Consider the following 69,081-nt stretch of genomic DNA (forward strand, 5'->3'; position numbering starts at 1 on the left):
TATTTCATTCTATTTCTACTTGGTGTCCATAGTTAAACAACACAGTAGGAGTACTTACTCTAAAAGGCTGATTTATGTCATGGAGGAATTACAACACATAACTCACAAGTAAATAATAGATCCCGAGCTTTAGTTTTAACAAGAATTTACTGGAAATCCAAATAGAATGAATTCATACTTAATGCCTCATTACAAACCAATGGAGAACCTGTCTGACTAAGGTTCTCCCAAGGACTATTCCACATGTGCTGTAAGCAAATCAGTACTAAGAGTAACATCTCATTATGAAAATACGCTATGCTGCAGTGTCTTATTTCAGTTGACAGGTAAATTTGAGACAGAAACACTGAGGCACAGACTGGAAAGCTTGGAATTTTAAGTTTGCTTTAAAATAAAGTGCCCCTTGACAAATTAGGGGCCTGATTCTACCACCCTAACAGCAAGTAGCCCTTTACTGTAAGAACAGAGCAATAGATTCCAGTTGGACTACTCGAGCTGTAAAATACTTCTCAGTGTAAGACAGAATTGTGAAATTCATAACACTACAAAATGATACAATTTTAGGAAACAAGAAAAATGGGGAGGGAGAATAATATTCCAAAAAGAAAAGGAGTACTTGTGGCACCTTAGAGACTAACCAGTTTATTTGAGCATAAGCTTTCGTGAGCTACAGCTCATTTCATCGGATGCATCAGATGCTGGAGCTCACGAAAGCTTTTGCTCAAATAAACTGGTTAGTCTCTAAGGTGCCACAAGTACTCCTTTTCTTTTTGCGAATACAGACTAACACGGCTGTTACTCTGAAACCTGAAATAATATTCCAGTGACTCAAAATAATTTGTTGTTACCGAGAGATTACTTTCATATTTTATTCACGATGTAGTTTAAAAGTTCTTAGATGTTTACAGTTATTAGGAATTCCCAGTAGTTCCATCCGTAGTACTTAAAAAAAACCAACCCAACACACATTAGTACTCATCTATAAACCAAATACTAGAACGCCTCAATTAAATAGCCCTCCTCCCTCCAGTTTTATTTCCTAGTCACGAAGAAAGGTGCAGGTGGTCAGACTTTATTCTCCATCTGTTAAATTTTAAAACAAAAACATGTAATTTAAAATACCTTCCTGGCTCGGCAGCTTCTGCAAATGCCTTTTTATTATTTATTATTATTATTTATTAAAGATTCTTAGGTGACAAACACTGCAAGTGAGGCCCAACCAGAACCTGTTATACCAGCACCATTATCTGCTGCGCCTTTTAAGTGATTTCCTTCTTCATAAATCCTAGCAGTAACACCACCTGGTTTAAATCTGCAAGCATCAGGTTTGTTATGACCTTCGTACCTTGCTAACACAGCTTCAAGTGCCAACTGCTCACCCCACCCCCGTCTACCCTTAGAGATAGATGGACAGTACAATGCAGGCTGCTGCTAAGATGGGTCTTTCAAATGGAGATCTTAAAAAAAAAAACCACCACCCCAAAGGTTCTGTATTGTCTCAATTAGTGCTGCTAATGCCGTATCACTTGGAGTTTGTCCCCAGTGTTCCAGCCAAAACTTCTCCTCCCCACACAGCTATACATGTTGGTTGCCATTACAGTGGGGTTGTAGGCTAAGACTTTGGAAGTGAACTGGGGCACAGAAGTGTGCTTTGAAAGTTATTGGCTCACATTACTGCTGCCACATGTTGCCTTTACCATCCTATGATGGAACAATGATGACCAGGAAGGCCTGGCAGCACAAACAGGCCACCAGCAAGGCACCCTCTAGAGCTGTACAGCAATGGCGTTTTGAAAAGCAGTGGCACAGGCACAGAACAAGAATACACAACAGTGTAACAGAGTATGAAAGGGTCAGTGGCAGGGCACCGGTGGGGAAAGTACATTTAGATTTGAAAAGATGTTACTCAGATTTACAATTTCATCTTATCACACCTTCTCCGTCTTGTAATTTTACCCACGAGCGCTGCTCCAAGGACCAGCTACAGGAACAAACCGCAGCTATTTCAGGAACAAACCATACCTATTCACCAATATCAACAGATGCCACCCCCAGGAAAAGCAAACAGTGTCTTCATCCCTCAGATTGAAAAAAGAAACAGGTTTGTCTACAGGAGAATTTAAGCTACATAATCCTTGCATTCAACACTGCATGTCAAGAAGTTCTCCATTACAGAACTCCAATCTGATATCCCAAAGGAGGAAATATTGTAGCTGTTGTTAGTATTCCCACTTTACAATTAAGGTTGCCTAAGCATTTCCATTCTAACTCCATTCTGAGTTATTCATAACCTCCCAAAAATGTCTAACCTAGACTCTAATCTTTGTTCACAAGAGTTTTTTTGTTTTGTTTTTGAAGTCAGGCAAAATGATTGAGCAGTTTCAGAACAAAGTGAAAAACACCCATATTCCCTCCACTTCTCATTGTGACTTTTTATAGAAGACAAAAGCCAGCGTCCTGAAGCAGCTGGAGTAGATGGCTGAAGTTTGGCAGAGAATAGTCCTCATTAAGAAGTGCCTTTGAGCGTTCCAGTAAAAATGTATTTCGATTGGACAAATTATAACTGTTTTTAAGAAAAGCCACTTTGCACAAGTACAGTACATTTTTAAACAATAATCATGCTAAGCTTGTGATTTTCAGCTAAGGAAGACTGGACTACTCATGGATGGCTAACTTAGCTACATACTAAACATTTTCAAATCATACTTCCTCCACCTTCTAAGATCCCCACTTCATACACTGCCCAGCTGTGTAGAAATTAATTACAAGGGGGTTTCTAGCGTATGCATAGTACACAAAACTACACGCATATATCCAAGGGTATAGAAGTATATAATTTCTCTTCCTTTCCTTTGTGAAACAGAGCTAGTTTATAAGCACTATGGAAGTGCTAGGTATTATACTACTGTATTACTTGAGAAATATTTGCTCATATTCTCAGACCATTGTAATGCATACAAACATGCAAGCATAATTTATGTATATCCTGATTGAAAGTGTTTAAACCATGCAACCATAATGTTTTACACCTAGATCTGATGGAATATTTAGGTCGTTTCTCCATTGCCCAGATTCTGGCCCAGTTTGATACCAGTCTGCATCACTATCTGGGGAAGGGGAGGAGTTGTGATTAAGGCACTTTATTACGATCCATGATATATTAAATTCAATAACCAAACTGTCGCTGGCTTCCTGTGTAACTTTTGGCAAGTCACTGAATTTGTGTGTCAGTTCCCTGCTGGTAAAATGTAGATGATAGTCCTTCCCTGTCCTCACATATCGACCAAACAAGTGCCTGACTAGGGATAGTAAAACAAACTACTTTCATAGTTACTACAGAGTGCAACTATTTCTGTTGGTTATCAGTCAAGATTAACACAATATTTTCTCAAAATTGGGTAGAGGCAGGAAAGATAGATAAATAGAGAAAGATATTGGGGGGGAGGGGAAAGAGCATCTTGGGAAAAAAGCTATTTCAATGGATTAGACGTCAGTTTACATTTACTTTAAAATGTTTTGAGTTTTATGGTTATGATTTCAATCCTTCATTAAAAAGTTACATTTTAATACTGCATAGATTTTGGTTTTAAAGAGCTGAAGTACTCTGCTGAGAGTCAATTTCAACAGCGCTTTTTTAAAAAATGTGGAGTTTCTGCAATTGTGACTGAGTGACTTACGAGCTAAGTTTTGAGCAGCTGTTTATAAACATCTTTTGGAAGCTAGAAACTGTTTCTCTGGTTGTAACTTTATTCTCTATCACATGCACACATTGATTTGATTTACGCACACATTGATTTGATGCTCATGAATGCTAAGCTAATGGTACTGAATTTAAAGGTAGAACATTAAATGAGAATTTTAAGGACTTCCTCCCCTCAAAAAATAAGGGAATAATAGGATTAGGAAAGATCTGGGTGTGGAATTTTGATATGTACCCCAAGTGCCAGATGGAAAAAAATATCACTGTGCAATTTGCTGTAAATAAAAACTGTGTTACTCTAGCTACCCTCTCCATACCCATTCCAACATGTAAGTGGTGACTGAAAATGGGGAAAGATTTGAGGGGGTTGGACAGGAGAAAAAAAGTGAAAATTCAAGACTGAAGACTCTTGGTGCAATCACAGTCATGGGATTTATGTGCTCTTGGCATGTGTCCTATGTGGGGCGTGGACAGGCAGCAAGGAGACACCTCCATTGCAAAGGAAAGAAAGAAAGGACTGAAGAAATTGTACATCCCTGGGATTTCACATCCCTGTACCTGATTGAGTATACTTTCTACCAACAATGTTGCTATCTTGTGCCTGGTTTACAGGACCAAATACACCACCTAGAAAACCAAAAAGGGTGCCTAAAGCTCTCCCCTGACACCAATCAATAAATCCATCAGGAAGCCACCTATCACATTATTACTTACCCATTTCCAAAACACTATGAAAACAGAAAACACTACGTACAGGGTAGTAGGATCATTTAACCAATCTGAAGAAAGAATGGGTTTTTTGCTTGTAAAAATAGATACAACTGTGTTGGGGAGGGAAGTTTATTGGTATGTTATGTTTCCATTGATAGCTCACATTGTTGCTTAGCAGATTCATTCTAATAGCACCAAATATATATTATTATACATGAAAGATATTTTTCCTTAGTTCACAACTTTAAAGCTACCTTAATATTTCCATTAAAATGAGTTACCATAAATGAAGTTTAAAAAAAGGTTAAGGACTAAATTTTCTTTCAATTCTTCTTGGAATGTGTGGATTTTCTCTGCTTCAGCAAAACATCTAAAAAAATTGTGCATTAAGCCAAGAATCTATCTTCCATGAAGACGAGAACACTCGCATAATCATAACAGCCACTTCATAAACTCCTGCGGGCTGGGATAGACAGACTTCTACTTGGATGCCGGTAAGAAGAAAGACTGCATATAACTTCAATAACAAGATGTTCATTGGGTCTTTTTAACCATTAGGATGATAGTGTGGCTCTAAGCTGCTACAAAGCACTAACATGCAAAACATAGCTAGACATGCTAACTGAGGGGCTGCAAGGTGGGAGCAGGACTGAATCCTTCATATCACAGACAGTGTTACTCATCATCTCCACCGCAGAGGAGCAAGAGTGCTTTCCTGAAGTCTCCAGATGTATCTTTCTGTGTACGAAACATAGTATTAGTCACAGTGAGTCACAACCATAAAGACATTTAACAAAAAAAGTCAACCCCAGGAAATACTCTAACTAATAACAGAGTTTCCACCCACAGGAAATCCATTTGTATGACTATCTGCTCAGGAATCACATAAGGAGATTCTCTGACTAACGTGTTACTTTTAAACATCCAGACTTCTCGTTTAAATAAAAATTCCTGAAAGATTTCAAATGGCAATACTGGAGCTGGGCCATTTACTGCAAGTTACAAAGTCATTTCTTCCATTTGCAAACCAACTAATCAAGGGAAAACCATCCTAGCCCAAAGCAGTACAAATTAAAACCTTTTACATATTGGAGGTGACCTTCAGTAAGTTAGGAGGGGTCCCATCCTACTCCCATGGCAGTCAAATGGGAAGTTTTGCTACTGACTCCAGAGAAAGGGAGTCTGGCCCCACTTGTTTTTTGTGCGTGGGGATGGTGGGGCCCCATTTGATAACTTCAAAAGCAATTTGACACAGCAGAATTGAAGGACTGCAATGTATAAACATAACTGAGCAAGAGATGAAAATGGAGACAATACTATATGAAGAATACTTCTACAAATATTGTGCTATGGAAAAGAGTTATGGCTTATATTAAACAGCTTTTTACTTTAAAACAAACACATGGAAATCCTGTAATTCCTGTAAGGAAATCCTGTAATCCTTACCAACTCCCTTCCCTCTCACGTAAATGATTATTATTCTGCCTTTGTCTGCAATAAAACTTTCCCTTTGGTAATGATGTAAAGGGAGACTAGACTGTAATTGCAGTCCAGCTCCATTGCACAACATTGCTTGCACCATGGGGGAAAAAATAATGGAACAGAATCACATGCAGGATTATAATCCCAGTTGATTTCCTTCTGCTGCTAACAGCTTCTCAGAGACATACAAAATGAAAGGAAAGGTGCTCCAACAAGGAAAGAAGTGTAAAAAAGGCAGGAAAGGAAAAAAATGTCTCTGATTTTATCAGATCTACCCCACTACTACACATTTGCAAGGAAATCTGAAGTTCTCCTTTTTAGGAAATATCTCCCTTCCAAACTACTCCAGCATTTAAGCCCTTTACAAAAATTCATTCATTCAATATTGTTCTTCAAATGTTACCTACACTACCTAAGCCCTAAAGGAGGAGTCTTATACCACTTATAGATACTATTCTCACCAAAGTATTTCTTTATCAGTGAACTGGATTTGAGAGAATTTACCTGAATCATATGATGCAAAGATTTCGCAAAATTCTTTCTGAATTCACGTCTAATGTCCAGCAGATCAATTTCGCTCCTCGAAACCATGATTCTGATCAAAGTATCATCATCGGTGCCAGCTCCCTATGTTAAAAGATATTTAAATATTATTTTAAAGCATCTATTTATGCTGAGCAGGTATTCTGATCTAGAAAAAGTTTGAGAGCCCTCTGTATTGTATTTACAGTACCAGTTATAACCACATTCCACATATAGTGAGAATGTATATGGGTCTTCAGAGAACCACTGCATTGTATTTCTACCTTATCAGTACAAGATGTTTTGGTCTGTATCATAAGGCACTAAAATTTCAATGTAAGTAAAGAACTGATGTTGTGAAGTGCTGTGTGCCCTGAGCGTCTATGAAGTTGAGGATGCTCAGAACCTCCCAGTTCAAGTTCACCACTTTGTAGCTTCACGCCATAAGTGCCCAAACAAATGGAAATGATCCAGCTCCAAAAAATCAAAAACAGTATGGTATTGGCATACTATGATCAAGATCAGCATCATACTAAACAATCCCCAATTCCATCCTAAGAACTGACTTTTTCCACTGAAAGTTAAGAGCACAAAGCCCAGTGATGACTAATCAAGGCATGTGACTTGCTGTAAAAGTCTGAGTCACTGGTAGAAATAACTATTTTCAAAATTATCTGACTGCTCACATGAATGGAGACTGTGGTGAATGTAGGGTAACTGTGCATGTACTCTGTTCAGACAGGCGTTTTTTTGCTTTAAAAAAAAAGTTTTGAGATACGTCTACACAGCAAAAGCTGTGCACAGGCAAGCCTATCCAAGCTAGTTTGACTCCAGCTAGCATGCGTAACAATACCAATGAACACAGCACAGGCTTCAGAGCAAGCTAGTGAGCTGAGCATATACCCAGTGTCCATACCAGATTTGTACTACCAGCAAAGCAGCCTGAACTCCACTGTCTTCACTGCTATTGTTACCCAAGCTAGCTGGATTCAGGCTAGCTTGAACAGACTACCCTGTGCAGAGCTTTTGCTGTGCAGACATACTTTAGTGAGTTTTAGCACGGATGAATGGTGCTAGATTGACAGCCCTGAAGTCCCAACCCGCTAATGATCAACCAGTCCGGTTCAACTCGGGCAATGGCAATGCAAGTTTCGAAACCAATATGCTTCAACAAGGTCCCAGATGAGCCCCCTACCCTTATCTCTAGCCCCTATTCTCCATGTCCAGTCAATCCTTAAACTTTTGGTTGTGACTGGCAGTGGTTTTCATGGTACACATTTGAATGTTTTAGATGGCTGACCTAAGGACGCTCTCAAATTATGCCAAGAACCAAAAAGCCCCTTTTTGACCAGGATCAAGGAGTGGAAACCACCTTTGCCTCTTTCAGATGTGCAAGCAGCTCCAGTGCAGTGTAGGATTGGGCCCTGTGTGCAGTCCCTGAATGGGTAACTGTGTCATGACAGATTAATTATATTAGTAAATTTGTCTGCTGAAATTATGAGAAAGTGGTCTCCTTCCAGATAAAATCTGTAGAACCTTAATACAAAATTACATACTTTCTATAGGTTTTTTTTAATCAGCCTGTAGAATTTAATAAAGAATCATATCCCTGCAACAGAAACCTAAAATATGGTTCAATACACCCATAGAAAGGTTTTCTACTAAATGCCACAGATTTGTAGAGTATTTCTTCAAAATTTCATTATATTTCTAGGGAACCCTATGTTTTCATCTCATTTACATTTTATAGGGCTTTTCTATAAACGTAGTAAAACAACTGTTCGTTAAAAATCCAGCTATCACTTCATGATTTCCTCCAAGTAATTACTCATGCAGACATTTTATTAATATAATTTTACTTCTTGATAAACCCATTTTAGACAAAGGCCTTATCTTCACGAAGGAAAAAACCTATGGAGAGCCTAGTCATTAACCTGCTAGCTCACATGAAAACTACCAACTGCCCGCTGTCTTCACTAGGATTTTAACTCATGCTATCATTTTTTCCCCAAGACGACAAGGCCTAAAAGGGAGTGTGCATGTGTAGCTAAGTGAGGAGGGTGGGAGAAGCGAAGTCACATGGGAGCAGGGGAATGAAGGAATCAGTAAAGCCAGATTGGTGTTTAAACCTCTCTTTTTGGCGGCTCCTCTTTACTTCTCAAAAATGGGATGGACTTCAAAAAACATTTGAATGAGGAACTAGAATTTTACTTTATGAAGTTGGAATATGGGTCTATAAATGGTCATCTTAAAAAAAAAAAAAAAAAAAGAGGTAGCCATTTTGAGGTCTGCAGATTTTACAACATAGCTTTTAGTCATCCTTGTTTTCAAAATATGACACCTGCAGAAATTACAGCTTTCAGCAGAAGATGCTCCTTTTTCAGGCCAGCAGAAGGCCCCTGAGAGCAAGATGGAACATTGCATACTGGGATATATATCGTCTCTAAAGGTAGTGTTTCCATATTGAGGATTATAGTGCCTACCATACTGTCAATTTATCTAAACTAGTCACAGCCTGGCAAAATTTGGGTGAATTTAAGCTAGTCTCTCTCTCTCTCTTTTTTTATGAGAGAGAGAGAGAGAGAGAGAGAGAGAGAGAGAGAGAGAGAGAGAGAGAGAGAAGAGAGAGAGAGAGAGAGAGAGAGAGAGAGAGAGAGAGAGAGAGAGAGAGAGAGAGAGAGAGAGAGAGAGAGAGAGAGAGAGAGAGAGAGAGAGAGAGAGAGAGAGAGAGAGAGAGAGAGAGAGAGAGAGAGAGAGAGAGAGAGAGAGAGAGAGAGAGAGAGAGAGAACAAAGAATGAGAGGGGAGGAGGAGGGGGAGAGAGAGACAAAGGCATTACTTGGCGGGGAAAAAGGGTCTGTGGATAATAAGTACTTACCTTCATGGCATAAAAGAGAGATTCAGCAAAATAGGCAGGTACACTTCGGACACATTTCACTGAGAAAACGAATCATTAATAATCAGTTTCTATTGAACATATATGACAATTTGAGGGGAGGTAAATATTTTGACTTTCAAATTACACAATAAATACAAGTTTAAGCTTTGGAGCAGAAAACGTTCTTAAGGCTATCATGCTCTTTCCAACATCCCACTGCTTCGTTTGCATGGGTTTATGTCTGTGGCTCACTGACTCCAAAACAAGAATGATCAGTTTACACCCAAATATTTTTCTGCTCGTCCTACATGGGATCTGAAAGGTAGAAGTTCTATCTCATCAGTAATACAGATCCCGCTAGACAAACTCTACCCTCAGATTACAAATGTGCCAACACCTTATCTTCAGTAGACTGGCCTGGGCAAATGAGGGCAGAGTTTGGTCCCACAATTAGATATTCGTTAACAGTGCTTTTGATGATGCATGTGGCTGAACAGAATCCAGTTCATTCTCCCGTAACAAGAGGAAAAGCCTATTTACTAAATAAAAAATAAGATTCCAAATGAGCTATTTATTTTGTAAGAGCGTGCGTCACTTTTTGACCAAAGTCATTCTTTTAAAATCAACAATCAAAACAACATTTTTTAATCTCGGACAGACTAAATGAAACCATTTCTGGAATACCTGCATCCTAGATAATTTAAATAGCTTTATTAAATTAGAGTTCAACTGGATTTACACTGAGTCAGGATAGCAACAATAAATAGTAATGTAATCCCCTGTGCAACTGGAGATTTTAGAATTTAGGTCATCGATTTGAGAATACAGGTGTCAACTTCACTCAGGCTGTTGATCAGGTTACTCAGCACTGTTTTAATCCCTTTACAGGAAATGCCATTTCAGAGCTCACATTATAGCGCCTACAAATAGTGTAACAGTCGTAAGATTGTTAATTACCAATTGCCAGAAGCAGCTTCTCCAGATCCCCAGAGGTTTCACGGTCAATGGTTTCTTCAATTTGAAAGCCAGAGATGGTCATGTATTTGTCAAACACTGAAAAACCAAGGACAAGTACAAACTAATTACATGTATGTAAACATTACTACTTCTCCCACTGTCCCCCACAGTGTATGCTATTTTCATTCAAGTACCATATATTATCCACTGCTCAAACCCCATTCTCCAGACACTCTTCCCCCACCTTATTTTAAAATATATTTTTTCTAGCAGACTGTTACTGTACAATACAATTCCTCAGCGAGGAGGATGTAGTCTCCCACGTCTCCCGACAGTAGTTTACAGTCTGGCTGGCATGAGTAGCATATTTAAACAAGAACAACATTGACACCACCTTAAAGAAACAAGCTACGTCACATCCCTAACAAAACTCTCATCTATATTGGATTATGTGGAACATTCTGCATTTAAACTCAAACTGCCTGCACCATCAAATCTGAGCACTTTCCACAGATGTGAGACAACCTCCCCATCCAACTACACAACACTGCACCTTCCCCCAGGCTGAGCTGAAGCTAGAAATTCAGGAGTCATCTCTACTGACCACTGTTTATATTTCAGAGTACCTCACAGCACTTATTACTGGCCAAGGCCTCATACCCCAATGCCTTGAAGGTAATCAAGCCATCACTACGTTAAAAAACAAAGTTTGCACAAATTCAGAAGCTATCATAGAACTGGGATTAGAACCCAGATCTCTAATATGCCAAACATAAATTATATTCACCCAGCCACACTGCCTTTCAGATCAAATGTGTCAAATATGTGTAGGCTGGTGCATTTGGTTATTATCCTGACTCCCATCTCAAAGCCAGGGATAGAACAGAGGATCCCCGATCTACTGCTCCCTAGTTGTGTAACCAATGGCCAAGTTCTCCTCATAAATCCCTCTAGCACAGGCTTTCTGTTAGCTACAACGAGTAAGGCCTGTTTTGGTTTCTAGAGGTCAATCACCCTAAAGGGAGAAAGCGCAAGTAAAAGGTCAAAAGACCTTTTACTTTTGTGGAAGAAAACAAAAGTGAAAATAGGCAATGGAGTAAGAAACAATAAGTAGCAAAGTGGTAGGCAGGCAAGGCTGTAAACAAAGAACATTTCATTTTGTATTCCCTTCTGAAATGGTCTGTATTCTGCCTATTACACATGTGCTTAACTTCAAGCATGCAAGAAGTGCCACTGGAGCACCACTCAAATTAAACATTTCTAAAGTGCTTATTACAATTTGGGATGCTATATAAACAACAAAACTGGTCTTAATTGAGAAGGGGTTCACAAAATTCCATTAGTTTTGCAAATCCTTTGAACACAAAAGAATGATCAAGCAAAACCTTCCACTCAAAAGTGTTTCCCCATTTTAATTGGCACATCCTTCTGCATCAGAATTTGGTGGGAAAAAAAAAAAAAAAAAGACATAGTATACCCAGAACGTGGGCGGGGGGGAAGGGCGGGGAGCTACAGCATGCGGGGGTTGAGGGAAAATACATTAAAAATGCCCTTTATCCGACAGACGGGCTGATCTCAGTCACATGATGACTCATTACAGAAAATGAGCACCACACATTTTGCTATGCTCTTTTTCAGATGAAACTAATAGCACAGATACAGACACACTCCAGCTGTCCCCTCAGATCTATCACACCCCTCCTCCAAACTGGAGCTTTTCACTGCTACTTTCGAAGGCCACGTCTACACTAGCACTTACATCCGCAAAACTTTTGTTGCCCCAGGTATGAAAAAACACCCCTGAGCAACATAAGTTTTGCCAGCATAAGCACTCGTGTGCACTACACTATGTCACTGGGAGACGCTTTCCCACCGACATAGCTACCGCTGCTTGTTGAGCTGGTTTTATTATGTCAATGGGAGAGCTCTCTCCCATCGGCATAACGCGGCTACACGAGTGCTCTTACAGCGGCACAGCTGTATCGGTACGGCTGTGCTTCTGGAAGTTTGTAAGTGTAGACCTGGCCTAAGAGGAAACTACTTAGGGGACACAAAGAGAAGTCCTTTAAGGGATGTCGTAAAGACTAGTGGGCCACAAATGCATAGAACCCTCCCCAAGATCAGGGAGCCAGAAACAGTTCCTTCATGGCTCCTCTCCTACAGGCTGCACCCATCACACACCAGGCACAGCTGAGATTCTGGTTTTCAGGTCTGCTTGCACCACTTTACCTACCCTTCCTTAGGTGACAGACACTTCGAGTTCCCAAGATGGTGATGAACTTTTCTTCATCTGTTCCCCATTTCAGCTCTCCAGCCTTAAATAAGACCTGTTATAATTTCAAGAAACCAAAATAATGTTAGTAATTTCTTCACACATTCACTTGAAGGACTCTACGCTCCATAACAATTGCAGTTGGAGGGAAGGCAGCTTGAGTGACATGTCCCAAAAATATACATGAGGACAAACTGGATATGCCATATCAACATGCACACCAATGCTCCATCATCACGACAGATATTTCTTGCCATCATCCTCCATCACCCTCACCTCTTTCCCTTAGTCCCCGTTTTATCATCTGAGTGATACTCTATCCTCATTAACCCGTTCTTGCCCTGAGATACATGGCACATGTACAGTAATAGTCCTGCTTCATATAAACATGAGGTACCCTTCCAACAAATGTTTTAGAAACATACCTTCCCTCCCCGCAAAAAATAAAATTATATTATATTTGAAAGACCCATGCTAGCCGTCAGACCTGCTGCAATCAAGGTCTCCCTTTGACTAATCCAATTTCCACATGGTCCCATACTTAGTAAGTTTTACAAAATAGCAATTTATTGAAAGTGTTAACAAGGGCAAGATGTATATAGTAGCAGAAAGCTAGACTGTGCTCTGGCTAGGAAGCCAGCACTTAAAAGAACTTAAAATGCAGCACTTCACCAGGCACCATCAAAATATACACATACCACACCTACACATGCCAGACACACAAGTATTTTGCATCGGAAAATCGAGAAAAACATGCACTCTAAAGCACACACACAGATTTCTTGACGTAAATTTAACAAGCTCTCATATTCCTCCTCTGCCTGTGTTATATTCTTGACCTGATTTATGACCTACGCCCAGATCTCCAGTCCTGTGCATCAAAACCACAGCTCCTAGCCACTGGAGTTCATGTCCTCATTTGATTAAAATTTTATTTTTATATATTTTAATTATATAGATCATTTTATCACCCCACCCCCATCCAACCTTCCCTACTCCCTGACTGCCCTGACTCCTATCCACGCTCCCACCCCTGACACGTCCCCCAAGACTCCCACGCCTATCCAACCCCATCCTGTTCCCCATCCCAACCCCCCACCCCCAAAACCTCCGCCCATTCCAACCACCCCCTGCTCCCTGTCCCCTGACTGCCCCTGGGGACCCCCTGCCCCTTTTCCAACCCCCCTGCTTCCCATCCCCTTAGCATGCCACTCAGAGCAGCAGGACTGGCAGCCGTGCCGCCCAGCCAGAGCCGGCAATGCCGCTGCACAGTCTAGAGCACTGGGGCAGGCTGGCGGCTCTCGCAGCCGCACTGCCTGGCAGGAGCTTGCAGCCCCGCCGCCCAGAGCGCTGGCGGCACAGCGAGCTGAGGCTGTGGGGGGAGAGAGGACAGCAAGGGAAGGGCCGAGGGCTAGCCTCCCCGGCCAGGAGCTCAAGGGCCGGGCAGAAGGGTCCTGCGGGCCACAGTTTGCCCACCTGTGATCTAGGCCCACAACCTGCAGGAGAAAGTTTTCAGCCCAAAACTATCTGAAACAGCCAAGATGCAACACGCATTAAACGAACTCTGCAATCAAACTGCTGAGAATCTGACCACTACTATAATTAACAACAAAGCCAACTGGATCTGCTAAGAGGTACCATTTCAATTATTATATTACTCCTACTCCTCCTTGGAGTGCAGTTCTAAGAACTGGAGGCAGAGCTATGGAAAATATAATTCCACTGCAGTATTCCACTCTCTGGAAAATTGTTCAGACAGTCGTATCTGCAGTGGCAGCTCTGGGACTCATGTGGTTACAATAAAGCAACATATTTGGGACACTTTCTCTTTTGAGAACTCCCCCTTCTTTTGAATCATCCCTAAACATGAGTAATGCTCATGTTGCATCATCTAGTAAATTACAGGTCCTACACAAATCTTTTACGTCAAGGCTGGCCTGTATCAGAACATCAGATCTGAATGAATGAATCTGAATGCCCCCAAATTTTGCAAGTGACAAACATTTGAGCATCCAATGTTGGAAACATCCATTTCTCTCAGACGTTCGTAGTGCTCCCACTGCCATACTATTTAGGCTTCTCATTTTATAACTGGCAAAATTGGGTTGAGGAAGACGTGGAACAGAGGAGAAGAGAGTCCTAAAACTCGTGTTTGAAATCCGGATCTGAATGTTGCAGCTTGCACCACCTCTGTTTTCACATCACTTGCAACAGAAAGGAAGCAACAGTTGTTTCCAAAATCAAGTCTCTCTCACATCTGGGCCCCACTTGTGCATCCATTTTATTTGTATATTAACTTGTATGAAACACACTAAAAATTTTTTTCACTTACCTGAGCATCTTGCTCAACCAGACCCTCATCAATTCTTCCATCAGGGTCTCTATTAGCCTAAAAATAATATCCAATGCTTAGTCCAAAACAATGTGGTCCAATATGAGCATAAGATTCAATGCCAAATAAATAATCAGTAATTTATGTTTTTCTGCAGTCTTCTTTCCCTTCCCTCAGCAATAAAATGCTAGCACACAGCAGGGTGAATTAAGTATTCTGCCCTCCCAATTATAAACAAAAATGTACATATCAAGCTCTCTGTTATCTAACAGCTTCTCAAGACACCATTGCAAATTGCGAGTTACACCTGTCACTGGAGGTACCAGAGCAGAACTGGATCCTAAAACTGAACCACCATCACTTCCAATCCACTCACTGGGGTCAATCCGGCACCCTGCTACTGCCCCTCCATACAGCTCTGGTGTAGACCAACTCTCTGGGTGGAGTAAGCAAGCAATTATACCAATCTCCAAGATTTATGTCCACAGGTGTATGAAAATAATTCAGAGTGGCCTCTTTGTAAAACAGATTTAGATTCTGAGTTATTCATCAGTAGTGAAATAAGCAAACACTGCCCTGAATTCTGCAGTCTAATACTGCAATCTCACAGATGCTCACGCACATACAAAATGAAGACTTACCTGAACAAGGACTACTAGCATCCTCTGATAGTAACCTGTTGTGTCTCCTGTGATATGATCTTCTAAGTTGGCTTCATATTCTGCAAGAGAACACCACCTTACAGAATTTCTCAACTCTTTCTAATGGAAAGAAGTGATGCCCTCACTAGTCCCCAAGAGACAGAGGAAGTTAAAGGCTCACCTAATCTGATCATCATTATCATGTCTAATCAGCCTTAAGGAGCCTTATAAGCAAAGGGCTGTATGCTGCCTTCATTTATATCTGCATAACCCAATAGCACTGAGAAGATGAGGCAGAAGGTACAATCTGGCCTTTGTCAGCATAAAATCACTAAGCCAACTATTACTCAAAGTCAGACCCAGGTTCTGTTCTCATTCCAATGTCAGGGCACGCTCTGAAAGCAAACAATACTGTAGAATTCTGTACTAAGCAGGGAGTGTCTAGTCCTATTCAGACGTGAAACCTTCCCTCCAATACAGGAGCCTGGATGCATACATAGTTAATTTAGCTAGTTATCTTTGTTTTGAGGAAGTCCCCCTAACCATGGAAGAAAAAGGTTTAGTATCTACAAATCAAAGGAAGAGCCACCTGGAGATGGGAAAAGACCCATCACTCTTATTGGGGTCACTGTACTCTCTGTGGTTCATCCCATCCCTAGAAACACAGGAAGAGATGCATTAGCTTTAGCATGAATAGCCTTAGATTGCGCAAAAGAAACATAGCCCTGGGTAGTGCTCAGCAAAAATCTTAATAACAAACAGTTGATTTTAGATGAGAGTTTCAGTTCGTTATGTGGTGCCAACTTCCTCCTTCCCCATTATTGGGCTCCCCCCCACACACTTTAGAGTGAATAAAATCAACAGAAAAGTGCCAAATTTAAGTGAAATCCCACTATAAAAAGGAAAAATATTAAACGTTACATCCCAACTACAATTTGGCCCAAAAAAGTTGGACTGTACAGCTGTGTCTGAGCACTAGCCTCCGGCCGTGCAAGGGTCTCCAGCCCACCAGAATAAAATTCCAATTGTAAGACAAGTCTTCATTTTGTACTGCCATCCTCATTTCTTCCCTCAGCTCTCAAGTATGCAGTGTTAACACAGACACTAAAAATATTAAGAGGGCTAAAGAGAGGACACATTTTAAACACTGACTGAACTTTACCTTCCAGATAAACTTGTTTTACATTCCGCAGCTCTGCAGTTGTTCTGGAGGCAAGAATTTCAGTCAGCACTTTCTCGTTGGTCCCTGCTCCCTACATTAAGGGCACAAATACAAAGCACTGGATACAGTAACTGAGAGAAAAGATAATTATTTCTTAAACAACCCCAACAGCAGTATTCTACCTTACAAACTTTGGGGAGAGCACACTGTTTTCTTTCTACCAGCTGTGTACTCTTCTATTTGAAAAAAACCTCAGTTTTTAAGGATTGGTTTGACTTTAAATGGGGCCTGACTGAAAACTCAATGGAAAGACTTCTATGACTTCAATGAGCTTTGAATGAGACCCTCAGTGCTCAAGCACACCAAGCTCTATTTTATTTAGGTAACATGATCTGTAACATTCGTGCAGCTGAAATGATGTAACCGTACTTCCTGGGCGACTCTCTGGTACTCACCTTGCCTTACAAGGTCTCACTAGGATCACCCGCATACACAGAGTCAACCCAGGAACTATGGCTACATCACTTCAATTGCACTACATTTACAACCAACCTTTTACTCACCATGAACACATTTTTTAAATAAAATTGCCTACTCAAGCACCTAAGAATTTTAAGTCCACGTGCTCTCATTACAATGTGCGCAACAGTCACTTTCCACCCCTTTAAGTATAATATTTACAAAACCCAAGGCAACACCTTATTTATGCAAGCCTGGATTGGCTGTGCCTGTAGGGGATACAAAATGAATGCTAATTAGCCCTAGCTCAAAATTATTTTCTTCAAACAAAAAACAAACAGTCAGCCACCTAGCCCCAGCAGGCATTTACAACTCCTCTGAAATGAGAAAATTCTAAACAGAAATTTTGAGATATATTTATAAGTAATGAAGTCAATCAGGTTATGAACCATCATCCGAACACACACAGCTAGATTGACAAAGGTGTGGTAACTAGGGTGACCAGATTGCAAGAGTAAAATATCAGGACACATGGGAGGTGGGGGGCAGCCACAGGCTCACAGCCCCCACTGGAGCAATGGGTAAGGGGGGCACAGAGCCCTAGGAAGCTTTGAGGGGGGCACACAGCCCTGGCTCCGGCCCCCACCACATGCCGCGGGTCAGAGCTACGCAGCCCCGGCTCCAGCCCCTGCTGCAAGGGCGGGGGCCGTCTCAGGACTGGGATAGGGGGTTGGGGCATGGAAGCAGGGTGCTGACTTCGGGAGGGAGTTTGGGTGCGCAAGGGGGCTCAGGCCTGGGGTTGGGGTGTGGGAGGGGGTTCAGGTGCGGGCGGCGCTTACCTCAAGCTGCTCCCCGGAAGTGGCAACATCTCCCTATGGGTCCTAGGCAGAGGCACAGCCAGGCAGCTCTGCACGCTGCCTCTGCCCACAGGCATCGCCTCCGCAGCTCCCATTGGCCGCAGTTCCTGGCCAATGGGAGCTGTGGAGCCCCCCGACTCTCCTCTACCTAGGATCCAGAGAGAGATGTCGTCACTTCTGGGGAGGGGCACAGAGCTGGGTAGGGAGCCTGCCAGCCCTGCACCAACTGGAAGCCTGGGAACCCTACTGAATATCAGGACACATGGCATGCCTACGGTACATCGGTCGGGACGCAAGACAAAGAGTTAAATATCAGGACATCTGGTCACCCTAGTGACCATGCCTAATTTTTAGCCACCTAGAAAAATCACTGTGATTCACAAAACCTGACTTAAGCATGTGGGCTCTCTATATAATGAATGTGGAAAGAGGCACCTCAGATTGGGATGCACAAAAGCCAGCAGCTCCCTGCCTAAGCAGCCAAAGCACCTAAGAACAAGGCAAGGAAATGCCAAGGTGAGGGGTAGGTCCTAAGCCCCAGCCCACTCAGTGCTCAGCACCTAAGTTGGGCTACAAGGAAGCGCCTCTCTCTGCTTGCGAGTCTGACCTGCAAACCCTCTCTTGGCATTAGGCACCTGCACCGTTTTTGCAAGGAGGAGTTCCCTTATAACCTTTAGCCCAGAGGTGAGGGATTACCCGGGATGTGGGCAGCTTCCGATTTAAGTCCCCCTGCCACCTGAGGGGGAGAAAGGATCTGCCACCTCTGCGGTGAGAGCCCTAGCCAGTGAGCTATGGGATACTCGGACACTGTGCTTCCTCAGTCTCTCCTGTTGAAACTGTTCTGCTGTGGATAAATAAAAACACAGTCATTGGAGCAGGGGGACTGGATCCTGGATCTCCCACCTCCCACACGGGTGCCCTAACTACCAGACTACAGAGAATGCAGTCCTGAAAATGACGCTCTCTTTTCTCTGCCAACCCCATCACTCATTATTTATCCACAGCTTCAATAGGAGAAACTGAGGGAGGCCCTTCCATCACCCATCAGAATATTCTACAGGACAGTGGTTACGATACTCACCCGAGAGTTCAGATCCTTTTCTCCTCATTAGGCATATAGGGAACTTGAATCCGGGGGTGGGGTCATCTCCCACATTCCAAATAAGTGTTCTAACCGCTGGGCTAAAGGTTACAAAAGGCAAGTCCTCCCCCTCCCCCCATTTTATGAGCTCACCTATGAGGGCCTAATCTGGCAGGTGAGCTCTGAGCATGCTTACCAGCTCAGGCCCTGCAAGCAACTTAGGCAAAGGAGCACTTGTCTTCCTGCAGTTCATGCATAACACTGGAGCTTAGGCATCCAGATGCCTAGGGTGAGGCAGCAGAGCGTATGCAGAGAGAGGCAGAAATATAGGCGCCAAGTGAACTTTTACTGCAAAAATTTAGGTGATGAACAAGTTTAGGTGCCCACAGGTCTCGGTAGCATCTGAGGGGGAGGTTGGCAAATGCCAGTGATGCCTGATTCTGGGATTTAGGCACCTAAAGTGGCAGTTAGATATCTTTTGTGAATCTAGCCCACTTATTTTTAGAAAGAAAAAATGTTAATCTCACCAGCTTTTTTTAAAATCATGTATTCTATTTTAACGTTGAGTGTGAGAGGAAAAGAAAAGAATCTTGCTTCACTATTCATCCCTGCTCTCTTACAACCCTCCATTCTGCCAATTTTTCTTTGTCCCCCCCTCCCTTTTCTTTTTAAAAAACATCAATCAGGGTTGGGGAGGGAGGACATGGGTTTTTTTGCTTCTTCTCAGCCAGGCTTCTACTTGTTTCTATGTTCAATGTCCCTTCTCCTTCCCTCTCCAAATATTATTTGAGACGGTTACAAAAAAATCCCAGATTTCAAAGTCCATATTTAGTTAGGATACTATATTCAGCAGGAAGGTCCTTGAAAAAGCAGTTTACATAGCTAATCTATTAACAAGTGTGTTAACAAAGATCTTGGGAGTCTACCTTTCCAGGTCACTTGGCCAAGCACTAGATAGTACCATGTCAAGTTCAATGTTCTCTGGTTTAATTAGTAAGTTCTACAAACAATTCAGAGACATCCATAGTCTAATCCCTGACCTTCAAGGTCGATGATGTCAGGGACAAATAGTAACAGTGCTTCAGAAAAGAAGTCAAGGCACACTGCATAACATTCTTATACTGTACGACTAGATAAGTAAAATATTAAACTGGTGCTATCTGATTCTTTTTCCCCCAAAAGGGAGCAATGCATTTAGCCAAAAAGAGAACTGTTACCAACTGCCAGGAGTTTAATTCTTCCTATGTATTAATAGTACATTTTTAGACCTGATTCAAAAAGGATAAACACCTGCCCATAAATTTTTACTTAGAGCACCAATTTACAAGAGCATGTCACTGACTAACCCATCTTTGCTCAACGTACAGCTTCATCACTCTCTGATGTAAATTCACTCATTGTCAAACTTTTGACCATACTAAAAATGGAAGGGGGGCAGAGGGAGACATGGAGGTGAATATGACCATACTACAGAGGGACCTGGAGAGATTAGTGCAGATCTATACGAGGAAAGTAAGTAATACAGATACCCAATGAAGGGATACAACCAATCAACCACTGCTGATACCACATCGGTGCACAAGAGGATCTCTCAAACAGTGGTTAATAATAGAAGTTTGGAAACCACTGCCCTAACTTTTATCAACTGCCGTGAACAATCTGTGGACCTTGAGATTCCTAGTATAACGTGAGTAAACTGTCTTTTCTGCGTGCTGCACAATAAAACATTATATTGAACAATGCAGTAAGGAGTAGGTTTTTTTTTAAACAAAAAACACAAAAAACCCCACTATGCTGAAATTAACAGCTACTAAGTAAGACTAGTCTCAAGGTGCATACCTTTTAATGCCCAACTCCACTAACACTGATCTTTTAACATCAAGTGTTTCTTTGAAAACACTGACATTTTTGTAATTCTTGATTTCTAACCTACCTACCTCTGATGAGTTGTTAAAAACAATTCAAGTCATGAAAATCAATGTTAGAAACATGAATGTAATCAGTATAGTATTTGTTATTAGTATTAATATGAAATCTCTAACTCAAAGGAAATAGAAGCATTCTTAAAGCAACAAGATAGGAGCAAGAAATATATCATTCAATTGTTTCATTTTCTCACACTCCTTTTACCTTAATGGCATGCTTCAGTTCATGGGCATCAAAAAGTCGCGCTGGTCTCATCAAAGCCACCATCAGGGTTTCAAATTTGCCAGTCAGTTCTGATTTCAGGTCATCTACAAGATCCTAACTCACAGAATAAACAGTGCTACAATTAGGAAGGAAATCATTTCAAAAGGCATGCAAACTAGCGAACAGCTGAGCTGTTGCTAAGTTTCTTGAGACGGGGGAAGTGTAGCTGAAAGTCCAAGGTAGAGAATGCACAGGTATTTTGTAACACTAATACATTTTGGTCTGTGGGCTTTAGAAAATACTCTGGTGATCCTCATTTGAGGACTAAAATTATTAGATGAAAGCAAAAGCAGGATACTAACAGAATAAAAGTAATGAACTAATACAACTTCAGCAAACGGAGGAGATTTTTGCATATTAAAAAATACTGTTTTTAACAGTTAAATGTTCACCCTCCCCTTCAACTGAACTATCTTATTCATACTGAACACAAGAACAATGGCTGAGCTTTTCAACAAAGTGTCTAAATCCCCAAACAGATCTGGAAATCTCTATCTAGATTTAGAGAAGACTCCATATGCCAGGGCCAATTTTCCAAAGTTTCAAGCCCCCATCACTCCAACTGGAGTCAACGGAGTCACTGGCACTTTGAAACTGAGGACCACAATCCCTTCTCTTTAGTCACCACCGGTTGTTTGTTTCATTACTTGTATACTGGTTTTCCTAGTACAAGCTTTTGATTTTTAGAATGCTTGAACAATTATTTATCCTTGTTACCTATAATGCACACAGATATTCTTAGGTTTTTAGCATCTTACATGCTAATTACAGCAGGTCCCCGGTATATGTTGGAGGTTGTGTTCTAGAAAAGGGACACCGATACTGAAATGACGTATACCAGGGACCTGCTGGAACAGCAGTGGCGTAGGGAGGAGGGGACACTTGGGTGGGCGGGCAATGATGGAGGCAGAAGGATAGGAGTGATCTGGCGGCCTCTCCCTCCCACCAGCCAGCCTTGCGGGGGGGAAGGGGATGGATGATAGATGCTCTGGCCAGGGGCTCCTGGAAAAATGGGGGGCCCAGTAAAAATGTGCACCAGTGCACCCCCACCACACACCCCATCCAGCACTTGGTGCTTGCCCTGCTCCGCCTGAGGAGCAGGGCACAAGGGCTTGCCCTGCTCGGCCCAGCCCTGCTCAGCCCAGCACTCCAGCCAGGGCGTGGGGTCAGGGGCTTGCCCCATTCCGCCTGCCCAGTGCTCCAGTCAGGGAACGGATTCGGGGCACGGAGGCTTGTCCCGTTCCGCAGGCTCAGGGGCTTGCCCCAGCGCTCCAGACAGGGTCAGGGGCTTGGAAGCCCCCACATCCTGACCCCCCTCCCCAGCTGGAGTGCTGGGCAGGCATAGTGGGGCAAGTGCTGGGTCAGGAACAGAGCTGGGGTGGGGTGGGCCTGGATGTTAAGTGGGTGGGCCGCAGCCCACCGGGGCTACGCACATCTGTCACATATACGTTGCTCATCAATAGGGAAATGTGTTCCACTTCACGTCGGACAATATATCTGTCATTTGCAACTTACAGTACTGCAAACGATGCATATGCAGATCGGGACAGACGTGAATCGGAACACGTTCCCCCATTGATGAGCGACAGGTATGCGAAACAACGGATAAGGGGGAGATGTATACCAGGGACCTCCAGTATTACAATTATTTAGGAAGTAGAGTTTAGCATGACTGGTAGCTAAACAAAATAAAAAATCACTGTGATTGCTATCAGGGAGGTGGGTGGAGCAGAAAGTTAAAAACAAAACAAAAAATGTATTCTCTAACTGCACTTGCTATTTGAAATAAAGATTAAACAGATCAAAGATTTAAGGAGAGGCGCACTTTATCCAACAGTGCCAGGATAAGGAAATTATTTATTTGTGTTTGTCTTAAATGCACTGCTTTTAATCTACCAACAAATTAAGTTTTACTCTCTTTTTGCAATACTGGATAGTTACAAAATGTGACAGAAATCAAGGCACCAGAGAATTCTGTCCCACTAGATCAAGAATCACCTCTGGCATCAAAATACTCTTATATTCTCTGTATATCAGGAATGAGGATCAATGCTTGAAGCACACAAAGAGTAATAGGAAAGTGAAGATGCCGTTTGGACTATACTGGGTCAGAAGACTCCACAGGAGGAGCACATGGAAAAGAGAATGTAATGTCTGTGTGATAATCTAAACTGAATATTCTTATTTCATTGGTGATTAAGATATAGTTTTAAAGGAAAAGTCAGACAAAACAACAGAACCACAGGACCACATTAAATGAACATTCTATGGAAGAGTGGATGGACTGTGAGAGCGTTGCATTCTGCAGATTTGTTAAAGTACTTTCTTCCTCCTCTTACCCTGCCAAATAAGGTTTTAAAAGCCGCTGCAATTTGTTGGCGTTGAGCATTGCTTCTGCTAGTAAGGATCTTCAGGACAGCCTCTTCATCGGTACCTGAAGTTATTTGAAGAGGGGGGAAAAAAAAGAACATGAACAGCTACAAAAACTTTTCTAAAAATCTAATGGTGTAAACTTTGAGAGGGCTGAACACTATGAAGAGTCACTAAATCAAAGATAAAAAGCAGACAGCAGTTTGCTTAAATAGCCACTGATGAAAATTTCAGTACACCTCAAGCCATGCCATCAGATTCTGACAGACTGGTATGAGAATAAAATGGATGGAGTTCTAACATGCTGCTCTCAGGCAGGATACCACTGCAGGTGCAGCTCCCAACATGACAGACAGCAGCCACAGAAATTAATCATACTCTGTACTTCTGTAAAACTTCTCATCTGTGATTCACTTCAGGCTAAATGCACTCCTGGAGTTAACACCAGGGATGCATCTAGTCATTAACCCTGCTAGGGTAGCTATATGCTATTCTTACTTTATGTGCACCAGATGGCAAAACCCTTATTCACACTGAGCAGTTACTATTCTATTTATGATGCAGCATGAGTAGGGGTATCACAGTGTGGTCCTACATGGGTAAAATGAGGTACAGAGAGGATACCTATGCCTCACCAAGCTCAGAGAGGGCTAGATTCACATAGTCCTACCGGCCCTTTACTCTGATTATACTGATGCAAACGGGCCACAGGGCAGAGCTAAGTGCCCCCAAAGAACAGCACCAGGAAAGGGGGCTTCTCTGTAAGATACAGAACTTATTCCAGCTCTGCATTACCCCCACAAATACTCCTGATGTGGAGGTCTGGTTAGAGGAGGGAAAGGGTGGATTGCAGTAGAAGAAGTGTAGTAAGGGACTCCCTAAACCTCCACTGATTCCCTCCTGCCACTAGCCTCATAAAGACCAAGGGAGTAGGGAATGCAAGCTAGGGCAGCAGTTTTTGAACAGGGTCGTGCACAAAGGGGGCGGGGGGGGGGGGGGGGGAGCAGGGGCACGGACACCCCCCCAGCAATCATCCGGGGCACAGGACTCCTCCAGCCCCAGGAGTGAGAATGGGAAGGGGGGAAGTGAGCGCCTGCCAGGGCCAGGGTGGAGGGAGAAGAGTGAGCTCCTGCCAGGGCAGGCATGAGGGAAGAACAAGCTCCTTCCGGGCCAAGGGAAGAGCAAGCTGGGGCAAGGGATGGGGGAACAGAATGTGCCCCTGCAAAAGGGGCCAAACTTGATTTCCTGCACACGCCCCTACTTTTGAATAAGGGAAGTGACTTGCATCTCCCTGTGTCAGGCTAGGGGTGAACTTTCTTGAGGATGGCAAAACCAGAACTGGAACAAACCCTGACTCCTGTGTTCCGTCAGATGGAAAAATTAAAAATCTCTTATCTTTGTTTGTTTTAGCTAATGTAAAACTTCAGTACACAGCCATTATATTATGTCAGAAAAGGAAAACGAAGAGCTTCCCATCTAGCTGATAGAAGTAACTCCCTCTGAGCTGTCATATCCATAATTCTTACCCAATCCTTTCATTGCTTTACGGAGAGTCTCAGCATCAGTTCTGGCATCAAAACCAGCAAAGTCCTTCACGGTGCCTCTTGAGAGCTAGAGGAGAAAAATGCCATGAAGCAGCAGATATTAGCTTATTTAATGAGTCCACTGCATATCTGCTCATATTAGGATCCCCGCTGTGATTTGGGACGGAGATCTGAATGTTAAATTTTTTTGCTAGAAAAATGCTGTTTAAACCAGTTCTCACTACAATATCTAAACACAATTCTTACTAGACAGATGCTAATGTAGTTTCAGTTCAGTGTACGCAGGAGCTACCAGAAGCATGAGTCCATTTGTGTGAAGTGGTTTGCAAGACCAGGGCCTTAAACATTAGCAACTGAAAGCAACATGGTGGCATGGCACCTCTAACATTTGTGGCTTTATATTTACATACAGGACATGTCCTAGGAAGAAGTGTACACAGAATCCTAGGGACACTCATGCAGTTTTAAAAGAATTGACCCCAGACATAGAAAGCAAGAGGTACATCACTTATCTGAAGAACAAGATTTTATAGATCTGCCACACAGCACCACATTTTAAGAAGTTTCATGATACTCTTCTAAAAAACAATATGACACTTTAAAATCTATAATTGTATTCAACTATATTTCCTGTTTCCTTTCACATGAGCACTTTTGTCATTGAATGGCCCAGGTAAATTTGGTAAGAAATAAGTCACAATAGGCAATATAGGTCATAACATAAGAATGAAAGGGTCAGCACACGGGCATGTGCACACACACAAATGATTACACTGTTTCCATTGTACATCACCTTCAGAAGTTCTCTTTTAGAATCAAATACATGAGAATTAGCCACCCTTATGGAAAAGTCCCATATAATTTAATAGGAGTTACTATGTAGCAGTTCTCTCTCTGATTGGGCCCCCTAAACACTGCAGCGCAGGGCCCCATTGTATTGTGCTAGGTAGACAAAATCCCTGTCCTCAAAATCTTGCAATTGTAAGACAAGTGACATACTAGGGATGGGAAGAGAGGAAACACCAGAGCAAATGCAATTTACATACATACATATATATATCTTTTTTTCCTTTTCCCCTCTACCCCAAGCCTAGGAATCATTCACTGGGAGATTTCTTTGTAGGCATCACAGCAGAAAGGCAGCGATCAGCATGACGACAACGTCCCACGTATAAGGCATTTATTGGAGAAGTGGACAGTTGAAACTGGTACTGCTGGCAGAGCAGAGGTGGTGGATGGACGTATTAAGAAACAGGAATGAGTAAGTAGAGAAGGGTAGAGCTATAAAGGGCCCTGAAAGTGGACAAAACCAAAAGGAATCTCTAGAATTTCTTCTGAAAACCAACTTGATTTAAAAAAAAAAACAAAAACTAATGTCTGTTTGGTTTTTTTAATCTCCCTGTACATCAGGGTGGATAAAAAAAAAATATCAATAATTTTTTTTCAAATAAAAAAATAAATCTGATTTTTTTGATAAAATGCTTTTTGAGGAAAAAACTTATCTAAAGATAGTTTTAATTAAGATACATTATAGCTCAAAGATATCTCATCATGGAATAGGGATTATACATTCTAATTCTATAGTACGAGACAATATATTCATGTAATGTTTAAGAAAAGTTTTGTAAATGAGTTCCAACAGTTCATAGATTAGGGACCCAATTTTATGGGACTCCACAGGCTTCTGAATAGATTATTTAGAAAAATCTTTCTATCTACTCAGTCTACAAGATGCCATCAGAGATGCTTAGTTTTGCAGTTCTCGAACTGTGGATTTGTCTCTCCAGAGATAACATGCTTGTTAATAGCAAAAATGTTTTTAAATAAATAGAGGTGAGAAATAACAGACCTCAACTCTATTGTCCCTCTGCAAATTTGTGTACACAGAGTCAATCCCTTACCTCTCTCTAAAAGTGAAAAGTTTCAAAAAGTTCAACAAATATAAGATTGTTGGGGGCAGAATAGATCAGGACAAGGAGAAGAAGTCTGGAGATAAATGTGAGAAGCGAGGGACATATGTTTGTTTTGTTAAAATATTCTGTTTGCTGTGAAGAAAAAAATCCAGAATACTTAATGTTGTTGTTTTAGCTAAATAAAACAATTTAAATGTCTGTCTGGTGATGTTCTCCTCCTAATACAGCATGGCAAGAAAATCCTCCAAATATTAATGATTAGCCTGTTGAATTGGAGATATTCACTTCCCAATGACTTCATAAATATCTGCTTCAATTACCTTTGGTAAATGAAATAACCGAACAATCATTCATTTTCTGATATAGCTGTAAAACTAATCTGAAAAGTTTTCAAAATAAATCACTGTTTAAAAATGTTTAGCGTGTACCTTCTAAAAATGAAACCTACATCTATCTCTGAGTTGTAAAGAATATGTATTAAGGTTATAACAATCAAGAAGAATGCACTTTTATGTAGAAAACCATGATTAAATCGAGTCTTCCTGACTAGTCATTTAAATCAAATCCACCCTGCTGTACATGACTATCTTCCAGGTTTCCATAGTAGGGATATAATCCTTTATTAACCCCAATCAGATGCTTAAAAAAACAACACCTATAAAAACGCTGTACATTTTCAATTAAATTTTATAACACTTTTACTCCCAGGGCAAGTATTTATGTTGTCTTATTCTAGATGTTCATTTCACATAACCTTCAGCAGTGTATTGAATAATCCCAGGGCCTTTTCAAAGACATGGCTTCTTATACCAAATCCTGCTCCTCATTATTCTAGCCCAGTCTGTTGTCAATAAGCTGTCTGTGCATCAGCTGAATATTCCCTCCCCCCAAAATTCCAGTCAACATTCAGGTACAATTCAAAATACCAACAAGGACACATGCAAACACACACAAATACAGTAGAAACCCAGAAAATAATTTGTTTATTTCTCTTCAACCATATTTTACAAGCCATATAGCCACCTGGCTTCTGGGAGGAAGTCCTGACCTCAGTTTAGCAATTTCAATTACTCAGTGCTATTGTTACAAATTGGTGGAAGTGATTTTGCATTGCGGAGGGGGGCGAGGGAGGGGGGCGGAGAGTGGAGAGAGGAAATCTGCCAGAATGGAAAGGAGAAAGCGTAGAACTGGCATTTGAGCTGTAACCAGCCTCAGTGCACACTGAAAGTAATAGTTTCGCAAGCCAAGTTTGCATCATGCCCTAGTGGGAGCGTTGCCATGTGTCTCAAGTTAATCTCATCTCACACTCTGAGAAGCACTAAGGTAAACAAACAAATTAACCACCACCATATCAGCATTTAAACATATACAGAATCACCTTGTTTAACAGCACAATACAACATTTCTAATAGACTTCTGTTCACAACATACATGAGGGATGAGATACTCCCCTTGTAGCATTTTCTTTTTCAATTTCAAACAATGGGCAGTGTTTCTACTATAAGGCTTACAGCATATATTCATTGTCTTTTCTCAATACCCCGTGGAAATAAGTGGGTGAAAAAAAGTCCCTACTGATCACATTAACAAACAGAAGTTAATTTAGCAAATCAGACAGATTTAAAAAAAAAAAACCTCCATCAGGTAACCTTGAATAACCCTGCATTGGCAAGGGGTATGGACAACAGAATATTCTCTAGGGCTTTACATAGTTCCATGGTTTGAATTATCTAAGACTATCACCATTTCCCCTGGGAGACTATTCCACAGTCTCTTAGGCCTCACATTTAGAAAGTGGTTTCTGGTTTCTAGCCTCAGGTGTTCCTTTGCTTATCCAATTATACCTAACTGGAATCGCACTGAACAATTTCTAAACCTCCTTTTAATGATCCTAAGTTCCTTAGTCATCTTTTAGCCAAGTTAAACATAAAGATAGTATCTTTGATCAAGAGTCACTCTCTCCAGTATCTTTTTTTAGTTTTGTTAACTAAAGCAAATCTTTCATAATTCTCACTTGCAAAGCGTACTGTAGAAAGTCTCTGGGTTTACTGAGGTTGCCCAAAGATTCCTGAAATTTTTTGGCATAGATGTAAGCTAGAAAAACATTCTGAGTATTTGAGTTAATTTGCATGCTACACATTCCACTCTGAAGCAAAGTTGCTATAGCCTATACTGCCACTGTATGTATTTATTGGACTTATAAAATGGCCCTGCCACATAGCTCATATCACAGCCTTTTAGACAGTAGCAGGGTTACCCTTCTACATAGCTTACTTATACCAATCTTAGAGACTGCATCTGTAGTAAGAAATTGTGTACCCATAATACAAAATCATTTTCCAGCAATGGTGCAAGCACTAATGTAAAACAGAACTCATGTGTTTTCAGCCCTGTGTTATAGAAACCTACTCATTCACCTTTTTAGAACTTATCAGTGTGACCCAGCAATCTAACTATGTTGTGGCAGGCTAATGTGAGCATGCTAGATTAAAAAAAAAAAAAAAAAAAAAAAATTCTATATTAAAATCTTCCACAGGTGGCCAGTTCTGCGGTCTATTAGTAATTTGACTTTTCAGTCCAGGTTTCTCACTCCCAAGGCCACCAGGCAAGGGCTGAGAGTGTTAGGGTGACAGTGGACTCAGGCCAGGGGACAGAGGAAGTGCCTTGCATTTCTCAAGTGACTCATTTTGGCCACTGAAGGAGGGGCATTGACAGGCTCCAAATGGAAACACATTCAGTTTTTCCTCACCTAGAAAGATGATGGCCACAGACATGGAACACTGAAGACTGAAGGGACGATCCTAGTATAAACTGCCATGGCTCCATTGAAGTCAATTGTCTATAAAACTGGACTTCAGTGAAACTATGACAAGTTACACGAGAGGAGGATCTCCCCCAAGGGTATAAAATTCAGGAAATTAGGAGCGTCTCTGAGTTCCAATCAGGGATGCACAATTTTTTCCCTCAAACAAAAAAAAAAAAACTATAGCCCTATGCAAACGTATGACACTCTAAACCTGTTACCAGAAGACAAAAAGTTTTTGCATTAAATAGAGCTTAACATTCATAAAGGAGCAGTCTAGCTCTTTTAGATGGACCATGATTTCATGAATTCCAGACTTTCACTAGTGAATCTAAAATCAGTGAATTAAGGGACAGGTAATATTTCATATGGGACTTCTGTTTCATAACCTATTTGTGTTTCTTTTCTACTATAGCTCCATAAAGGTTTTAGGTGCCTTTCTTGATACTCTTGTGTACACTGCTGCAAACACACACACAAAAGGCTCATCATAATACCAATATATCAAAAGTAAGTTTTTATTTTGTGCACTAGATCATGTATTAGGAAGAGAGCCCTAAGTATATGGGTAGTAATGAAATCACAAACAACATGAGTTTCAGTTATAAACCTATTTGAAATCTGATGTGATCTCTTACTAAACAATAACTTACACTGTATGTTGTAAAATATGAAACAACCAGGGTTTGAACAGACAAAATATCATGATAGCAACACTAAACGCTATTCTCATTCTCAATCCTACCAAGTTCACCAATTCACTCACTAAGTTCTTTAGAAATTACATGTACCAGCTCAAATTATCTCTATGGAATAGGAATGCTACACTGTAAAGAGACAGTAAGTTCCGAGAGACATGCCTGCAATTAGATCATTCCAGCACAGATGCCTGCAGACAGACAGCAACAAGGGAAAGTGGGATAACGTAAGTTTCAAAATAAGTGGATGGTTTAATCTTTAAATTCTCATGCACACACACCACAATATCAAGAAACAACTTTTTAAAAGTTAATCTTTTCTGCTTCCATTGTGTATTATGTAACAATCCTTTTATTTCTTCTGCACTCCCAAACTTGGGCTGCAAGTTTTGCTAAAGGACAAGATCTCATTGGGAGATGTGGGGTTGAAAGACACCAAGAACTAGATCCACAAAAGGGGACTTTAGACTCAACTTTACAGTGTCTAATGTTTAAGTGCTTTGCCACCAAGCGGAAGCCATAGCCCTGAGTCAGGTGCCCAAACTCCCTATGCCCTGCCCCTTACAGGGAGTTATGTGCCTACCAGGAGATTCCTCCCTCTGCTTAGGATTCTCAACCGTGAAAAACTCTCCCGAAGTTAGACACATAACCTAAGTCAGTCCTTTCCCTTAAAAAATGGCGGCACAGGTCTTATACCCCATAGCCCAGGGGTTAGCCTACTTATAACCCATAGCCCATTCACCCAAAATGTGGGAGACCTGGGTTCAAATACTTACTCTGCCTGATTTAGAGCAGGAAATTGAACAGAGGTCTCCCCTCCTTGAGGAACACCCTGACCGCTGGGCTTTTTTTAAAAAAAGACACTTACAAAACACTGCTCTTGTCATTTTTCATGTTGGCCATCTAGACACATAGGTTTAAAGGAGAAAAGCTAAGCTCCAGTTGATAGACTCCATCCATGTTTGTTCTACTAAACTTAAACTTCTGACAAAGGAAAGAATTACACAGTATCCAAGTGGGAGCCAATGAGTCAGTTCCTGGACATTAGCACAGAACATGTGCAGGCTGATCCTGACACCAGTTGCCCAAAGAAACAGAAGAGGAGAGAAACCTAATTATGCAATCATTTAGGGGCTTACTCTGAAACATTTGTTCATGCAGAGTCCTTACACAAGTAGCCTCAATGAAGTCAGTGAGACTAGTCAAGGCTCAATTCTGCAAAACACACATGTACTTAAGCACATGAAAAATAACCTCACTGAATGATATTGAACTCAATGAGATTACCCATGTGCTTGAAAGAAAGCACATGACAGTTTGCAGGACTGGGACCCAAGTATATTGGGATTGTCAGATCCAACCATTATTTTATAAACAGAAAGGTTTCTTATTGCTCCCATTTTTTTTAAATTATTATTTTTAAATAAACCCACATCAGTAGGCATTGTTTCCAGTGCATCTAGGTCAACTGAAAACTAGGAAAATATTTCTGGCGTTCAATGACATAAGAACGGCCGTACTGGGTCAGACCATCTAGCCCAGTATTCTGTCTTCCGACAGTGGCCAATGCCAGGTGCTTTAGAGGGAATGAACAAAACAGGTAATCATCAAGTGATCCATCCCCTGTTGCCCCTTCTCAGCTTTAGTGAGTGCAGCAGTGTGAGGAAAGCCAACCCTTTTAGGTCAACAGCATTCCTCCAATTACAAAGGCACCTTGTGAACAGGGATGCCCAGAGTTCAATCTAGAAATTGTACTACACTACAGCGTAGCCATGTTATTACAACTATTCCACAAGATAAATAAACCTTCCTCTGCTGGAAGGGTAGCACACAGAAATGCTAACAACTAAAATATTTTTTCTGCCATTACTAAGCATAACAAAATATTTAAAGGATTAGGTGAAACACTGAAGAAAATATATTACTGAACCTTTTCAACTATTTGTGATTAAGCATATATACACTTTTATTAAAAGCTGACTATGTTGCACTGTATAACTATTTCAAACTCTGTGAACCTTCGGTTCAACACACACATACAATTAGATGGCAATAGTTTTATTTACATTTCATTTTTATTTTGATTTGCATTTTAATTTAATAGCACTGTTTCAAAAATGCTATGAAGTTATCTGGGCCAGACACTAAGAAAACGGTGTGCATTTGTATATATACATATGAATGTGTGCACAATGAAATGGAGCTTATTCTGCACACTTTCTAAAAGGTTCTGTCTCTCTCTGGGATCAATTATGGCTAAAAATGTTGAGAACACTTCCAAATACAGCCCTCCATGGCTGCATAAACACACAGAGAAAAAACAGCAACATGTAAAAACTAGAGGCCCAGTCTAGTATGGTTGAAGCCCCTGGAATAATGTCCAAGATGTCCTTTGACTTCAGTGAAAGATGGATCAGGCCTTAGAGATCTAGGTGCAGATCCTCAGTGGATATAAATGTTCAGAGATCCACTGACTTCAAAGAGAGCAATGATAATTTACACCAGCCAAGGACCTGCTCAGCTCATATCTCAGGGCTAGACCCACAAAGGTATTAAGGTGCTTACGCTCAACATTTAGGTGCCACCAACATTTTCAAAACCATCACTCAGCTGTCTTTCTGTAGGTACCTCATGTCCCCTATATGCGTAAGTCTGCCCCCCACGACATGCGCAAAGCCACCTAAATCCTGACTCCTCCCCTGCTCACAGCTAATGAGCAGCTCTGAGCCCTAGCTCATGCCAAAGCCCTAACGAAATTGTCAGCTTAGGTGTTTTTCCATCCTGTCTCCCCAATCAGGCTCGATCCAGTAGCGTTCTCAGAGTACACCTACCATATCAGGCCTCACGCAAAAGCCAACCACAGGAAAGTTGTCACGAATTTTTCGTGTGTGTGTTTCCACATAATACTGAACAGCCCCGTGCTTTTAACCTGATCTAACTTAGGCAGAGCACAGACTTGAACTTGCATTTATACAATCCATGACAGAGTCTTAAACATTGGGCTATAGGCTATAATGGGGTGAAGAGAGAGTCTCTATCTCTCTCTCTACCTCTACCTAACTCCAGGAAAGGGTTTAAGCTGAAAATCGCAAGCAGAGATAGGTGCTTGACTGATGGGCTGGCAGGAAGCTCTGCGGTGGGACCAGGGATAAGGAGCTTAGGGTGCAGGCAGGCTCCCCCGAGCCTTCTCCCCCCTGCCAGCAGGCAGCACAGAGCTCTGGGGGAAGGGGCCTCTCTCCCACCTGCAGGCAGGCAGCACATACCTCTGGGGGAAGGGGCCTCTTTCTCCCCTGCCAGCAGGAAGGGCCTTTCTCCACCCTACCGGCAGGCAGCACGGAACTCCAGGGGAGGGGCACCTCTCCCCACTCTGGCAGCAAGGAGCTCTGAGGCAGAGGCCCACAACAGCCCTGGAAGCCCCAACTTGCTCCCCTCCCTAGTTCCCGCCCACACCCAACCTCTCTAGGTTCCACACGGCTTACAGGGAACTTAGCGAGCTGCACTTAGGGTCAATGGGAGCCGCCACTGGCTTGTAGGCCTTGCAATGAAGAACACTGCCTTAGTGGAGGTGAACCGTAAGCCGCATCCCTTTCCTCTGCATCCCACCCTCAGCTAGCTTAGGTAGCTCCTTACTCAGGTGCCAAGAAGGGGGTATACAGAAGCCAACAACCTAACTCTCCCTGTACAATCTATGGGGACCCTGAGCACGTAACTCAGGATTGTGAATTCCACTGGATTGCAGGAAGGGGGGCTGGAAAAATTTTTACAGTAAGGATGCTGAAAGCCATTAAACCAAACTGTAAACCCTGTATATAATGGAAATCACTTCAAGCCAGGGGGTTCGGTAGCACCCCCAGTTCCAGCACCTATAGTGGCAGGGCACCCAGACATCGCAAAGCCTAAGTCCTCTGTGTAAGTCTAAGCCTGTGGTTCAAGTCTCAGCTCAAGAAACATTTCTACAAAATGAAACACCTTCAAAAGGAAACAGAGAGAGACTCATCCCAGAATAGCCTATATAGCTTGGTGATTACGGCACCCTCATAATAGGTGCGTTCAAGACCCTGCCCCAAAACAGGCAGACTGGAGATTCAAACCTGGGTCTCTCACATCCCAGGTGAGTGCCCTAATCACTAGGCTATTGGGTAAAATAGGACAAGTACCCCGAAATTCCCAGCCTGCTCACCCCCGCTGTCTTTTGTGTGGTTAGGCATGCTCTGAGCACACCTACCGGTTCAGGCCCTGCAAGCGAGATGGGCAGGGGAACGCCTAGTTTGAGAAACCCCTGGCAGTTAGGAGTGAGCGAGGACAATGAGCAGCTTAGTGGCAGGATTTTGGTAGCTTTTGCACATCTCCCCCTCTTCTCCCCCTCATGCCTCCCTGCAGAAATGTAAGCATTTATACAGTTAGGGAGCACCTGAATAGTGGTTTTGCGAACATCAGTGGCGTCTAACTGCCAGACTGGGTGCCTATCTGCCTCTTTAGATACCTAAGTCTCGCTGTTAATCAGTCTATACTGGGGAAGAGCGATATAGCATTTTCACAGAGGTACTGTTTATTAGAGCATGGCAACATAAAATGTAGTTTTCATTTGAAGTAGACTGAGGAAATTGAATGGCCTCTTATGGCTTTTTAAAAAGGGAAAAAAGAAAAATATGCTAAAGGTAGTTCTGCACAAAGTCAGTGGGGTTTTGTAAAGGTGCAAGAGATCTGTTTCCATGATTAAGCCCTACACGTGCCTAACTGGACTACCATGAGCAGAATCAGTATCTTGGAACCATTCCAAACCCCTAGGAAAACGGGTTTTATAACAAGAGTCTAAGCAATCCAATCCAAACTTTACCAAAAAAGTAAAGTTTAGCATAAGAGTGTTTAAATGAGTAATGATTTCCCTTAATTTATGTAAATATTGAGGGATGTTAAAAAATGCATATTGAGGCTAAAAGCTACTGCTGTAAGTCTCACTAATATAAGATCAACTTGATGCATAATTAAATAATTTCACAGACTACACACTTGGAACGTACTCATACATTTGATAACTTGTGTAAACAGTTGGAAGTTATGGAGCAGCAGTTTTAAGTTTGTTTTTTTGGCTTCTCAGGCATCGTGGAGTGTTTATGTTTGATGCGACTGTATAAACATATAGGGAGGTTATTGTTATGTTTGTTTTTCAAACAACCATTTAGCCTAAAAATATTACAGAACTAAACTAAACATTGAAAATGAGAATGACCAATAAGAAAGGCATAAAACTTTCTGGGGAAAAAATGGCTGAAAAAGCATTAGAATAGATTTGCAGTTTACGGATCTATCAGAGAAGTTCAGCATAAAAAGTCTGTGTTGAGAAGCCACACAATTTAAATGGCAGAAGAGAATAAAGGGGGAAAGAAAAAAAAAAAAACAAGAAATTTTTTTCTTCTCCTTACTCCAATAGAAAAAGGCTACACCCACGCACATCAGAAATATGCACTACAGAAAACTTGGCTAAATGAAAGGAAACTGGGAGGAAAAGTTTGTCTGCTGTTTCTCTCACATGGTTATGATGAGTTGTCCAAGTTCTTGTTTCAGCATCTTTGGAGTTTGGCGTGAGTTTATTAGAGATTGGCCAAACGTTTTTAAAAAGGAAAAGAAGGACAGTTTAGAAAGAAAGTTGCCCAGTTTTGGAGAAGTCTAAGAAAGCCCACGTCATTCACTCCCGCACTTTTACTGTGTTCCTACTACACTAAAATGGAGCTGTGGTTATTAAACAAACACCAGCCGGGAAAGAAAAGTCAGAATGGATTTAAAGCAACAGGAACTATCATCGATTTGATCAAATGCCCGTTCAGCGTGGGTTTGCCACGCACACAAACACTTACACGGCAATACAGAAGCTTTTTAACCTTCGAAAGCCCGAAATAAGGGGAGCAGCGAAGTGACTCACCTTTGCCATGGCTCCTGAGGATCAGTGGGCAGGAAAGCGAGCGTGCAAGGGCTGCAAGAGAGACAGGGCGCGTCCGGCGTTCCCCCGGGCAGCTCAGCCTAGTGGAGAGACAAGTTATGCGCGGCCGGGGGCCAAGCAGCCCGCTGGAGACCGGCTCCGTTCCAAAGCCGGAGCAACGCTGCAAGCCAAAAACATGTGAGTTGGGGAGGCTGGAGTTTGTGCCGGGTGAAATGAAGCAGGAACCCCGGGCCAACGCCCATCCCTGGACACCCCCATCGCTCCCGTCTTCCCCGCGCGGAAGGGAGGACACGGCAAAGGGCTTCAGGGAGACGGAGGGCAGCCCCGCTGCGGCAGCTCTGCGCCCCTTGGTAACCCCCGATCCCTTGCCTCGGCCGCCCGCCCCGGTTACTCACCGCGGATGTCCCCGGGTGCGGACACGAGCCTGGCGCGCTGTAGCAGCTACGAGTTACACGGAGCAACGAAGAGCCTCAGCCCCCGCAACGCCGGCCACGCCCGGTGCTCATGTCACATCCCCCGCCCCCGCCGGGCCGAGCTCGGCCTGCGCAGCCCGCTGCTGGGCGGCCAGCGCTGGAATCCCCCGGGCCCGGGGAGCTTGTCTCGGGCCGGCTTCGCCTCGCGCGCTGGGCCAAGGGGCCTGCTGGTCTCTGCGTCCTCTCCCCTCCCCCTCGGCCGTGCTGGGCTCCGACAGAGAGCGGCGCCTCGGGAGTAACGCTGCGCTTACTTTGCCCCGTACACAAATGGTAGCAGCCCTACACAGCTGTCTGGTTTAGCTAAGGGATGAGGCACACAGGGGCAAGATAGGCAGGCTGGGGGAGATGGGGCCTGGGGTTTAAAAAAACAACTAAGTACTCTCAAGTCTTCACGGGTTTTTGCTCCTGAATGTCCTTCTTGGAAAGCCAACCACTGGATGGAGCCAGGGTTTCTCAGCCACGGATGACAAGGAGATGGGGTCAAGCCTTTAACATGGGGTCAAGGGGAGCCGTCACTGGCTTGTGGGCCTTGCAGTGAAGAACACTGCCTTAGTGGATCTGGACCCTAAGCCTCATCCCTTTCCTCTGCATCCCACCCTCAGCTAGCTTAGGCAGCCCCTTACTCAGATTGTTGGCTTCTGTATATCCCCTTCTTGGCGCCTAACTCTCCCCATACAAGCTATGGAGACCCGGAGCATGTACCCAATCTTTCCTCCCCGCCTTGTCTGGTGTTGGTAATACCAATAGGGAGTAACCAATCAAAAATAAGTTTTAAAGAGGCTGACTAAAACCCCTTTCCCCTCCGTCCCATGCACAGTCTTACTGCCTTGATATTTGGCCAGAAAACACCGGGTAGCCCACACTTACATTTCTAATGGGGGCAAAAACAACAGAAATGAAAAATATGTTTTGGGCCTTCTTTATATGTCACAAGGAGGCTCACTCAGGATTGCCTTTAAACGACAGCCTTCCCATGGTCTGGGAGGTTGCAATTAGCGGTACTTTTCAGAAAACAGACAACAAATGTACTGCTGTGGAAGGCTCCGCCTTCAAAATAAAGGCCTCAGCCCCCATCCTGCTCCAGCTGAAGTCAATGGCAAAACTCCCATTAATTTCAGCTGAAGCAGGAGCTGGCCCTATCATCATTATGAACAAGACTTAACAAGCCTGCACTGATTTTTAAAATTTCCCTCTTATTAGTATGACCTAGCCAGAGATTAACTTTCTTTACTCCATATATTGTCTGCCCTGCCTGTGCAACACTTTGAAGTTACAGTGGGTCATTAAGAGGTTGCCTAGTTTCACTATAGTTTAAGTACCCCATAGATGAGAAAACCTTAGTAGCAATATAGAATTCCCTACTATTTTTCTTTCCCCCTCTCTCTCCCTAGCATGGAAGAACACCCAGAGCATTGTTTGAATGGGAATAGCTAAAGCCACCTCCCTCCTCCAGCTAATTTAGTTAATGCCTCCACCGAGATCCAGCAAGCTGTTCCATTCAGGTAGATTCCCCCATGCTTTTACAGAGCCTCATTCAAATCAGTGCGGCTCTGTGTTGGCACATGGGTCCGTCAGCACAGAACAGCTTGCACAGTTAGAGCCTATGTTTGTAAAATACTTTGGGATGACACAGATAAATGAAGAATTGAGTACATTTAAGACATTGTTTTGTTTCATAATATTGGTTAAGGCCATCCAACTTGAACAACCAATTTATCCAAGAGTTGGAGCAGGACATCTGTGGACATTAGTGCTTTTCTGTGCAGCTTTTTCCTATCTGGGATGTCCTAAACAAGAGTAAGAACCCTCTAGTAAGCCAAGTACAGTGGAGGGAACTCAGAAAAGATACTACACAATATAGCATATAGTCTGTGTGAGTATCTTCCCTGCCGGGAGCTGAAATCCTGTTTCCTCAATCACATGGGAGTCTAAATCTACTTGCTTTGGGCAGCAAGAACAAGCAGAAATTATAGCATAGGGAGAAATTAGCACCCTGCCCTTTGCCAAGACAATGTATGAATGTGATCTCTTTAAATGAGGGTGGGGGTTTTTTTTGTTTGTTTGTTTTTTACTATAGCTACTTCAACACAATTTAAACGTGTGTATTTATTTGTGTCAACATGGACAGAACAGTAGAATTGTGGGGGAGGAGAGTCAGTTGTTTTGCCTAGTTCTTCATTTTGCCTAGACACTACATTAACAATCAAAGGAAATAGGATAAAGGAATAGAATCAGAGTCTAATGTGTTGCAATATATTTTAATATTTTGGGGAGAGTTTATTATAAGGATGTTTTCTTACAAACAATGTGTAGGAGGGACTCTGAAACCTGTGGTCCTCCTGATACTGTGAAGAGAGACTGTCAGGTTGACCTCTTCACTTCCAGAGCCCCACTTACTTCCACATAGGCGCAAGGATTCTCTTTGCAGGACTGGAGCCTAAAACTACAACGTTTGCTGATTAGAGCATGTATCATGTTAGGTTCTGCAATCTTAATTCTGCAGACATGCAGAGTCTCACTGAAGGTAATGGAGCTTTACGTGGGCACAGCGGTGCACCTATATGAATCAGATTCCAGATCAGGGCCTCCAATGGCAGAGTTTTATAGCTTTTGAAATTGTTTCCAAAAACATTTCCAAGAGTTCAAGCTGGTTGCTTTTAGACCTAAAGTATTCAGGTCTCACAGTACAAAAGTGAAAGACAGTTTCTTTCTTTACGTAGGCGATAACGGTACTTTGGAACCAGATTTCCAACTTTATGATGAAGGAAAGCAAGAGAATCAACCTGCAGTTGGATCCAAACTTGGAAAGTTAATAGAGTTTTAAACCAACCAAGTCAGACTGAGGCATGTAAATACTTATGTAACTGCATACACAAAGATGGCACCAGGCAGAGAGAACCACAACTGCTGGAGCATAGTAAAATGAAACTCAATCAGATCATATTCATCACTCAGATCCATACAGTAGAATCCCTGTAAAGGGGGAGGATAATTAATTGGACAAGTAGCAAGTGGACTTAATAGTATCCTAAAGTCAGCAATTAGCAAGATGTGTAGAAATCCACTAGTAAAGTCATAATCCCACTTTGCCGTGACATATGCTAAATCAGTAGGTTTACACAAAGGTTTTACTGTCAGCTTTGTTGATGCAAAAAGTATTCTATAAAGCTAGGCAAATGTGGGAAAATATTCACTCAATTGTAGACCAATTTTTCTAATAAATTATTCAGTGAACATTGTCTGACCAGATCTAATGCAGTTACACTTCTTTGGAAAGACAAAAACCCACTACCAAGCCAACCAGGAGCCCATGCTCTTCCAGACCTTCTAACTCCAGAGAGCCTCCTCAGGCCCTAGAATTATGATGTAGGTTTTGAATGGTCTGGCCTTCAGATTTTGACTTACTTGAAAGAAACATTGTTTAAACCAAGTAATCCTGACATACAGAATTATTGTGACTGGATGACTGACATCTCACTTACGGTCATGTATTTATATCACCATCTTAATGAGATCTCTTTCAAATCACATTAGAGAAACTTGTCTTCTCCCCAGATTTCCTGTTTGATTCATGGGTTATACACATTTTAATTTTACGGAATATCATGGATGATAAAGTTTTGCTCCACTGATTTAATGTCGCTTGTACTATGTTTAATATGGAAAACTATTTCTTGGTACCCACTTTAGAAGTTGGAAAGAAGCATGTGAAGTGATAAGAAGAGAAACTGATTTAACTTCAGACTTGAATGTGTTAAATTACATAAAACAAATAAGAAATTCCTCAAGTTATCTCAACTGTGGCAGCAGCCACTAAAGGGGCTGTGAGGATGGAAAAAAATGTCAACAAGTGTGCTGAAGCAAAAAAAAAAAAAAAAAAAAAAAAAAAGCTTCATAAAGACAGCCTCCATGAAGGAGACTATATCCTGCTCCAATAGGGGTCTGAATGCTATAATGTATTATTAATTTATTTGTATTAGCATAGTGCCTAGGAGCCCTAGTCATTGACCATGGCCCATTGTGCTAGATGCTGTACAAACACAGTACAGAAAGAACTTACAATCTAAGTAATATAGTTTTCATTTTTCTATTGCTAACAGCTATGATCTTCAACTGAGTAGTACAGGCCAATTTCTTTGCCAAGCACAAGGCTCAGATGGGGTGGGGAGTGACAGATGTTCTTTAGTACCAGCTAACGCATAATCAATGTTTATAGTAGCAAGCAAATATTTGTATAACTCTGTGGAGAAAGGAGGCTTTCCAAGGATCTCAGGATGTTTGGACTATATTTGTGCAACAGATGGGTTAATTCATTTAGCTATTACAGATGTAGTAGCCTCTCTCTTGTACCTTCCCACAGTTGCAGGCTGTGTGCTGACCTGAGTGCAAGAACTGTGTGAGACTCGTACTAAGCTTACCTAACCAAAATGGGCAGCAAAGGGTGGGCTCATGATCACAGGGAGAAATACACATTGTATCCTCATAGGTACTGTCTTCACTAGAAAATTGTCATGTTAAAACATAGCCTTGGAGAGTTCTGTTAATTAACACAACATTAAACATGATTTAGCAGACAGTGTACACATGTGTTTAACATCATGTCAACTGGTTGTGGTTAAGCATATTGTTCCAGTAAGATTTGCCCATGAACAGCAGTTGATATGATGGTTCGTGTCTACACAGGCTGCTCAGTCATGTGTAACACAACTCCTCCAGGCTGATTTCTAATGAGGTCTAATTTTCTAGCAAAGAAATTCCTAAAAGGTGGAAGCAACTTTCCCAGTGCACCAGAGTACCCTGGTGGCTTTGTGCCTTATTGTTGAAATGTGGTGCCTCCAAGAGCTGTTGGAACAGTGCAGTTCTGCACCTTCCCTGACACCAGGCTCTGTGCACAAAGTACAATGCAACCCAAAGAGAAACTGAACATATACACATGTTAATTATTTAATTATGCAGCACTCAGAGGGTTCAAATCAGGATTGGGGATGTGTTGTGCTGAACTCCAAATACACAGGAAGGTATGAACCTGGCCCATGCAAAATAAAAGTCTTGGGTTAGTCTCAAGGTCATTCACTGAAAGAGAAAATTAATCCCCAAATATCTAACCGAATTTGAAGCCAGACAGTATAGTACAGTGGTTGGCAGTTGGTTAGCCAAATTAACCTCAGAAATGCAGATTATATTAGAAACCTCACAGCAGACAGAGGTCCCCTCCACAGGGCAAAGCTTCAAAGGCTGAGTTTTTGCAAACCAGCAGCAGTACATTTGATACTCCTCCCCCTAGAGATTTTGTGGGAAACCCACCTAACTTTGGTTGCTCTATCAGTTTATCTGCGTCTGGCACACAGTTTCAAATAGTCCTCTGAAACTTATAACATTTCCCAAGATTTATATTGGTCCATCTCCCCCCATAGAAGTTACGTACAATCCCACATTAATACATACACTTAGCATTTGTAATACTATGAACTCCACAGCTACTTAAACTTATGTTTTTTCAAGAATATTGCAGGAAATTCCTGTATCTGTCACAACATGATGGAATTTCTAATTAATGAATTAACCAACAGGCTGTAGCATATTGGAATCACTTTGAGCAGCAAGAAGATTTCTGCTTATAAATTGAGAGGGAAATAATTAGTTGTATTTTGCTTCATTAACAACAATTCTGACCTAAATTAGCTTTTAGGCTATTGAAATGTAAAGTTTTCAAAGAGTATTTTAAAAAACAGCACACATGCAAGGTATAAATGCTTAGGGATATCTGTGTGCCTGGGCCAGGACCACTAGGCAAATCTGTGAATATTATATATTCTGAATGTCATGCTGTCTGGAGGAGCTTACCACTGTGAGTGCCTACCTCAGGGCAGACTATCAGAAAACAGGGCAGACACCCCAAGCTGGTGGTGTGTTCTATAATTGGATTTCATCAACCCAGTAACAAATGTGGACTCTGGATCTGTGTACCAGTCTTACCATGGAGTCACAGAAGTCCCCTTAGACTCTCCAGTCCCTCTTGCCACCTGGACAAACTGGATTTAGTGACAATGATCACTTATACCAAAAATCATATCACATTTAGGTTGCTCTGAGTCCCAAGAGACCAGTCACTTACCCCAGATCAATGGTACCCTAGATCTTTCCCTAGACCCAAAGACAATGCTGGTAGCCAGTTCTATAATAAACTAACTAAAGGCTTATTAGCTAAGAAATAGAAATGAGAGTTACGGAGAGATTAAAACAGGTAAAATATGCACAATCTATAATTCCAAATGGTAGTAAAGATGTAGTAATCCGCCAGCTTCTCAAAAGACTCTCGGGGCTACCCAGAGTTACTCTGGGGATCTCCATCTTCTTGTTCAGTTATTCTGCCCTGTTAGAATCCAAACAGTCCAGAGAAGCAGGATTGTTCCTTGACTCCATACTTCTAGCTTCTGACAGAAGAAAAGCTGACAGGACAACTATCCACGTGGCTTTACCTTTGATGATGGAGAGAGAGGAATGCATGTTGAGTCTTTCACCTCCAATCATCACACACAACGGCCACTTTCTCTGAAATTAGCACTTTTCTGTTAAATTGCTTCATTTGCGTTCCACAAGGCTTCTTCCTCATTTGATGGGTTATTTAGTTATAGGGGTACCTACATGTTTGCTACTACCTTCTAATGCAGGGGTGGGCAAGCTTTTTGGCCTGAGGGCCACATCGGGGTTCCGAAACGGTATGGAGGGCAGGTGTAGTGTATTAAATTGCTCCCCCTAGGAATGTGCTACGTATGGTGTACAGTAACTCCTCACTTAGAGTTGGCCCAGTTAACGTTGTTTCATTGCTGATCAATTAGGGAACATACTCGTTTAAAGTTGTGCAATGCTCCCTTATTACGTAGTTTGGCAGCTGCCTGCTTTGTCCACTGCTTGCAGGAAGAGCAGCCTGTTGGAGCTAGCTGGTGGGGGCTAGCTCCAACAAGGGTGGACCGGCAGCCCCCCATCAGCTCCCCGCTCCCCTAAGTTCTCTGTGCAGCAGCCGCCCAGCAGGCTATCAATTGCCGGCAGTTCAGCTGTCCCTCCCCCCACTGCCATGTGCTGCTCCTGCCCTCTGCCTTGGAGCTGCTCCCGAGCCTCCCGCTTGCTGAGGGTGGGGGGAGAAGAAGAGGGCTAATGTCAGGGTGTCCCCCTCCCCCTTGCTCCTGCACCCTGCTTACCCCATCTCCATAGAGCAAGGGGACACCCGACAGGGTTCAGGACGGAGGGAGCTTCCTGGCAGTAGCTGTGGTCTCAGCTGATTAACTTAACTTAACAAGGCAGTGTACTTAAGAGTGGGTCAGCATACTTAAAGGGGAAATACACAGACACAGCGTGTGTCTCTGTCTGCCATGCTGTCTCCCCTCCCTCCATTCCTGCTGCCTTGTAGAGTGTGAGGCTACATTAACAATGAGTTAATCCCTTGAGGGCTCAGCCAAATGCTGGTTCATCATTTAGCAGTAAGGCATCCCCTGGGAAATATCCCACCCTCTGACTTCACCACCTCAACCAAGCTTCACAATCATCATTCCTATGTACAGTATTAAATTGTTTGTTTAAAACTTATACTCTGTGCGTGGCAAAAAAAAATTTCCATGGAACCTAACCCCCCCTATTTATATTAATTCTTATGGGGAAATTGGATTCGCTTAACATTGTGACTTAAAGCGAAACATTTTTCAGGAACAAAGCTACAATGTTAAGTGAGGAGTTACTGTACTACTTATGGCTGCCAGTCCTGGTGCTCTGAGTGGCATGGTAAGGGGGCAGGGAGCAGGGGGGTTGGATAAGGGGCAGGGGGTGCTGGGGGGCAGTCAGGGGAAAGGGAGTGGTTGGATGGGGCGGAGGTTCGGCGGGAGGGCGGGTGATCAGGGGATGGGGAACGGGGGGGTTGGATAGGTGTGGGAGTCCTGGGTGGCCTGTCAGGGGGCGGGGGTGTGGATCAGGGTCAGGGCAGTCAGGGGACAGGGAGCAGGGGGGTTGGATGGGGCTGGGATCCTGGGGGGTGCGGTTAGGAGCGGGGGTTCCCAGGAGGGGGCGGTCAGGGGACAAGGAGAAGGGGGTTGGATGGGTCAGGGGCTTTGAAGGGGGACAGTGAGGGGGCAGGAAGTGGGAAGGGGCTGATGTGGGCGGGGGCCAGGCTGTTTGGAGTGGCATATCCTTCTCTACCTGGGTGTAGTGTATTAAATTGCTCCCCATAGGAATGTTCTGCCGACAGTGTACTACTTACAGATGCCAGTCCTGGTGCTCTGTAAGTAGCACATTCCTACGGGGAGCAATTTAACACAGGCTCTCGCAGCCATACTGCCCGGCAGGAGCTTGCAGCCCCACCGCCCAGAGCACTGGCAGCACGGCGAGCTGCGGCAGAGGGGCTGGAGGGCTAGCCTCCCCAGCCGGGAGCTCAAGGGTCAGGTAGGACAGTCCCGTGGGCCGGATGTGGCCCGCCGGCAGTTGTTTGCCCACCTCTGTTCTAATGGGATATAGATAAGTGAAAACAGTGTAAGTAACATCCCATTAGTTTTCATGAAGTTTAAACACCAAATACACTTATACCTTAACAATCACTTTTATCTATATATACACTAATACAAATGAATTGGGCTGGGGCTTTGGCACGAGCTGGTCTGCCAGTGTTACACTGAGTAATTCAAGCAAATAATTCTAAAATAGAGCAAATCTCTAAAGACGAAGGGCTAGATCTGGAAACGCTTCTGGCTGAGCATAGCACTCCCTATAGAGTAGACAAGGCCAGTCACTTCAGTGGAACTACAGCAGCTGGTATTTCAGGGATAGGGCGCTAAAGTGTTTCCTGCGGGAGAATTTTGTTGGCTACATGTAGAACATGGAATATGTTTCGGTCCTGAATTGTCATACACCTTACAGACAGACTTGCTGCGCTTATTCTTACACTGAATAATTTATTATGCACGTGGGGGATTTTGCGTGCACACAGGTGCTGTTCGCTTGAAAGCCAAGGACCCCATATTGCAGTCTCCAGTGAGGCACAGCATGCATTCATTTAAGTGAATGGGAGTTTCGTTTGAGTGAAGACTTCAGAATAAAGCCCGTCTCCCCATTATCACAAAATAGATTAGTTGTAGTATCTTCAGCTGTAAAGGTTGGGGAGACATTAACATAGTAGACAGTGACCAGAGTTTGAAATAAATGCCTTGCAGGAGTGTTTCCACTAAGCATGTACAATGATTTCAGAGATTGTTGTACATGGGGCCTTGCTGAGATCTGTATACGAGAGAGACAAGGTGGGTGAAGTAATACACTTTACAGGATCTTTTATGGGTGGAGAGGACAAGCTTTCGAGCTGCCCAGAGCTGCCCATAGGCTGAGGAAGAGTTCTGTGAAGCAGAAAAGCTTGTCCTCTCCACCAGCAGAAGTTGGTCCAATAATAAATATCACCTCACCATTCCTCTCTCTCATATCCTAGGACCAACATGGCTACAACAACAGGAGAGATCTGTATATGCACTTGTCAGCTACAACAAAAAATCATTAGCCTTTCATTTCCTAGACAAAAGAAAATCACACCCAACTGCAGCTGTTTTCAAAGTGGGGTTTCTGTACTATAAAAAATGTTAGTTGTTTTGCCAGGTGATGCTAGTTCCGCTAGAGTCCAACAATACTGCAGAAATATTCTATAACATTCACAACATCTGAGCAATTCGCTTGTGTCATAATAGAAAAACTAAGGCACACTAAAGGAAGGATTGCTACAACTACTACATATCAAAACTGTGTTGAAAATGGAAAGAGCCTTTTAGCTTAGTTCATGGAGTTGCTACCAAATGATTCCAGTATACAGTCTTTCCTAGGCTGTTCTGTGCAGTGAAGAATTGACAGGATTTTATGGGTTGCAGCATGTTATAGTCCTCCAAAAATTCCTGCTGTGATATAGTAAAAGAGATACATGTTGCAAGTCCTGTTATTCAGGCTGCAAACTGCAATAGATTTGACTAAAAGTCTCTCTGGGTAGCAGTGAAATATCATGGGGCAAACATCTCCAAAGGGACTTTAGGGATACGGTGCTCATTATATGATAAAACAGTACTCAGAGGTGGGGAAAGGCTCTTCTCAAATTTCCATTAATATTAGTGATGGGAACTCTGGAGATCTGGGTTCTATCCCCAGTTCTACCAAAGATTCCCTGAGTGATGAGAAAGATCTCACTTAATTTCTCAGGGCATCAGTTTCCTCATCTATAAAACGAAAAAGTTTACCTCACCAGGCAGCTGTTAGCCTAAATAAATGAAGGCTTGCAAAGTGCTTTGAGAGCCTCAAATGGAAAGTACAATGCAAGTGCAAAGAAATTATCTCAGTAGTATATAGAAAAGGTTAGAAAAGCCACAGCATTACTGGCAGGATCCAAAAGGCTCCGTTTACCGTAACAGACAGACAGCTGATGAAATTATTTCTGTGCCACATGTACTAACACTGGAAGTCTAATGAAGCCCAGGTTAAGTATGTCAGTGAATAATAGGATGGGTTTTGTTACTTTGATTATTGTTTTAAGGCTTACTTTGGAAATTAGAGAAATCGGTTTGGATCCCAGGAGTGACTACTTCCCATAAGTGATTCATAACTTTTAAACACTGTCCATTGCAGAGAGATGTTACTGGTAGATACTTGACCTCTCTTGAGACTCAGTATTGTACAAGAATGTTAATGGAAACAAAGAGTGTGATTCATGCCAACATTACAACATTTGACGCTGGACTTAGAGCTGGTCTACATTACAAACACTGCATCGGTACAGCTGCATCAATGCAGCTGAGCTGCAGCACTTCAACACTTGGATGAAGATGCTCTAAGCTGACAGGAAAGCTCTCTCCCGTTGGCTTAGTTACACCACCTCTGTGAGAGGCAGTATCTATGTCAGCGGGAGAAGCTCTCCTGCCGACATAGCACTGTCAACATGGGGGAGGCTAAGGTCAGTCTAACTAGGTTGCTCAGGGGTGTGGATTTTTCACATCTCTGGGCGACATAGTTATACCAAAGTAAGTGTGTCATGTAGACCTGGCCTCAGTCTCATTGGGAAAATATTCATGTTTGTCACCAGAGAAGATGGAGGCATCTCCTTCACGTGCTGTAACTTTTCATTATGGGCCTATCCACGTACAGAGTGAAATGTTCCATTGCAGGGCCTTTGTGAGCATAATTTTCTGAATCCAGTTAAAGCTTTCTGCCCAAACAGTTAAGAATTTGGGCCAGATTCTGGCCCTGGCTTCAGCCCCTATATGTTGATTTCAAATCTAGGCCTTTAGCTATAGTCTATGGAACTGAAAAGAGAAATGAAAAACTATTTTTAATACTCTAGAATGAGTTTCCTCTTGACAGAGTAGGTGTTTAAGACAAGTGTGTGATTATTAATTAGGTCAAGAGCACTTAAGAACCAACAGTCTGCAACTCAAAGTGGGTTAGCTTGGAAATAAATATAGCTTAAAATATGCTCAATATGTATACGATAGACGATACTAAAAAGAATGTTAAAGAAACATGAAGGGACACCATGCTAACCTAGCAGCAAGAGACTGCAGGAGGCCACAATTTGATTTCTGGACAGAGCTTAATGCACCCAAGGGAAAATAGCAGTTACCCTCTCAAGACTAGTGAGGCAGCATGATCCATTATACAGGGTACAGGACAAGGAGTCAGAAAATTAGGTTCTAGTCCTGGCTGTGTTCTTGACTCACCTTTTGTCTTTGGATAAGCCACACTATCCTCTGTGCTTCAGTTCCCCTCTCTGTAAAAATGAGACCAGGATAGCTTTGTAAAGTGCTTTGAAATATAAAGATTTTAAGTGCTTCATTATTTTATTAGGGAAGCAGTACAGCATGCTCCAGGCCAGATGGGGAGAGTCTGTGACTTATTTCACTCAAAAGCAGCCTCTCTGGCCAACTAAAGAATTCTAAGAGTTTTCAGAGGACACATGCACAGGATATTTGTGAAGTGTTTGAGCACTTTGTAAAAGGTAGAAAATGAATGGCAACTCCAAAAGCTCAACACAATTTAAATGCCATCTATGCTTGGCTTTGTGAATCTACAAGTTGGACAAAATACAAGACAATTAAAATATTTGCTTACCTTCTTCCTGTAGCTAATTAGAGTGTCATAACCCTTTCTAGGACACACAGACTGCTTCTAAACAGGGAACTGGTTATTGAAGCGGCAGAGTACAGATTTGCAGACTAACCACACAAGACGAAGCAGGCAACACTCATCCATCTCCGTAACCAGAGACGATGTTAGAATTAATGAGCCCAGACTTTCTCCATGGGCAGTCACCCCCTCCCGCTGCGTCAGCACAGACAGACACCCACAGAGCAGATGTCAGTGAAAGAGCAGGAATGGGCAACACATCGATAATAATGATAACCATTTAATTTATAAAATGTTTCCTCCCCATCCTGATGCTAACAACACTCTTTAAACAATTTAAGAGCAATTGCAGGCCTGGTCTACACTAGGAGGATAGGTTGGTTTAACTACATCGTTTAGCAGTATGAAGAATCCGCAACCCCTGAGCTATGTAGTTAAGCTGACTTAAGTCCCTGTGTAGACAGCACTAAGCCAACGAAAGAATTCCTCTGAGAACCTAGCTACCGCCTCTCAGGGAGATTGATTAACCGCACCACTGGGAGAGTGTCTCCTGTCAGCATAGGTAGTGTCGACACTGAGGCACTACACAGTGGCACACCTGTAGCGTTTTAAGTGTAGATAAGCCCTAAATCACACTGGGCTGAAACCCATGAGGTGCTGAGTAAATCACTGTCAAATATAAGTGATGTGAGTGCAAAGAAATGTCACTCTATTGGTAAGTTTCTTAATGCCCCTGATGAAAGAACAGCAGAAAAATGAGCATTCATTGCTACTTGCTGTAGATGTATCTCGATATAAGTATGACAGATCAGAAAGAAGCAAATATAAAGCTACCACAGGGAAAAAAAAAATAACAACTGAATTTAGTGGAACTATGCCAATTTATACCACCTAAGGATGTGGTCCATATATTTTTATTTCAACAGCCTATAAAAAGAAATTATAAGAGGAATTATGAGGCCTCCATTGGAGTAGGAGTTTAAGGCTCCTTTATCCATCCAAAGTCCCCCTTTTTTATTAGTCCCCCTTTATTGTAGCAGTATCATGTTAATTCTCACCACGCCCCTTTGAAGTAGGGAAGTGCTATTATCCTCCTTTTACAGATGGAGAACTGAGACAAAGAGGCTAAGTGGCTTGCATAAAGTAGCAGGGAACTGAATCCAGATCTCCCGAGTCCCAGGCTAACACCCTGACCACTAGATCAACCTTTCACCTTGTCTGCTGCTGAAGGGGCCTGAGTGTAACTGGCCTGTGATTTACACCCTGCTTTGCAATCATTAGAAGTTCTCGGAATATGTTAAAATAAGAAGCACTCTTGCATCTACAATCCTGTTGCATACTCTTCAAGTTCTAGGGCCTGCCCTCACTCACACTGCATGTGCACTGACTTCAGTGGGGTTACTCCAGATTTACACCATGGTAAATGAGAGCACACGCAGGCCCATAAGAGTACAAGTGAGCATAGTGGTGCTTAATAATGAGTAAATAAGTTTGGAAGCAACACCAGAGAAACGTTAGCACATTATTTGTAACAATTAGATGTACTTAATCAACTGGTAAATCTCACTAAATTTGAGAAGACAGCTGTAGTAAGTAGAAAGGACCGTCTCTGTTCTGTAAAGCACCTAGCACACTTCTAGGCATTGCTGAAATAAATATACAGAACTAGATTCTGCTACTGTTTCATAGGGTATGCCTGCCCTGTAGCACCCCTGCTGGCTAAGCATAGCTCTACAGGCACTCCTTGCCTCTGTTTCCTTCCTTCAGCATCCCCAGTAAAACAAGTCACAAACAATCTTAACCTTTCCAGGGTAGGGAAAGGGCAACTAAAAAGTCACAACAAAAAAAGGTTCTTCCACTTGTTAGGGGCTTCTCCTCAGCCCACACATCCCCTTTCTGTGCTACCTTTGAGAGTCTTTTTGGCTCTAGGGTAGAGCACTCAGGCAGCCCCCAGCTGGTTCCACTGGAGTACCATCCTCAGCCCCTGCTGGGCTCCGTTGCCTGCATCCTTCCATGTGTTGGTATAGAGAGGCTGGTTCCCCTACAGTACCCAGCCACCTATAAAACCTGACTGAGGGCCTTCCTCAGGAGCCTGCCTACACTCTATGATGCCACACCCCAGCATGAGCACTCGCAGACCTTTGTATGAGGCCCAGGTGTCCATTAAGTTGTCACCTGACCCTCTTAGCCCCATGGCCTCAGGCTGGCAAGCAGCTAATTAATAATGACACAGGTGGATCCCACTTCATCTCCTCTTAAAAGAGCCAGTCACTCTTTACACACCGAGTAATATCTTATTCCACAAATCGTCTCTTTGAATTCAAGGGGACTGTGTGAGAAGTAAGGTGCTACTCATCATAAGGGTAGCAGAATCTGGTTCAAAATGAAGATGACTCCAGCAAAGATATCATAAAAACAAACTGAGGTCACCATCCTTCTAAGTGCTGCATGTCACTGAAGACAATGGAAACAAGGTTCTCAGCAGTGGGTCTGAAAGAACACCCTGTATAGTGCACCAGATGCTCTCAGAATCTAAAATGGTTGTGTTGATCAAATTAAATTGCGTGGTTGTACCCCATAATTTTATCTAGTGCGACATTACTGTACCTAGGTTTAGAAAGGTTTCAGAGTAACAGCCGTGTTAGTCTGTATTCGCAAAAAGAAAAGGAGTACTTGTGGCACCTTAGAGACTAACCAATTTATTTGAGCATAAGCTTTCGTGAGCTACAGCTCACTTCATCGGATGCATACTGTGGAAAGTGTAGAAGATCTTTTTATATACACACAAAGCATGAAAAAATACCTCCTCCCACCCCACTCTCCTGCTGGCAATAGCTTATCTAAAGTGATCACTCTCCTTACAATGTGTATGATAATCAAGGTGGGCCATCCCCAGCACAAATCCAGGGTTCAACAAGAACGTCTGAGGGGGTAGGAAAAAACAAGGGGAAATAGGTTACCTTGCATAAAGGTCATTATGCAAGGTAACCTATTTCCCCTTGTTTTTTCCTACCCCCCCCCCCCCAGACGTTCTTGTTGAACCCTCGATTTGTGCTGGGGATGGCCCACCTTGATTATCATACACATTGTGAGGAGAGTGGTCACTTTGGATAAGCTATTGCCAGCAGGAGAGTGGGTTTGTATGTGTGTGGGCGGGGGGGGGGGGTGAGAAAACCTGGATTTGTGTTGGGGATGGCCCACCTTGATTATCATACACATTGTAAGGAGAGTGATCACTTTAGATAAGCTATTGCCAGCAGGAGAGTGGAGTGGGAGGAGGTATTTTTTCATGCTCTGTGTGTATATAAAAAGATCTTCTACACTTTCCACAGTATGCATCCGATGAAGTGAGCTGTAGCTCACGAAAGCTTATGCTCAAATAAATTGGTTAGTCTCTAAGGTGCCGCAAGTAATCCTAGGTTTAGAAAGATTACACTGCAGGCTGTGGAAAAAATAATGATGGAGGCCGGGTGAATCAGCAACTTTGGACTTTGCATCCGGGCCACAGGAAATGACTGCAAGTTCATTCTACTTTTAGAAAATGCCTAGCTTACTAACCCCTTGATTTTAAGTTACTTGTAAAAGACCATGTTAAATTTGACCTATTTTACTTAGGCTACTAAAGTGCCCAGATCTCAGTATAAACCTGTTCTCTATCATATGTAAATATTCACACCACTGAGCCACTGCATTCAAAGGAAAAACTAGAAAGGTTGAGCACTTGAACCACATCTTAGAGAGGCAGTAGGTTCCTGGAGTTTGGTGACAGCTAGTTTCCGTCTGACCATAGGAGGAAGTGAAAAAGCCCAGGAACTCACAGAGATCTTACAGCTACATTTTTCTCCGTCTGCATCAGGCAATATTCTGCACAGCCATTAGGAATAGGAAACACTCCTTCCTGCCTCAGATACAATATGTCCCACACAATGCCCTATGCAGAATTTATTAGCCCTGTTTGGAATGATGGTGTGCGTAGAACAACCATACAGAGAGCCCCTGTACATCATGTAGTGGTTTCTGCACCAGCCAGATTAGTGCAAGTGAATTCCAGTGAGGGTGGACAAAAGAGGCTTATTTCGATCCAGAGGCCAAGAAATCCTTATAACATGTGCACCTGCTGTTCTAGACTCTCAATCAACCCCTGTTTAATCCTTGTTCAGGTTCTCAAAGCCTGTTTTCACAGGTTTTCACAGGCCCGTTTTCACAGGCTTTATGCAAAGAGTAGTGCATTTCATCCTATCTAATGTAGATCGAAATAATGTGAGGAAATCAGATCCTCTCATGTATTGCAATAAATTTATGTTTTATTATTGATATATTCTTCTGAGTTATACGTACTTGATTCGTTTTTTCCTTCTTATGTATATATATTATAAAAATAGTGTACGTTGTATAATTTTTATTTTTTTTTTTAAGTTCATATAACTGAGATAAGGGGCAGGATGAAACGTAACCAACTGAGTGGAGCACAGAAACGTAAACTGGTGGAAGAAACAAAAGAAACAAAAAAGTGAAATTTTCCAAAATCTTCCAAAGCTGACATCGTTTTTCAAAGCGAATCCATCAGAAGCAACATCTTCTCTCAGTAGCACAGACATCGTTCCAAAACCTGTAGGTGTTTCAGAGACTGACGCTTCTTCTGTTGGTGAAACAAACACCATTCCAGAACATGTGGATGTGTCAGAGACTGTAACTGATCATGCTGTAAATAATAGGAGAAAAGATTCTGGTATGTGGGTTGATTTCAATACCGCTGATGTAGGTTACTGGATAGATTGTGGACTAAATGACTGTCAACACCACACTGGGCCATTTGAGAAATCACGTTGGACTTTTACCTATGGCAAACAAGCAAGATATTGTCCACAAAAAATATTTTTCGGCATGAAAGCGAACGGTGAGAAATACACTCGAGAATGGCTACTGTATTCACAGTACATCAACAGGGTCTGTGTACTGTTTTGTTTGCAAACTTTTTGCATATAAACCTTCAACATCCCGGTTTGTTGCAGATGGATTTAGTCACTGGGGAAATACTGTTTTAATTGAACAACATGAAAATAGCACTACTCACAGAGATTCAATGTTGACATATTTAAATAGAAGACAGGGCTTTGGATTGACACAAAAATTGGAAGAACAAATTAAAGGGGAGCGTGAATACTGGCAACATGTCTTGCAGCGTGTTATTGCTGTTATTCAAACATTAGCTGAACGTGGTCTGCCTTTCCGGGGATCAAATGACACATTTGGATCATTGCAGAATGGAAATTTCTTGGGATTGTTGGATCTTGTGGCTCAGTTTGACCCATTTTTAGCAGGCCATATCTCAAAATGTGGGAATGCTGGCAAAGGTAACCTATCATACTTATCCAAGACAATATGTGATGAACTCATTAGTCTAATGAGTGACAACATTCGTTCAGCTATTGTGGATGAAATAAGTACTGCTGGGTACTTCAGTTTATCTGTTGACTCTACACCTGATCTTTCACATATTGATCAATTGAGTATTGTACTAAGATATGTGTCTCCCACAGATGGAAAACCAGTCGAACGATTTATAACATTCCTCAATTTGAAAAGCCACACTGGTGAAGAAATGGCAAATCAAGTACTACAAAGAAGCCCAGTCCTGCAAGTGAATCAGGAAAAACCAAACAAATGATAGCAGTGCAAAAGAAACAGCATTGAATCCTAGAGACAAATTTCACATATCTACTTACTACGCTATAATTGATACACTTGAAGCTCATATGAAGAGGAGAGATGAAGTGTACAAAGAAGTATCAAGTAGATTTTTCTTTTCTAAACGATATGGACTTATCTGACGAACAATATTCACAAGGTTCCCAAAAGCTAGTTGACTCATACCCTGTTGACTTGAACATGAATCTCTGTGGAGAAGTACAGCAGTTCCACTGTTATATGCATGCAAAGTTTAATGAAACAGGAAAAATGAAATTCAGTCACATTGATCTTCATGACACAATATTGAAAGACGGAATACAATGTGTATTTTCAAATGTAGAGATCGCACTACGTATTTTTCTAACATTGATGATTACTAACTGCTCCACAGAATGCTCTTTTTCTCAGCTGAAAAGAATAAAAAACCCTCAGAGAACAACAGTGTGTCAGGACAGATTTGATTCACTTTCCCTATTGTGTATGGAAGTGGACATGCTTCATCAAGTCAGTTTTGATGAACTTATCCAGAATTTTGCAATCAGAAAATCTAGAAAGAAGCTATTTTGATTTCAGCATACATGTAAGTTTTGTGTCATTTCGAAAAATAAAATTTTATTTCACGGGATAGTATTGTTTTTATTTTGAATTACATATGGGGAGGCACCATAATCTTTTCAGTGTCTAGGGCCTCTAAAGGTCTTAATCCGGCCCTGTGTGTATGTGGGGGGAGAGAGAGTTGGTTTTGGGGGTGCTGAGAGTGTGTCAGCATGCTGTCTTGTAAGTTCAGACTGCAACAGACCCTGGTCCCTCCCGCCTCTCTCTCACACACTCACAGCAAGCAGCATTCCACAGTAATGGCTGCTTTGTCCCGGAGCAGATAAGCATGCTGGCTGTCAGAAACGGAGCTTTGAAAGGGGATATCTGCATGCCTGCAGCCAAGTTCGAAACAATGACAAGAGTGGCCACTTGGTTTAAGGGGATTATGGGACATTTCCGGACGCTGATCACAGCACAGTAATGCAACACCTCGTTCACACTGATACCCGGGCGTTTCAGCCGAGGCACAGCAAGCGTTGTGCTTCTCGTGGAGGTGGATTACCAGGAGCGCTCCAGCTGCAGAGTCCAGGCGCTCTAAGTGCCTTGCTAGTGTGGACAGGTCGGGAGTTAGGGCACCTGGGGCTGCTTTAATGCACTCTAACTTGCAAGTGTAGCCAAGCCCATAGAGATAAGCATGTGCTTAAGTGGTTTGCCTGTATAACAGGGAAGCCAGCTTTTGAGTAGAATGTGGGCCTGATAAAAGTTCAAGGTCTTGGGGTCCTTATCTTCAAGGGCTCCATGGCCTGGGGCCGGTCTATCTAAAGACTGACAAAAGCTCCAGGATTAAGACCGTGATTGACAACTATGCATCTCTGGAACAATGGAACTATTCACAATAAGCGTAAAGCTTATCTGCATAGAAGAGAGAACTTTCTCAGGGGCGGGTCCGAGACTGTAGAATGAACTCTCCCCAGGACCTAAGGACCATCACAAACCTCATCGCCTTCTGCTCCAAATGCAAACATATTTCTTTGACCTTGACTTTTCTTACATAAATACAAAGCAACAGGTTGTCATAAATATAAAGGGAAGGGTAAACACCTTGAAAATCCCTCCTGGCCAGAGGAAAAATCCTTTCACCTGTAAAGGGTTAAGATGCTAGGATAACCTCGCTGGCACCTGACCAAAATGACCAATGAGGAGACAAGATACTTTCAAAAGCTGGGAGGAGGGAGAAAAACAAAGGGTCTGTGTCTGTCTGTGTGATGCTTTTGTCGGGGACAGAACAGGAATGGAGTCTTAGAACTTAGTAAGTAATCTAGCTAGATATGCGTTAGATTATGATTTCTTTAAATGGCTGAGAAATTAAGCTGTGCTGAATAGAATGGATATTCTGTCTGTGTGTCTTTTTGTAACTTAAGGTTTTGCCTAGAGGGATTCTCTATGTTTTGAATCTAATTACCCTGTAAGGTAGTTACCATCCTGATTTTACAGAGGTGATTCTTTTTTACTTTTTACTTCTATTAAAATCCTTCTTTTCAGAAACTGAATGCTTTTTCATTGTTCTTAAGATCCAAGGGTTTGGGTCTGTGGTCACCTACGCAAATTGGTGAGGATTTTTACCAAAGCTTCCCCAGGAATTGGGGTGCAAGGGTTGGGAGGATTTGGGGGGGAAAGACGTTTCCAAACAACACTTTCCTAATAAATAAACCCAGATAAACATTTGGTGGTGGCAGTGAAAGTCCAAGGGCAAAGGGTAAAATAGTTTGTACCTTGGGGAAGTTTTAACCTAAGCTGGTAAAAGTAAGCTTAGGAGGTTTTCATGCAGGTCCCCACATCTGTACCCTAGAGTTCAGAGTGGGGAAGGAACCTTTTCATGGTGGCAGAGCGGTGGGATTAACTTGAAATCATTTTGAGATCAATTTGAGATTTTTTGAACCAGAAAAACAGATTTTAAAAGGAAATTTTTAAAATCCTTTGGGCGGCTAGAAAGCAGGTCTCCAACTGGAAATAGTTGGAAGTTTTTTTTGCTTTGCTTTGGGGCCAGAGCAGAGACAAAAGGGAATTATCTTTTGTGAATTGCAGTTTTCTCTACCTAAAGGCAGAGTAGTTAACCTCCTGCAGGGAAATTCACAAGTCTTAACAGACCTGAAGTTTTTTTTTACCTAAAAGTAACGAGGGGCTTTCTGCCTATTTGCCTGGAGACAAAGGTGTTAGGGTTTTGGGGGTTTTTTTAATTTTTTTATTGTTGTTGTTGTTGGGTTTTTTTGTTTGTTTTTTTTTATTTTTCTGTAGGCTGACAATCACTATCAGAGAATATAGGTATCCTATTACAGCACAGCAAAATTTTACAAGCCAAGTTTTGTTTGTTTTATTTCTAATCCTCGGGTGTAAAGTTAGTTAAAAACAGAGAGGTAAAGATGACAGACACCAAGGTACTACACAAATTGGAGTTATCCAAACTGGAGGCAGTGAAAGAAGCCGAAAAAGCCCTAGAAGCTGCTCACAGAAGAAAAATGGAGGCAAAGGACAAAGAAAGGGAGGCAGCGAGAGGCAGAACAACATCAAGCGGCTGCTCACAGGAGAGCTATGGAGGCAAAGGAAAAAGAACTGGAGGCAAGGGCCAAAGAACTGGAGGAGAAGGAAAAAGAGAGGAAGCATGAACTGGAGATGGAGAAGGCAAGGGCTCAGTGGAATATACCAACAAACCCTAGCAATCCTTCTCCAGGTACCACTTCCCATCCCAGAAAGTTCCCCACCTACAAGGCAGGCGATGATACCAAGGCCTTCTTAGAAAACTTCAAAAGGGCCTGCCTTGGGTACAGCATCTCTACAGACCAATACATGGTAGAGCTGAGGCTGCAGCTCAGTGGACCCTTAGCTGAGGTGGCAGCTGAAATGCCTAAGGACCACATGAACGAGTATGAACTGTTTAAAACCAAGGCAAGAGTCAGAATGGGGCTAACACCCGAGCATTCCTGTCGGTGATTCAGAGCCCTAAGGTGGAAACCAGATGTGTCATTTACCCGACATGCCTACCACATCGGGAAACATTGGGATGCCTGGATATCAGGAGCAAGTGTTGAATCTCCAGTAGATTTGCCCTTCCTAATGCAAATGGAACAGTTCTTAGAGGGTGTTCCTGAGGAAATAGAAAGATACATCCTAGATGGGAAACCCAAAACTGTAATCGAGGTGGGGGAGATTGGAGCGAAATGGATGGAGATGGCAGAGAAGAAAAAAACTGGTCGCAGTTGGAGCGGATACCAGAAGGGACAACCTCAGACCACACCCTATTACCGGGGGCCACCCAAGGAACCCTCCAGCCACCTTATCGTCCCGCCACACTGTTCTCCAGCAACCCACCTCGCCCCAGTGATCCGTCAGCTGGACGATGTTTTAAATGCAACGAGCTGGGGCATGTAAAGGCCAACTGCCCCAAGAACCCCAACAGATTACAGTTCATTGCACCGGAATCACACCAGAGGTCCTCAGGCCCCGATACCTCCCAGATACCCTTTGAGTGGAGGGAAACTGTGAGTGTGGGCGGGAAGAAGGTCACCGCTGGAGGGACACCGGAGCACAAGTGTCAGCTATCCATGCTTCCTTAGTGGACCCCAATTTAATCAACCCAGAGATCCAACTGATGATTCAACCCTTCAAGTCCAACTCTTTCAATCTGCCTACAGCCAAGTTGCCTGTCCAGTACCAGGGCTGGTCAGGAACATGGACTTTTGCAGTCTATGATGATTATCCCATCCCCATGCTGTTGGGGGAAGACTTGGCCAATCATGTGAAGTCAGCCAAGAGGGTGGGAATGATCAAAAGCATACCCACTCTCCATTCTCATTGGTGCACTTTCAGCTAGGGAAGTTATATATGGGCTAAGAGGCTTTCTGGATCAGAAAAAAATGTGAAATGCAATGTTCTCAGCTGGATTTCAAAATTGCTAACCCCAAGCATTCAACAATCATCTGTCAGGCCCCCAAAAATCATTAGATAGGCTTAAAAATCATGAGATTTTTAAAAAGAGTAAATGTTGGGTTCTTTTAGTTGCTTCCTGGTATTGGAGCCTGTAAGGGCTATATTTTCAAGCTTTTTTCTGATGTCACAGGAGCTAGACAATTTTTTTTTTTAATGAAAGCTGAGATTTTCACATAACCATGTGACTCCAGGAGCTGGGGCTTAAAACCCTCCCACAGATAATCAGGAGACTGGCAATAAAATCACAAGCATTGGCTGAGGGTGTCATTCATACCCATGTAGAGTCCAAGCACAAGGTCTACACCACTCAAGTCCCATTTAAAACTCAGCCCTGGTCTACGCTACGAGGTTAGGTCGAATTTAGCCACATTAGGTCGATTTTATAAGCGGCTACACAACCAACCCTGTTCCATTGACCTAAAGGGCTCTTAAAATCAACTGCTGTACTCCTCCCCGACGAGGCGAGTAGCGCTAGAATCAACCTTCCTGGGTCCAATTTGGGGTACTGCAGATGCGTGTTGTGCAATTCGACGGTATCTGCCTCCTGGAGCTATCCCAGAGTGCTCCAGTGTGACCACTCTGGACAGCACTTTCAACTCCTGGCACTATCCAGGTACACAGGAAAAGCCCCAGGAACTTTTGAATTTTATTTCCTGTTTGGTCAGCGTGGCAAGCTCAGCAGCACAGGTGACCATGCAGTCCCAGAATCGCAAATAAACTCCAGCATGGACCAAACGGGAGACACTGGATCTGATTGCTGTATGGGGAGAAGAATCTGTGCAGGTAGAACTCCGATCAAAAAGAAGAAATGCTAATATATAGGCCAAAATCGCACAGGGCATGGTGGAGAGAGGCTACACCAGGGACACACAGCAGTGCCGCGTGAAAGTTAAGGAGCTCAGGCAAACCCACCAAAAGACAAAGGAGGCAAATGGTCGCTCTGGGTCAGAGCCCCATACATGCCACTTCTATGATCAGCTGCATGCCATTCAGGGGGGGAGGAGGGGGCTACCACTACCCCACCACTGTCCGTGGACACTTAAAAGGGAGGAGTCTCACGCAACAGGGAGGAGGATTTTGTGGATGAGGAAGAGGAGGAGGAGGAGAATGCACAGCAGGCAAGCGGTGAATCCGTTCTCCCCGGCAGCCAGGACCTTTTCATCACCCTGGAGCCAATACCCTCCCAAGGCGGGTTCCCGGACCCTGAAGGCTGAGAAGGCAGCTCTGGTGAGTGCACATTTGTAACTACAGTACAGGAGTTAAAAGCAATTGTGTTTAATGTTTGATTTGCTCTGAAGAGTTGGGATGCATTCGCAGCCAGTACAGCTATTGGAAAAGTCTGTTAATATGTCTGGGGATGGAGCGGGAATCCTCCACGGACATCTCCATGAAGTTCTCCTGGTGGTACTCTGAAAGCCTTTGCAGAAGATTTCTGGGGAGGGCTGCGTTATTTTGTCCTCCACGGTAGGACACTTCCCACGCCAAGCCAGTAGCAAGTAGTCTGGAATCATTGCAGCACAAAAGCATGGCAGCAATGGTCTTGGGTTTTGGTCGCACTCATGCAACATTTGGTCTTTATCTTTCTGTGTCAGCCTCAGGAGAGTGATATCGTTCATGGTCACCTGGTTGAAATAGGGGAATTTTTGTAAGGGAACAGTAAAAGGACCCTGCTCATGCTGGGCTGTTTGCGCTTGGCTAAAAGGGATCATCCTGGAGAATAGCCACGCGGTGGGGGAGAGGTATATGCACATCCAACCCAAAACCGCAGCCCCTCCTTTTAAACGGCAAACCCAAACGGCTTTGCTTGCTATGGAAAAGGAGGATGCTGCAGTTTGAAACCATTCCCACATGTTATGAAGGCGGAAAAAGCCAACCTTGCATACCCTTTGGCTTACCATGGCTGCCTGGAAACCAAATTCTGTTGCCCAGCCATGTGCTGATGTGTAACCATACTGGCAGGTGCTCAATATAAAAGGCAAAATGCGACCTTGTACCTAAAGCACGTGTGCTATCTGCTGTGAATTGCTTGATTCACTGTGAAAGAGTCTCCTTTTTATTCTCAGAAAAGTATCTTCTTAAATTTTACTCTCCCTTTTTATTCCCCCTGCAGGTGCAAATGTTTCTATGCTCCCTGTATTATCTCTGTCCCTGAGGTTATCGCAGATTAGAAGGCGAAAAAAACGCACTTGCGATGACACGTTTTCTGAGCTCATGCAGTCCTCCTACACTGATAGGCCACGAATGCATGGAGGCGTTCGGTGGCAGAAGCCAGGAAAGCATACAGTGAGTGTGATCAGAACATGCAGGAGGCGATGCTGAGGCTCATGGGGGAGCAAACAGACATGATCAGAAGTCTGGTGGAGCTGCAGGAAAGGCAACAAGAGCACAGACCGCCGCTGCATCCATTGTATAACCGCCTGCCCTCCTCCCCAAGTTCCATATCCTCCTCACCCAGACGCCCAAGAACGTGGCAGGGGAGACTCCGGGCACCCAGCCACTCCACTCCAGAGGATGGCCCAAGCAACAGAAAGCTGTCATTCAAACAGCTTTGATTTGTAGTGTGGCTACAATAAGCAATATGGTCTTGTCTTTCCCTCCTCCCACACCCCACATGGGCTACCTTGTCAGTGATCTCCCTTTTTTTTAAAATAAAGAATGCATGGATTCAAAACAATAGGGACTTTATTTCCTTTGCCAGCTGTGGTCAAAGGGGGGAGGGGGATTGGCTTACAGGGAAGTAAATTCAACAAAGGGGGCCATTTTGCATCAAGAAAAAACACACACAACTGTCACACTGTAGCCTGGCCAGTCATGAAACTGTTTTTCAAAGCCTCTCTGATGTGCAGCGCACCTAGCTGTGCTCTTCTAATCACCCTGGTGCCTGGCTGCTCAAAATTGGCCACCAGGCAATTTGCCTCAACTTCCCACCCTGTCATAAAGTCTCCCCCTTATTGTCCAGATATTATGGAGTACACAGCAAGCAGCAATAACAATGGGAATATTGGTTGCGCTGAGGTTAATGTAGTCAGCAAACAGCGTCAGCAAGCTTTTAAATGTCCAAAAGCACATTCTACCACTTGCTCAGCCTATAGTTGAACTGCTCCTTACCACTGTCCAGGCTGCCTATGTACGGTTTCATGAGCCATAGGAGGAAGGGGTAGGCTGGGTCCCCAAGGATAACTACTGGCATTTCAACATCCCCAACGGTAATTTTCTGGTCTGGGAAGTAAGTCTCTTCTTGCAGCTGTTCAAACAGCCTGGAGTTTCTAAGATGCGAGCATCATGCACCTTTCCCGGCCATCCCACACTGATGTTGGTGAAACAACCCTTGTGATCCATCAGTGCTTGCAGCACAATTGAGAAGTACCCTTGAAGTTTATGTACTGGTTGGCAAGGTGGTCCAGTGCCAAGATAGGGATATGCGTTCCGTCTATTGCCCCACCACAGTTAGGGAATCCCATTTCAGGAAAGCCATCCACTATGACCTGCACATTTCCCAGAGTCACTACCCTTGTTAGCTGAAGGTCACTGATTGCATTGGCTACTTGGATCACAGCAGCCCCCACAGTAGATTTGCCCACTCCGAATGGTTCCCGACTGACCGGCAGCAGTCAAGCATTGCAAGCTTCCACAGGGCTATAGCCACTTGCTTCTCAACTGTCTGGGCAGCTCTCATCTTGGTATTCCTGTGCATCAGGGTGGGGGAAAAGCAACTCACAAAGTTCCACGAAAGTGGCCTTACGCATGCAAAATTTTCACTACCACCGGGGAATCATCCCATACCTGCAACACTATGTGGTCCCAGCAGTCTGTGCTTGTTTGCTGGGCCCAGAACTGGCATTCCACTGTAACACCCTGCCCCACTGCTGCCACGATGTCCCCATTGGCACATCCCATGCTTTCAGGAATGTCTGTGTCCATGTCCTCCTCACAATCATCCTCATGCTGGTGTCTCCTAGCCAGGTTCTGCACATACTGCAGGATAATGCGCAAAGTGTTTCCAATGCTCACAACCAGGGCTTTGGAGCGGAGCTAGTAAGCTAAGGGAGGACTAATGACCCACCAGAGTCTGACAGAAAGCAGCGCGTTTAATAGACTGAGAGCTCAGCTGAAAAGAAGCCGAAGCGCGGTGATGGATGGGGCGATGGAGGTCAGTCTCCCCGAGGCACGATGGGATGCAATGCGGTGAACCACTGGCCAGGCGCTCTGGGTGAAGGGCCTTCACGGGAAGTACAAGCTTGTGAGTGCACTCCTGAGCAAGTGGCCCCTTCCCCTTTTAAAGACCTGCTCCTTATGGCCTGCGACTAGAGATGACTTGGCCACGTCTGGTTGGTCGGCCAGTGTCCATGCACTGTGTGTGTGATTGCTGCCTAATTAGAGTCCCAGACACCTTGTCTACCTGGGAGCTCTTCTGATCTTCCAGCTGTTCAACCAGCCCATTCATCCCACAAGCATTCCAGGAGGGAGGGGGAGGGGGAAAGCCATTTCACAGGTCTTCAAAGAGGGACAGGAGACAAAAGGGGGGGGCGGAAGTGTAACAGACCTTTGGAGCATACAGGTTATATATAGCAAAGTCATACAGAGCATACAGATCACTGCTGCTCCTACAACACTTCACCCCTTGATCTAGGATTATTACAGTAGTTGTCATTGTAGGGCACAGGTGATCTGTTGCAAACAAACCAAACAATCATAACCAGGTGAATATAACTGAAACCATTACAATTGACTAAACACTAGATATAATATAAACACAAATGCAAATAATCACAATTTGATAAACAAAATGAGGCCCAAGTTTGATGCTGCAATAGCTATCAAACAATAAAAGTCAACCCTAACCCTTAAGTACACACAACAAATACGATTTGTAGGAGTACCACAGTAAAGTGGAATTAACAATACAAGAAAATGTAACTCACCATACCAATGTATCAGGCGCAAAACTTAACAACAAAATGATTATTAGAGAACCTAACAAAAAATAAACCTTCCATCTCCACGGGTTCCCGGGCCTCCATCTCCCGATGGCCTGCTGCACGTGGACTGGGAGACCCTTAGCAATCAGCCTCAATTCCTCCGGAGACAGAGCTATTTGAGCTATGGCTGGGGGCACCTGCCCTCCTGCTGTGGCAGCCACACCCCGGCCACACAAACATGGCAGGAGAACCATTCTCTCTACGAACCGGACGGGGTCTTCCCCTGGCGCAGCAGCCGCCGAGACAAACTCTACCAACAACGCATGTGGCCCCACGGCAGGTGCCGTCCCCGCCAACATATCAAAGATGCTATTGTGTGCGGAATGACCGGTTTGCTGCTAAATCTCCTCCCAACCCGGACGTGGCTTTTAACACCTGCCGGGTCTCAGCGAGGTTCAGTCTCTGATCCAAACACAGGGTCACCATATCCCGGGCCCACCCGCTGAACCCGGAGCACGAGGGGCCAGCCAGGGTTTTTGCTAACTCTATTGCTTGTGCGGGAGTCAACTCGGTCTCTGCCACAGTGTGTCCGGTATCGGGGCTGCCCCGCCCCCTGCAGGCGCAGGCCCATAGTTTCGGACCAGCCTCCGGACGGCCGCAAGACGGTGTCTGGGGTCCGGCCATCTGGGGTCTGCATCCGGGGGATCTGGATCACACCAGATATCCCCATCCCAATCATCATATGGTCCCACGCCCCTCTGGGCTTTCACCCGAACGGCGGTGACCCAGGCTGAATAAGCCCCCTCCCCCCCCGGACCCTGTTCTCCGGGGCGGACCCCTCCAGGACCAGATCCTTCAGGCAGGTTACTGCCTGGCTCAGAGCGGCATTCTCTACTTCCACCCGCTCCCGCTCCTGCTCTGCTGCCGCCACCTGCACTGTGGCTACAGAGAGGGAAGATGCCTGGGCGCTAGCAGTCAGAGCCTGCGCCTTCCACATGTCCTGTTCCTTCTCCAGCTCATTACATCAGTCCTTGAGTGAATCGATTTCCGTGGCAATCTGACTCTTTGCCGCCTGCCATTGCCAGCCTGCTTGCCACAGCAGCCAGGCGGCTGCACGATCCAGTCCCGCCTTTTTGGGACCGAAAATAAGTACATATTTATCCAACATGAGCTCTAGTTCAGGAATTGTACTCCCAGGTGGAACTGCTCCTGGCATCCAGGGGTCTGCCCCTTTCTTTTGGAGCCATTCTAATAACACCCTGGGTGGCGGGTGTATTCTCGCTTGGGCTGTTTTGCCTTTTTCTTCCCCTTACCTCACAGTGGCACACTGAGCAGCGCTGTCCTTTTCTCCCTGCAGTGGGTTGCTAGCCTACCACTATTTCACACAGGCTCGAGCCGGACCCACTCAAGAGACTACTAGGGGGCATCAGGGGACCCCTACTCTTGTGTCAAATCCTCCACTAATCTATCTGCGTTCTCCACCATTAATGTTACCCAAAATTGGGCCAACTAGGAAGCTTAGGGAAGACTAATGAGCCACCAGAGTTTGGCAGAAAGCAGCATGTTTATTATTCTGATAGCTAAGCTCAAAAGAACAGGGCGGGGCAGGGGGTGGTTCCACTCACACTCGCATACTCACGCTCGCAGGACAGGCACGGCACTGGAGATGTCAGGATCCTTCAAGCTGAGTGTCCCACTTTGGAACCTGACTATAGAAGCCCATTCCAGGCACTTTGGGTGAGGTTTTTGCTAAAGATGCTGAAGATAGCCTTCTCCTTCTGGGACACTGGAAGTTGGGCAACATCCTGGGTGGGCTTGGAAGCTGCCCTTTCATTTATGCATTGTGAGGGGAAATTTCCACTCATTTTCTTCAGATGCTCCAAGCTCTCTCTGTTCATTTTCTTCTGCTGGAAGTGAAGCATGGTACAGAGCCGAGATGAGATTTCAGTGAAGAAGAGCAGTACGAGCAGTACCAGGCAAACACGCGGCAAACACCTGGTGGTCACGATGATGTCTATACAGTCCTTTTCTTTGTGCGGAACCTTGAGACTGGAGTTTCTTTAGGGTCCTACGTCGTCTGCTGTGTCTTTCCTTGACGTCTCTGAATTTAAGTATTTGGTTGGAGACTGTTTCTTTAATCATTTTCGATTTACAAGATTTTCCTTCTTGGAGGTTTCAGAGTTTTTCTTTCTGTTTTTCTTGCCGTTTTCTAGTTCTTTTACCACGTTTCCTTCTTCTTCTTCTTTTTTTGGGGGGGGGATGGTGGGGGGAAAGGACCACCCATGACAATACACAACCCTGTTAACTCATGTTGGATCCCCATACACACAGGCATTTTATCATACATTAATTTCTATAATTTCAGAAGGTCATCCACAATTCCAAAGTGGTACAGAAAAGACCTCCAATTCATCACTTCCCATTCATAACCTCCTTCATTTGAGAGACAGATATAGTTTAGGAATATTTAAAGTTTGCTAGGCATGGAGGAAGTAAATGTGGGAGGAAAGGGTTAAGCCTCCCAAAAATATTGGCAAATCTCAACTGTAAGCATTTCCTCCAATGTAGAAGGCACATTTAAAATGGAGAGAGCACAAACCATCGGTATCTTCCTTCTGTGAAACCAAAGGAGAGAAAGTGCTCTGAGAAAAGGAAAGTTTAACTCAAAGTTATTTCCAGGTCTTAATATACATACTGGAGTTGAGTAATAGATGCAGTTGAAGGGTGTGAATATCATGTCCTGTTGATCACTCCAAGTAGCTGACAGTAGTGAAAAATTGAGAATAATTCAGAAAACGGGATGAGCAATTAGTATAGTAACACATGCTAGAGAGGTAGCCACGTGGATGACTATGATGTACAATGTGGTCAGAAGGAGGTTATGCAGAGAAGTCACACTATGTATTTTTTTACCAAGTGTGTCCCTGGGATGAAAGAATTCAACTATTTTTTAAAAAAATGAAATTCAGTATTCACCAGTTTTGCTGGTTCCCTCTCTTTTAACATGTGCCTTCCTCTCGGCTTGGGCAGGGAAATTCTTCTGGTTTGTTTAATTCTCTGTACTTCCTCTAGTCATGTTTCATTTTCTGGTTCTCAAGCCCTAGCACAGACTGTTGTGCTGGAGTTTCCATCATGGCAGGGAAATGTGTTTTAATTCAACAAGAAAACTATTTTCACTGAAATTAAAAAAGAAAAATCACTTGAAGAAACCATGAAAACGTTCTTGTGCATATGAATGTGGTTAGAGTCTCTCAAGTCTTCCTGTACTTTTATAAGAAATCTGAGATTTTAAATTTTTGAAAGACACTCTGCAAAGCAGAGGAAGCAGGCTTCCCAGAGCCCCCAGATTGTCATGGGCTATGCTCCCCATTCTCCCATGACTTTCCAGGGGTGTTGCGCATTGTTATTCCACACCAAGGTGAAATCCCAGGGGAAAATGTTGCAGGGTACTGAACACAACTAAACAAAACTGCAAACGCAGTATATGAATGAGAGCATGCTTTTGGTCGCTCTATGTGAAGCTTCACACGCCCAGCACCCATTGTTCCAGCCTGGGGCAGGCCTGGCAGGGTGGCTGTAATGGAACCATGCTGATAGGGACCAGAAGGCAGGTCTGACAAAGCCCTAGAAGTAATGCAGACACTCAGGCACTTTGTGTGGAAAGATTTTGTGTTCTGTGCAGAAGCCATCAGGTCATCTATTTCTATGATGAAAGCGGGGCAAACTATTTCCTCCTGCCTGCTAGTGGGACGATAATTGTGAGCTTAAATGGGGATGTATTAGTGGTGTTTTCCTCCTTTTTTATCCACCCGTGGTTGGCTTTCCCACAGGAAGACCTAAAGTCATAGATGATGGATCTATCAAACAATATAGATCAAATAATAGATCAAATGGCTCTTAAGCAGATTAAGAGATTCTTCCACATAGCACAGCTTAAAGACAAGGGATGGACTGATTGTCAGGAGGTTCTCCTCTGCACTCTAGGGGTAATGAAGAAGTTAGACTTTGAGGAAGAGTTTGTATGGCTCCCAGGTGAAATATGACCCGGTCAAGGCCCCTCTCCAGCCACTCCCCATAATTGAGGTTCCATGTTGCTGTGGATATTCTCGGTCCTTTCCCTAAGAAGACACCCAGAGGAAAGCTGTACATACTGACTTGCTTGGCCGCAAGGCCAGGGCCAGCGCCACCTCTGGCCGCAAGTTTCCTAAAGATGTGTTCAGCTCTTGAGGATCTAATCCTCCCAGAAGAAATGTAACATTTTCATGGTGGGACATTCTGTACCTCCGCCACTCAGGCAGTGCAGCTCCCCCTCCCACTCTTAGAGCCGTAACTAAATACCACATGTATATATTTGTTATAAGATTGCATTGGCCAGGAAACATCGCTTTATATTGCACAGGCTACGTTGTACACGGACATTGTACATAAGATCCTGTTTCCTTTTGTCAAGATGTAACCACCTTATGTAAAATTGAGCAAAATGCTTAAAACAGTTCAGGCACATTATGTGAGGAAAATATATAGACTGAAAATGTGTTGTGGTTAGAGAAATATTTCCCAGGCCTATCTCCTTCAGTCCTGCATCTCAAACTAGACGACACTCTAGACCGGCTGTAAGCTGTACAAAGGGAGACTGTCTCTACAATGTAAATAGGTGAAGTGGTCTAAGACATACTTGCTTTTCTTGGGCAAGACCTCATAAGATCAGATGACATGTCCTTCAATTTTGCTCACTTTTGCTGTGTAAAAGAATGAAAGCTGGCACCTCCTAGGGTAGGAAACCTCCCAAACATTTTAGAAACTAATCAACCACTATATTAGGTCACATGTGCTGCCTTA

The 69,081-nt window shown here is 43.3% G+C and overlaps 1 protein-coding gene across 2 annotated transcripts; it reads right to left on the reverse strand.

Annotated features, from left to right (window-relative positions):
* Nucleotides 1-4,526: 4,526 nt before the first annotated feature.
* On the reverse strand, nucleotides 4,527-38,012 carry ANXA5 (annexin A5). Of its 2 annotated transcripts, none has more exons than XM_037897133.2 (13): nucleotides 36,905-38,012; nucleotides 36,492-36,589; nucleotides 25,140-25,224; nucleotides 23,583-23,677; nucleotides 21,184-21,297; nucleotides 16,657-16,747; nucleotides 15,495-15,574; nucleotides 14,854-14,910; nucleotides 12,483-12,576; nucleotides 10,250-10,345; nucleotides 9,293-9,351; nucleotides 6,398-6,520; nucleotides 4,527-5,149 (listed from the first exon to the last, which is right to left on the reverse strand). In XM_037897133.2, exons 2-13 carry the CDS (start codon nucleotides 36,498-36,500, stop codon nucleotides 5,087-5,089), a joined length of 966 nt encoding a protein of 321 aa, XP_037753061.1. In that variant the 5' UTR covers nucleotides 36,501-36,589; nucleotides 36,905-38,012; the 3' UTR covers nucleotides 4,527-5,086. The 2 variants fall into 2 exon arrangements, with proteins under 2 accessions (XP_037753061.1, XP_037753062.1); XM_037897134.2 differs by having other exon boundaries at nucleotides 36,492-36,669; nucleotides 36,905-37,153.
* Nucleotides 38,013-69,081: the final 31,069 nt, after the last annotated feature.

Source organism: Chelonia mydas, chromosome 4 (genome assembly GCF_015237465.2).
Source record: "Chelonia mydas isolate rCheMyd1 chromosome 4, rCheMyd1.pri.v2, whole genome shotgun sequence".
In the NCBI taxonomy this organism is placed as follows: domain Eukaryota; kingdom Metazoa; phylum Chordata; order Testudines; family Cheloniidae; genus Chelonia; species Chelonia mydas.

Bases quoted from the DNA above. Each gene is read 5' to 3' on its own strand.
- ANXA5 (XM_037897133.2), bottom strand. The intron at 14,911-15,494 runs GTAAGTCTTCAT...TATTATTTTTAG, and splicing joins TGCTAGTAGTCCTTGTTCAG to GCTAATAGAGACCCTGATGG. The intron at 9,352-10,249 runs GTAATTAACAAT...TCGTTTTCTCAG, and splicing joins GAAGCTGCTTCTGGCAATTG to TGAAATGTGTCCGAAGTGTA.